General features: G+C 44.7%; 1 protein-coding gene across 1 annotated transcript; it reads right to left on the bottom strand.

The window, feature by feature from the left end:
* Nucleotides 1-22369: 22369 nt before the first annotated feature.
* LOC124602880 (WAS/WASL-interacting protein family member 3-like) lies at nt 22370-38287 on the bottom strand. Its single transcript, XM_047136356.1, has 2 exons — nt 37853-38287; nt 22370-22471 (listed from the first exon to the last, which is right to left on the bottom strand). The coding sequence occupies exons 1-2, from the start codon at nt 38285-38287 to the stop codon at nt 22370-22372; spliced, it is 537 nt and encodes a 178-aa protein (XP_046992312.1).
* Between the last annotated feature and the right edge of the window lie 33802 nt (nt 38288-72089).

Genomic DNA, 72089 nt, shown 5'->3' with positions numbered 1-72089 from the left:
ATATGATCGCTAATCCCTGTTTCTATAGTGACACTGTCGGTGAGGGCATGGCCTCTAACTCGTCTTTCTGGAATACATTCCGTGACTCGTTAAATACCTCATAGTTCATCTCGGGTTTCAGCAGGTCTCGGTCCCAAGAATAATTTGAGCGCGAGAACTTTCCTGGAGGGCAGTAAATTCGGGAACTTTGTTACAAATACTTCGACAGGTTACTGATAAAATTTTCGTAGTCTGACTATGTATTCTGAACGATGTCAGATCTTGTATTTCGTGAATCGAGAGCGGAAAATATGACTACATCAGAAGAAACGGCGGAGAACTTACCAAACAGGAAAGAACATTTTTGACGTTCTGAGGTCAGCATACGCAGATTCATCCATTCTCTGTTGATCTACTGTGGTCGTGGGACAACGGCTGGTCAAATATTTAACAAAGAAATTCACCAAACAGTCGCGAATATTAAAAAGTTTTATTTTATTTTCACTACCAGTTTCGGCAATTCAATACGCAATCTTCAGGCCCCATATGCACATCTAAAAAAATTATCGATGTTGGCATACTGGGGCCATCTGTTTCTGGATGTCGCGAATTCAAGTGCTTCCATTCTGTCATGGCGCATAACGTCACATTCGCGATAGACTGAATAACCCAACGTAAGCTGATCTCAAAAGGTTAAAATGTCACTATTTGCGATAATTTTTCACTGTTTTCCCACCGTTTCTCATTTACCGTCCCCGATTCAAGAAATAAAAAATCTGATATCTAACTTTCTCATAACAGGAAAAGGCATTTCACCTCACTCAAGAGGAAATGTAAACATGTATTAGATGATTTGCACCTGAAGATGAACCAACGGGCTGAGAAAGGCATCGTGTAATTTAATAAAACAAAAAATTGTGACTTAGGACTGTTCAAAATCCCAGAATAATATATACGTCAAAACATAACCAACACAAATACGTATTTCAAACTTAATCAGTGCTGGTCCAAAAGATAATGAGAAACGCTTGCTTTACTTTGTCTCTTTTGACCTCAAGTCGGGTACCATTTCGCTGGAAGATTATTTTATTTTCGTGTACACCGGAGCTGGGTCGCACGGGTGGGCGATTCCGTAACACGCGATGGCACACTGTTTGCATGTCACCTGCGCCAAGGGCTTAACTAAATTGCATATTAAAAATCTATCTACATTGCACCGTTCACGTTACAGCTGAAATGATGAAATGTGTCGGGTCAGTACATCACACACACGTAGTTATTGTTTGTTTTTGTTGCTGCACCAAGAGTTGTGTGATTGCCAAGTGTAATAGCGTTGTGAATCTGTTTCAAGTAGAGGTGATTAGCGAGTTTTTTCTCATGACTTCTGATAAGTGCTATAGTGCCTTTGGTGCTTGAGCTACTGTGTGAGATTGCCGTTTCATATTATGTGATGCGTAACAATGGTAGAGGATGCCATAACTATTTTTAGTTGTGAATAAATTACTGGAGAAAATTATGGCTGACATGTGCCAGTACTCTGTAGCACATTATGATACCCACACAGAAGTGGAACAACTCATTTATTTTCCAGAAATTTGGCGTGGCAACAATGTCACTATTTTCTATGTTAAACAAGGCTTAGAGCTGTTCCTGTACACATGGCTACCATGACAGGACATTGCCTCACTTTAGTATGGTAACTACAGTTCGCTTCATGAACTTTTGGTAAAAGTAATACAAAATTTTTATTTAATACCTTAAATTTAGATCACAGTTTTGCGCTACAATGTTTCAGTTGACTATGTGGAATGTCAAAGGGCATTGTAGGGAACATCTATTTTAATTTTTCTTCCGGTTACGAGTGAAAAATTTTGCAGATAGACATTTCCTCAGTGGTCATTAGAATCAAATTAAAGGGGAAGTAACCATGAGGGAACGGACCAGGAGAAAAATACAAGGCAGGTTTTATTTTTCATTTTAGCTGCATCTCATGCAGATTAGATTTTAAACGTTTAAAACGATCGAAAAGTTAGTTTGCACAGGCAGGTGTGGTACGAGACTGCAGAACGTTGACTTGACTGCGGTGCACCGCTTTGCAGTAGAACGGGCAAAGGTACGACCGCAATGCCGGGCCGGGAGCCTCCCACTCAGGTACAACAGGAGCGACTTTTCACCTCGTTCGGCCACCGGGATCTTTTAACAGGAGTTGTTCGTCCCTCGAAGGAAGGTTTGTACCAGGGAGACACTATTGCCGCATTTCCGTTATTAAGTTTGAACACCTGGCTGCGTCAGTGTTCATGTTTCCTCAAGTTCTGAAAATAATAATCATTGAATGTACATCAGTTGCATCATAATTGACATCCGTCACATATTTTGAAGAACGGAACTTAACGTTAGAAAGTATCCAAAAAAACGTATATGAAAACAGTAACAACCAATAATTCTTACGTTATTTCTTCACAGTTTAAGATGTAGCAGGGAAACCAATGTAGATTTCCTAAGCGTCCTAAGCGAATGTCCTTGATTTACAAGGTCAAGAAATGTTACGAAACTTTACTAATATAATACGTTGCACTGTGTTTTATATGCAAACTGTAATAACTTAGTAAGCGTCTGGACACTAAAAATTCGTGATGAAAGAGAAATATCTACCTCAACCGCATGAGGGCATTCAAATAATTCAGTAGTTACGAGTAGTGAAAACTTACGCCGGGCAGGGACTCGAACCCGGATTTCTCGTTTACTCCAGTGGTCACCATAGCCGCCTCGGCCATCCGAATACGTTCCCCGTTCAACCCAAACGTCCATCTTGTCGCACACTACTCGCAGCGCCCCCCTGTCCACCATCACCGCACGCAGCATTAGCTTAATTCCTGCAAGAAGTCAGACACAGGGTGCATCCACATTGAATATGTATCAGATATAAAATACCTTCAAGGTGTAAAGATATAATATGTGTGTGTTTTATCGGACGTATCCAAAAGAACAGACACTACTCATAGTGGGTGATTCATCTGCCCCTACCACTACGTTTTATGCAACCCGCAACGCCTTCAAATATCACATGTAAGATTTATTGACATCCATCCTACTGCATGGATGAGAGACTTCAGCTGATGGTATATATCAAAAAAGTACCACTACAGCTGTAGCTTGACAATGTCTCACACAATTAGTTTCAGCAGCACATTACTGCCATCCTCAGGCCCCACTGTTGCCAAATGAGTATTAGATTTCCTTGGTACATTCATTGTGGAGTACTTTTTACTAGTACACATGGGGCTATCTTTCCTCAGTATTCATGTCATTCTCAAGAGACAGCTCTGGTGGTACTTTTTCTCGTAAACACACATTTAACATTTTCGTGTTCTCTCGCTCGCAGACTTAATTCTACAGAAAAATGAACAGGACCTTTTTGTAGGAAACCTGATTTAGTTAAAATTTGTACTTGGATGGGTTTTCGCTAGAGACTGAAGTTTCGGAACTATTCAAGAAAAACGTACAAACGTTGCCCTTGAATAGCTCGAGTGGCCTCCAACGAAAACTTAACTTAGTACAAAATTTAACTACATTAAACTTCCTACAAAAAGACCCTGTTCACTTTTTCTGTAGGACTAAGAGGTTGTGTATAACGAACAACAGAATATGAAAACATTGTGTGTGGTATTCGCATGCATTGCGGGCTGCATAAAACCCTGCAGTAGGGGCAGCTGAATCACCGTGTATAATAACAATACTAGAAGTTCGGTTGGTTCACACACAATCTACTGTTTTCATCATTCGAGGAACATGCGCATTTCCATCTGATACTGAAAGTTTATTATAGTGGGGGTTTAAAAAGTGTCAATATTGCTACAGGAGGCGGTATTTTCCAAGACTAGCAGAATCGTTCCTATAATCTTATGTCTAGAAACTATTAACATTTGAAATATGGGCCAACCAGTCCTCTCATTCCCACCTGCCTTACGTTACTATAGCAGATACTATAGGCAGTGCTGCATGTGGTTACTACACATCCTGACACCCTTCAGCCCTTCCTTACAATGAATGACACCCTCTGTCAAACCTCCCCTCATATGGATTGCGTCACATGTATTGATCAAGTGCTTCTGTAATGTTTGCACGTTATCTATCGGATGAACAAACAATAATTCCTTGAAATATCCTACAGCCAGAAGTCTAATGGAATCAGGTGCGGTGAATGGGAAGACGAGGGACCAGACCTCTTTGGTCCATTGTCCGTAAAAAGTTGCAGTGACTTACCGTCGCACGACCCGTGAAGATGGGATGGTGCATAGACAATCTTTTTTCTGCAAGGATAACCTTGTCCAGAAGTGCTGGTAATCCATCGCGCAGAAGTCAGTGATATACATCACCTGTTAGTCTGATAAAGTTTATGGCGCTATGAGTGTCACTGACAATTCCTGAATATACTTTGGGTGCGTTCAGTAAGCAATGCAACATTTCTTTCTGAAAGTTGGTTTAATTCGGGAGTCCAATACACCATCCTATTCTGCGCTCTTCTGGGTACAAAACCCTATTTTTCAACACAATCTCCCTTCAATGTGACGGCCTTGCGGCAACTTACTGGGACGACCAGTACGCGCGCATGGTACTACTCGTCCATGTCGATGCTGCATTAGTGACATCAGTATCATCGACAGACTGCTTCTCACAGAGTGCATCCTTCATTGCGCCAAACAGACGGCCTTCATAGTCTTCTGTCAGGCGGCGAAGAACCCAGCTGGCACATACCTTTGAGTACCTCAGCTGGTGGACGAGTGTGTCAGTAGTACCAACACACAAATCCATTTTTGCAGCAATGTATTTTTTGTGATTCGTCGATTACCTCGAATGAGAGTGTCCGCACGTTCCCACACTGCAGGAGTCACACCTGAGTGCCGCCCATCTGGCACGCGGGAGATCGGACAGGTTTGCACGATCTTGCTGCGACGATGACAGCCGCGTCGCCCAATGATTCACCGTGCTTTTGTTCACTGCCAGTTCTCCGTAGACATTCTTCAATCGCCTGTGAATATCTGCGACGCTCTGGATTTCCGCCAAAAGAAACTACGACAGTTCTCTGCCTGGAACGCTGCTCCGTTACAGGCGCCACGCTACTTACTGAGCCGCCACGCAGCTGAACTTCATGACACCTTGTAGGGGCTGAAGCGGGAATATTCCAAGACGTCTCACAAGAAAGTCCGCATTTTTCCCAACCGAAATTGGCCGAGGAAAAAGAAATGTTGCGTTATTTATTGAATGTCCCTTGTATTATGGCTCTCTTGCGAATCCTGCCTTATCTGTAAATACTACACATTACTCGTCATTAATGGCGTGTGTGAAATCTTATGGGACTTACAGACACACACACACACACACACACACACACACACACACACACACACACACACACACACACACACACGAGGGAGGACTAACCTCCGCCGGGATCAGCCGCGCAGTCCATGACTAGCGTATAGACCGCTCGGCTAATCCCGCGCGGCTCTTTAGTTTTGACTAATACCATCTTCTGTAGAAATGTACGACATTTTTTAACATTCTGTAAGTGGAAGCTTTGAGCACAGAAAAACGATAATCGGTATCATGGCTGAAAATTTCATGAATTATATTCAGCAAAAATGTTTGCTAAAATCAGAGTTAGCTCAGGAAATAGTATATTATTAGCGTTATGTTAACGATTCCATTTTATTGTTAAAAAGGAATGCCACTGAGATTAATGATGTTTGGTTTGCGGGGTACTCAACTGTGCGGTCATCATCGCCCGTACAAAGTCCCAGTCTTTACACACTCCAGTTTAGCCACTTTCACGAATAATGAGGACATGATGAGGACAACACAAACAGCCAGCCCCCGACAGAGAAAATTCCCCTCTCACTTGACCACGAGCTGTGGACAACGAGATTAATGACGTTACTGCGGAGCTCAGTCCTTTTCACCCAAAGCAAACTCTTCTGTTCAACATGAACGTAATGAAGGTAAATTCTCTTTAGCAAACCGTTACTAAAGAATATAATAGACAAATTCAGCATTTAAAGGAAACCATCTTGGAGAGATCTCATCACGGACTCTACATTATGTCATCCATCTACAGACAAGATGAATTATTTTCATTCAATAATTAACAAGTTACTTCAACTACCATTAAATGAGCAGGATAGTCACTGTAAGTAATGGCTCATATGCTTAAATAGCCACTAAATTTTTTCAAAAAACAAACACGCAGAGAACAGATATTACGTTAAACGAGCAACATTTATATATCTACTCAATACAGAGGAAGAGCGTGAGATACAGCGCACGAATTTCGAAAACTGGGTTAAGATTATTAGTTTTCGTCCAAGTCTCACGCTTAGTTTTAAAATTAAGTCTGGTACAAATAATACAAGTTATAAATTTAGAGGATAGGGTGTCTAAAAATTAAATACAACGACTGACCTAAACACTATTTAGCCCAGACTGTCAGAAACTTAAGATCCGTTTTAAAGAATGTATTTCACTATGAAATAAGACGGCATTAGGAGACCATCTGACAAACTAAACACTTGGCAGACACAGGTCTTAAAATATACGCGTTTCATCTCTCGCTGTATTAGAGTACCTAATGCACAAAGGAACAATCTTGAATACGATCGTTTCGGTGATTCGGGTGTTACGGTGTACGGCGGCAAATTGTTGCATGGGCGTACTGACTTCCAAATCTTTGAACGTGGTACACTATCCGGACCGACGTTATTATAACACTGCAATCCTTCCCGACAGGCGTCTTTTCGGGGGAAGATTCAGCCCCGACTTAATTTCATTGGCTAAGAATACGCCACCACATTGAAGAGCGCAAGTGAACGAGCGCTTGGAACGCGAGCAAAATTCGACGAATGGACTGTCCAGCCAGTTCCCCCGCCTTAAATCCTATCGAACGCGTGTGGCATGCGGAGACGTATTGCAGCAATTCCACATGAACCGACGGCCATCCTAAAGTTGTTAAAGGCACTGGTGGAAGTATGGAACGCCCTGCCACAAAAAAAGAACCCCTCAAAAACCTTGCGGCCAGCGTGGGAGCACGCTGCAGAGGATGCATTGCTATCCGCAATGATCACACACTATAAGGAACCGTTTAGACTACTGCCTTTTTTAATGTTCAGAAGACCATCAGAAATCGTGGTGACTTCAGTGGAATTAATGTCTTTGAATGAGAGTGTCACTTCCGTACTTCTCAGGGCGTAGTTCCCAATTACCTCATGTACTACATTGTAGTAGTACTTTCTACGTATGTACCAAGTTTCACTCAGCTGTGTCAGTTGGAAGTGACGTATTACGCGTAAGAGATCAATATCTGAAAACGGATATTCTCACTGCTAGGGTCCTGAACTCTTTTACAAGCCCCTTCACGTGTGTTGCCAACTTGCCGACTGTCTTTTTACTGTGGTGCTTGTATAAGTTACTTTCCCCATCCCACAAGTCTGGTAGTAAATATATCGCATTTATGGAATTAATAGATGTGTGTACTGGTTATCCTCAATAAAACGTTAAACATTTTACCATTTTATGTTCTTTTATAAATAATTTCATTTGCATATATCTTCGTAGTATTGGCATTGGCAAATGGTTCTTACCATTAATGAAACCTTTTTAGGACTATAATTTGAGAAGCAACCATTATAGAACAGTAATTAGTTTCGATTAAGTTTTTCCAAGTTTTCAAACACAGTATTACTGTAAGTGATTTAATTCAGTACAGTTTCCATAAAGTGTTGCTGCTATTTACCCATTATTGGTGTTCGTAACTATAATTTCAGTGTATTCAAAATTAACATAATTTTGTTCATGTTACACGTTTCTTTGAATCTAATCTGGAGCACATGCGTTTTGCTCAGTTGTTGCATTATTATTCAAACAATTATTATGTGATTTCGGAGTCATGTCAGTCATTAGCCAAATTTATGTTTTGCTTTTGACCTGGCGATCGTAATTATTCTGCAGTCTAAATTTATTCAACAATTTAATTGTTGAAAATTATTGCTACCTACAGAGCACGAGTAATTTATTATTATTTCTCTATTTCGATCGTCGTCGTGCTAACAAAATACCGCGCGGTAACGATCAGGATAGAGTGAGGTGACAAAAATCATGCAGTAGCAGTATGCACATATACAGATGGCGGTAGTACCGACTACACAAGGTATTTTTGGGCAGTGCATTGGCGGAGCTGTTATTTGCACTCAGGTGATACATATGAAAAGGTTTCCGACGTGATTATGGCCGCACGGCGCGAATTAACAGAGTGTTAACGCGGACTGGTAATTGGTTAAGCATGGAACATTCTGTTTCGGAAATCGGCAGGGATTTAGCACTCCGCTATCCACAGTCTCAAGAGTGTGCCGAGAATACAAAATTTGAGGCATTACCTCTCACCACGGACAACGCAGTGGCCGACGGCCTTCACTTAACGACCAAGAGCAACGATGTTTGCTGAGAGTTGTCAGTGCTAACAAGCAAGCAACATTACGCGAAACAACACCAGAAATCAATGTGGGACGCACGACGAATGTATCCGTTAGGACAGTGACGCGACATTTGGCGTTAATGGGCTGTGGCAGCAGACGGCCGACGCGAGTGCCTTTGTTATCACCACTAAACCGCCTGCAGCGCGGCTCGTGTCCGTATCGGTTGGACCCTAGATGACTGGAAAACCCAGTCCTAGTCAGGTGAGTCCTGATTAGTTGGAGTGCTGATGGTAGAGTTCGAGTGTTGCGCAGAGCCCACTAGCCATGGACCAAAGTTGTGAAGAAGACATTGTAAAAACTGGTGGTGGCTCCACAAAGATGTAGGCTGTGTTTATAAGGAATGCACAGGGTCCTCTGGATGTTCGGCTACTTTGAGAGCATTTGTAGCCATTCGTGGACTTCTGTTCCCAACCAACGATGGAATTTTTGTGCACGACAATGCGTCATGTCACTGGGCCACAATAGTTAGCGACTGCTCTGAACATTTTGAACGACTGATTTGGCTATCCAGATCGTCCGACATGAATCCCGTCGAACATTTATGGGATGTAATCGAGAAGTCAGTTCTTGCACAAAATCCTTCATCGGCAACACTTTCGTAATTATAGATGTCTATATAGGGAGCATGGCTCAATATTTCTGCAGGGGACTTCCAACGACTTGAGTTCGTGCCACGCCGATTTGCTGCACGACACCGAGCAAAAGGAGGTCCTACATGACATGAGACATTCCATGGCCTTTGCCACCTCAGTGTGTAACTACCTGTATTCTGTCGTTAAACATTCTTCTTCGCAACTGATGTCCTGTTTCCATTAACTGCAGAACATCAGGTACACGTGGCGCAGAAGCTTCTATACGCTTTAGGGTATAGGTACGTTATACACTTAAATTATTGACAAGACATTAATAGTAACTAGTATCGCCTGTGGTCAAAATTCGACAAGTTACGTCAGTGGACCTGACCTATGATAGCAAATGTCATATCAAACTGTCTGAAATTTTAGCTGCAGAGCTGATCTGTGGCAAGTGCTGCATTGTAGTTACGCGTATTCTTAAGATAATTCTTTGATTTCTCGTTAACTGTTTGATCATTTAAAGGGAGTTTTTGATACACTGCGTTGAAAAATAAATTTTATTTTAATGGCAGCAAATTAACTTTTCCCTTATGACAACACAATGTGAATGCCTTTGTATCTCCGTAAGACACCACAGACGCGAAATGATTTGCATTTCAAAATCTGCACTGTAAATCCTTCAAACCGTAATTAAAGTTATCAGAATGGAATTATGTTCAGTGCACATTCAAATGTATCTTTCAGAACGATGACAGAATTACCGTTACCAGCATCTCCATTATTCCTGTTCCCTTCTCTACAGGGAAACTGTGTCTCTAGCTCTTCGTCTTTCATTTAAACACGTTAATATTCCTTTTTGAGACATTGACGTTGTAGCTACTCAAAATGAAGATACTGAAAATCAGGAACACAATTTTGTTGTGATGGTGGCAAACGAACAATTGTCTCCATTTGCTCTTAGACCAAAGTAAGTGAAGAAACGGCGCTAATGAACAACGTTTGTTACTACGTTCTGTTTTCCGCTGATGACAACATCAACGAAGTAGCAGTTGCGGTAGAGTAGCTATCCTGTATACGTGTGCTATTGCTAATAAACTGTCTGAAACATTTAAATATGAACGACCCTAGAGTGAAACTTACGAAAAGTGGTTCCTTTAGTGTGTCGTTTCTACCACAGCACCCGATCGTTACGCGTGGTATAAACTGGTAGCAATGTCAGAGACAAAGGAAAATATCTCATGAGCGTGTGTACTTCCTTGTGCCTCTCGTAATGGCTATGATTTTTTTGTACACATCTACGGCAAAGTTCCTTTCGAATTATATAAATTTCATTGGCCTGCTTGTATAATTAATTTTAAAAATTGATACTTCAATTTTCGATGTTCACATACTAATATTATGATCGATAAATGACAGATGCATCATCATCATCATCATCATCATGATTGTATTCACTGCTATTACTTTCTCCACGCAAAATTATGTTCGTCTAGCTCTGCGTCTTACACTTTGACCAGCTGGCATTCTCCTTCTATACATACCATAAAAAAGTTATAGTTTCCACATAATAAGGATAGTCTGAAGTCAGTTATACTAAATGTAGAAATTAAAAATAGGAACTTCAAATTTTTTTGGTAATGGCAGCAAATGACCACAGAGTTACACTTACAGAAAAATTAGCGAAATAACGACGCTAGTATTAACGTTATTTACCGACATCGTTGCTACGTTATGTTGATTTTCGTTGATCACATCATCGACCTAGCGGTTGTTGCATTGTTGCTGCCCAGTATGCACGTTTTACTGCAATTTTTTTTTTTTTTTGTGGTTTTCGGGCGCACAACTTCAATGGTCATTAGCGCTCTGACTACTCTAAGAATGCACCGCGAGGCACAAGTTGACAACAACAACTAAAAGGGAAAACACAATAAAAGACAGACTGACAGGCATAGGATTAAAAAACATCATCAAATGTCCTTAGCGAGGTTTGTCAAATTGATAAAACAAAGAACACGAGCAGCTGCTCGTGGGTCATCCGCTAAAATGGCATCTAAGGTATTAGGCAGGTTAAGATCGAGGCGCAGTGTGGTAAGATCTGGACAGGACATTAAAATGTGTCTAACCGTCAGCAAGTGCCCACATGGGCAGAACGGCGCCGGCGCAGCCGTCAGCAGATGGCGATGGCTGAACCGGCAGTGTCCAATTCTTAACCTTGCTAAAACGACCTCTTCCCGCCAAGAAGGGCGTGAGGAGGACGTCCAAGCCACGGGAAGAGGTTTTAAGGCCCGAAGCTTGTTGTCGGTAAGTGCAGCCCAATCGGCATGCCACAGCGACACAACGCGCCGACAAATGACCCTGCTAAAATCGGACGAAGGGACACAACAAGAAGCTGTCCGAGGCTGGAGGACCGCAGCCTTGGCCGCGGCATCTGCAGCTTCGTTCCCAGGGATACCGACATGGCCAGGAACCCACATAAAGCTAACCGGCGTACCGACGTCCACCAGCTGCTGAAGAGAGCGTTGGATCCGGTGTACGAAAGGGTGAACCAGGTACGGATCACTGAGGCTCTGGATGGCGCTCAGGGAATCTGAGCAGATGACATAAGCAGAATGTCGGTGGCGGCAGATGTAAAGAACAGCCTGGTAGAGGGCAAAGAGCTCAGCTGTGAAGACCGAACAATGGCCATGGAGCCGGTATTGGAAACTTTGTGCCCCGACAATAAAGGAACACCCGACCCCGTCATTGGTCTTAGAGCCATCTGTATAAATGAAAGTCATGTTGTTGAACTTCGAACGAAGTTCCAAAAAACGGGAGTGGTAGACCGAACCGGGGGTGACCTCTTTTGGGAGCGAGCTGAGGTCGAGGTGAACGCGGACCTGAGCCTGGAGCCAAGGTGGCGTGCGGCTCTCGCCCACTCGAAAGGTTGCAGGGAGTGAAAAATGAAGGTGTTGAAGGAGGCGACGAAAGCGAACTCCAGGGGGTAGCAAGGCAGAGACATACAACCCGTATTGAAGGTCAAGAGAGTCGTCAAAAAAGGAACGATAAGAAGGATGGTCGGGCATTGACAGTAGCCGACAGGCATACCGACAAAGCAGTATATCGCGCCGGTAGGTGAGTGGCAATTCGCCAGCGTCAGCATGAAGACTGGTATAAAATGCTCCGATCGCAAGTCGTAAATCCCGATGTTGTATGGAGTTGAGGCGGCGTAAGATGGATGGCCGTGCAGAGGAGTATACGAAGCTCCCATAATCCAGCTTGGAGCGGACGATCGACCGATATAGATGAAGTAGGACGGTTCGATCCGCTCCCCACGACATACCACTGAGAACACGGAGGACATTTAAAGAACGGGTACAACGGGCGGCCAAATATGACACATGTGGAGACCAGCTAAGTTTCCTGTCAAAAGTAAGGCCTAAAAATTTGATTGTCTCAACGATTGGGAGAGCAACGGGACCGAGTCGTAAAGACGGTGGGAGAAACTCTTTGTAGCGCCAGAAGTTAATACAGACCGTCTTCTCGGCAGAAAAACGGAAGCCATTGGCGACACTCCAGGAGTAAAGACGGTCAAGAGAACGCTGAAGACAGCGCTCCAGGACACGTGGACACTGCGCGCTGCAATAGATGGTAAAATCGTCCACGAAAAGGGAGCCTGATACATCAGCTGGGAGGCAATCCATTATTGGATTGATCGCGATGGCGAAGAGAGCGACGCTCAAAACTGAGCCCTGTGGCACCCCATTCTCCTGGCGAAAGGTGTCGGACAGGACAGAACCCACACGTACCCGAAACTGTCGATCCATTAAAAAGGAACGAATAAAAAGAGGGAGGCGACCGCGAAAGCCCCATGTATGCAAGGTGCGGAGAATGCCCGCCCTCCAACAGGTGTCGTAAGCCTTCTCCAAATCAAAGAACACAGCCGCGGTCGGGCGCTTCCGCAAGAAGTTATTCATAATGAAGGTCGACAAGGTAACCAGATGGTCAACAGCAGAGCGGCGCCTTCGAAATCCACATTGTACGTTGGTAAGTAGGCGTCGAGACTCGAGCAGCCAAACCAATCGAGAGTTAACCATTCGCTCCATCACTTTACAGACACAGCTGGTAAGCGAGATAGGTCGATAACTGGAAGGCAAGTGCTTGTCCTTCCCCGGCTTAGGAATCGGGACAACAATAGACTCGCGCCAGCATGCGGGAACATGTCCCTCAATCCAGATGCGATTGTATGTACGAAGAAGAAAACCTTTACCCGCAGGAGAAAGGTTCTTCAGCATCTGAATATGAATAGAATCAGGCCCTGGAGCGGAGGACCGTGATCGGCCAAGTGCGGTTTCGAGTTCCCGCATGGTGAATGGGGCATTATAACTTTCACAATTCGAGGAGCGGAAGTCAGGTGGCCTAGCCTCCTCGGCCTGTTTGCGGGGGAGGAAGGCAGGGTGGTAATGAGCGGAGCTCGAAACCTCGGCGAAAAAGCGGCCGAAGGCATTGGAGACAGCCTCAGGGGCCACAAGGACTTCATTCGCGACCTTCAAGCCAGAAACTGGGGAGTGGACCTTAGTGCCAGATAGCCGGCGCAGGCTACCCCAGACAACAGAAGAAGGAGTAGAACTGTTGAAGGTGCTTGTGAAAGCAGCCCAGCTGGCTTTCTTGCTTTCTTTAATAATACGACGACACTGAGCACGTAATCGTTTATCATTAATACAATTCGCCACTGTAGGGTGGCGTTTAAAGGTGCGTAAAGCACGTCGACGAGCACGTAAAGCGTCTCTACATGCTGCGGTCCACCAGGGGACCGGTACGCGACGTGGAGAAGAAGTAGGGTGAGGGATGGAATATTCAGCAGCAGCGAGAATGACTTCCGTGAGGTGTGCGACCTGACGATCGCAGCTTGTGGAGGTTTGATCCTGAAAGGTCGCCCTGGAAGAGAAGAGCCCCCAGTCTGCCTTGGAGATGGTCCAACGAGAGGAGCACGGAGAGGGAGTATGCTGCAGGAGATGGATAACACACGGGAAGTGGTCGCTCGAATGTGTATCAGAAAGTGCACACCACTCAAACCGGCGTGCAAGTTGGGGAGTACATATAGAGAGGTCTAAATGGGAATAGGTATGAGATGTGTCCGAAAGAAAAGTAGGGGCGCCAGTATTGAGGCAGACAAGATTGAGCTGGTTGAAAAGGTCTGCTAACAAGGAGCCCCTCGGGCAGGATGCTGGAGAGCCCCAAAGAGGATGGTGGGCATGGAAGTCTCCAGTTAACAAAAATGGTGCAGGTAGCTGAGCAATAAGTTACGTCATGTCTGCCCTGGTAACGGCAGATGACGATGGAGCGTAAACGGTACAAAAGGAAAACGTAAAAGTGGGGAGAGTAATGCGGATGGCAACTGCCTGCAGGCCGGTGTGCAACGTGATGGGATCGTAGTAAATATCATCCCGGACCAGCAACATAACCCCTCCATGAGCTGGGATACCTACCACAGGGGGTTGGTCAAAACGCACAGAGGTGTAGTGGGCCAAGGCAATTTGATCGCATGGGCGTAGCTTCGTTTCCTGGAGGGCTACGACGAGCGGACGATGCAAGCGGAGCAGCAACTTGAAGTCCTCTCGGTTGGAGCGAATGCTGCGAATATTCCAGTTAATAAGTGCCATCGTAAGAAAAGGAAGATGAGAGAAGGGGTCACCTCGAAGGCCGCTTAGGGCCTGGCTTCGAGCGAGCACTGCCGCCGCTAGCAGGAGGCGGACAGTCATCGTCCATGGGGTCTATAGGGTCATCGGCCATCTCGGGAGGATGGCCGGGAGGGGGAGCTTCCTCCGCCGGTGAACTGCCAGATGTTCGGCTACCAGCGGTGCGGCCAGGCGAAACGGATGACGGCCTGGGGCGGCAACCGCTGGGTGGCGCAGGAGAAGAAAGGCGCCGCGGCGGAGAAGGAGAACTGTGCTTCCTATGCGCCTTTTTAGAAGGACGTTTGGTGGAAGTACCGGTCGAAGGCTGGGAGGTCGAGGGACGGAGGAAGTCTGCACGGGATGGTTCCTTCTTGAAGGCCCGTGCATCTAACTTCGGGGTCTTCGACTGAGCAGAAGCTGAGGAAGTGGCTGGTGTCTGTGGGGTGATGGGAGGAAGAGGAGACGTCGACCGCGCGATCTTAGCACTGGCCGAACGGACGACCGTGGTGCTGAAGGTCAGATCGCATGTCTGGGTTGCTACCTCCCGGGTAGTCCGAGGAGAGGCGAGGACAGTGCTGTATTTCCCCGCTGGGAGCAGCGTGGGCTTCCTACTAGCCAATAGCTTGCGAGCAGCCGAGGTGGACACTTTCTCTTTGACTCGAATTTCCTGGATACAGCGTTCTTCCTTATAGACAGGACAGTCGCGGGAGGATGCGGCATGGTCACCCTGACAGTTCACACAACGAGGAGACGGAGGTGGACAGTCACCCTCATGGGCATCCCTGCCACAAGTGACACATTTAGCCGCATTGGAGCAAGACTGTCGAGTGTGATTGAAACGCTGACACTGGTAGCAGCGCGTAGGTGTCGGGACATAGGGGCGAACAGAAATAACCTCGTAGCCCGCCTTGATGCGCGATGGCAGCTTAACACTATCGAAGGTTAAGAAAAGTGTCCGGGTCGGTACAAGGTCATTGTTGACCTTTTCATGACCCGATGGACAGCCGTCACGCCCTGCTCAGCGAGGAAAGATTGAAGCTCCTCGTCAGTCAATCCGTCGAGAGAGCTACTACAGACTACACCACGAGACGAATTCAAAGTGCGGTGGGCCTCCACCCGGACAGGGAACGTGTACAAGAGTGTGGCCCGAAGCAGTTTTTGTGCCTGAAAGGCACTCTCAGTTTCTAGTAATAAGGTACCGTTACGCAACCTGGTACAAGATTTGACAGATCCGGCTATGGCATCTACGCCCTTCTGGATAACGAAAGGGTTGACAGAGGAAAAATCCTTTCCGTCCTCAGATCGAGAAACTACGAGGAACTGTGGGGCAGGCGGTAGTACTTTTGTCACTGTTGGCTGGTCACGTTTCCGTTTGTGGGTCGAAGTCGAAAGCGATGGAGTAGAATCCATTGCGGAGGAATCCCCCATGATTGCCAGCGTCTCCGATGGCGCGCTCCTTCCTTGTGGGGACCCTCTCAGAGGGCACTCCCGCCTTAGGTGAATGTTTACACCTCAGGTCACACCTCCCGAGAAACAGACGGAGGGACCAATCGGCATGGTCAGAAGGTATCAGCTCAGGCAATCACCCCTCCCCGGGCCTGGCCTTTACCAGGGGGTACGCGCGTGCCTTACATGTCTACCCAGGGCGGGGACTTACGCGTTACCCCGCCACCGGCTACGCGTGCGAACGCGTGGGTCGGCCTTCAGACACGCACAGGGAGGAAGGAAGAAGAGGAAAAAGAAGAGAGAGGGAGAAAGAGGACAGACTGTCTCAAACGCCGAGGCGGAGACCAGAGAAGGCAAGGAGAAGAAGGCAATGAGAAAGCAAGGAGAAGGAGGCAAGGAGAAGGCAAGGAGAAGGCAAGGAGAAAAAGGCAATGAGAAGGCAAGGAGAAGTCAAGGGAAAGAGTAAGGAAGACAGTGAAGTGGAGAAGAGCAAAGAAAGGAACCAACAAAAAGGAAGGAAGAAACGAGAAGTGAAAAACCAAAAAGACCACGATTATAGGTCGTGAAACCGTCCGTCTCCGGACGCAGGCGCTAACTACCCCCGTGAGGGGGAAGGACTCCTTTTAGTCGCCTCTTACGACAGGCAGGAATACCTCGGGCCTATTCTAATCCCCGGACCCGCAGGGGGGGTTTTACTGCAAATGAACAATGTAAACATGAAAGCCCCTAGAATGCTATTTCACGAAATGTTACATTCGTGTGTCGTTTCTACCATGTCACCTGATCGGTGGGCAGGGCAGAGGTTGGTAGCTCTTCAAGTTTCGATGTTCAGGTGTTTTAGATTTTAATGCGTGATAGAGAATGAAACATCAGTGTTATGAATGTGAAGGCTAGTTCCTTTTACCACTCTTAACAGCTACATACACACTTTTTTTCTTTGTGCTTATCTATCGGAAAGCACCTTTCAAATTATATACCGATTATTGGCCTACTTGTAATATTAAAAATCGATACTTCAATTTTAGTGCTGATTGTGATATAAAATTTGTCACTAACTTGAAAAAGTCGCACAAACATTGTCAGATTTTTTTGTAATACACTATCTGATCAAAAGTATGCGGACACGTTGTGCAGACTCAGCTGTCCCAGCTGCCACGCCTTTTGAAGACACGCAACGCGCCTCCGCCGCGTGTCGTGTTGAACGGCGGTTTGGGCGTTGCGACGCGACCTTGGCGCCTCCTAAACGAAAGAGCCCGCGTGCACTGACAACAGCGGGCTTCGTCCACTACCCTGACGACCACTGAGCAAGCCCATCCCGCCGGAGTACGCTGTTTGCATGCCCTGGGTGTGTTACTTTTCCCTGGCTTTGTATCGTCAACAGCGGCCTTTACTATCGAGTGATCCATTGTGTTAAGATCGTCTGTTACGGGTTGTAAATCCCGGTGTACCCAGCTGCACGTGCAGGAAGTGCTGCGTGGCTTTGATTATTATCCAGAAATGCTCTGATTGTGGTTCAGAAAAGAGTTTTTGTAGCTGGCCAGAGGCAAGCTGATTGTGTTGAGAGATTACGAGTGCATTTCCTGGTTTGTTGGTATAATCGGAGCTCACTTACGGGACAAGTCGTGAGCAGTATTGTGTAAGTTTTATTAACTGTGTTCCTAAAGATTGTGTTTATTCACCTACTTAAAAATTAGTTTTGTTGAGGTTTAATTCAATTCTGTCATGTCAGTATTTTCCAAGCATGAATTATGGAGAATTTATAGATTACGAGCTTTAAGTATATTGTTTTATTATGGTGCGTTTTGTGAAATTATTGCAGTTGCATTTTGTATTTGCTGAGAAAGTGAGGTATATCCATTTAATTGCTTAAAATTGTATGTTGTCCTAAACTATGATTGGATGAGGGTTCATGAATATCTTTAAGGGGACTTTTTAATGTAGTAAAATTGCAATGCATTTTGAAGCAAAGTATCACACCCACCTCTCGATCTAGCGCTTCCACTCACTACGCACCACATCTATTAGCGGACAATGTTGGCTGCGTGCACCCTTCGCCTATATGACTACTTGCTCTCTGCTGGGTGCTCCAAACGAGTTGGAGGTGTGGCAGCCCATTCCTCCTCAAGAGCCAAGGCTAGAGAAGGTAGTGGTGTTGCACGCCAGGGTCATGAGAGGTCTACGTTTTAACTCATCACAGAGATGCCACTGGGTTCAGCTTGGGACTCTGGATAGGCCAGTCCATTTAAGGCATCTTACTGACGTACATACCTATGTCTCACAGACCGCTGCTTTACGACAGGGTGCTCAGTGACGCTGATACAGTTATCGCCTCTGAACTGTCACTCTGCTGTACATAATACTCGATGTTGTAAAAGTCGTCCTGCAGCGTTTTCTTCAGCGCAATAAATGGACCACCCCATAACCACAATAAACACCCCCAGTCAATAACGCGCCTCCTCAGTACTTCATTGTTGACACTATACATGACGGCAGTTAACAGTCTATGGGGATGGTCCGTAGGCTTGCCACAGGGTACAGCGAGATTCGGCACGCCAAATCACACGCTGCCCGTAGTCCACTGTCCAGTGACGTCTCTCTTTGCATCACCTCAAGTGTCGCTCCGCACTGACTGCAAAAATGTGTGTCTTCTACTCGACCATTGTACCCCATTATTCTTGGTTACCTGTGCAAGTTGGGCTGCTGGCAGTCGTTTGGAGCTCACGAAGATTCCTTCAGCTGATTTCATACGATTTTTTACAAGCATCCGCAGTCCTCGACGGTCCCTGTGCGTCAGTACGTGATGCCTACCTGGCCTTGATGTAGCTGTAGCTGTAGTTGTTCCTTCGCTTTTACTCGTACATTTCACAATCACCATCAGTCGACTCTGGAACCTTTATAAGTGATACTTCCGTGACGTAAAATGACTAGTCCCCACTCAAATTCGGTGAGCTCTCCTGGTCGAACCATTCCTCAGCTGTGATTTCCGCATATAGCTTAAAGGAAATGCCAGGATGGTTCCTTCGAAGGGGCATGGCCTACCTCCTCCTCCATCCTTTCTTAAGCCGAGACTATGTTCGGTCTCTAATAATCCCACTGTCGATGAGAAATTCTGATCTGTCTTCCTTCCTTTTGCTGTTGCCGCTTCTATACTGACTACACAAAACAACACACGTTGTTTTATACTGGCGAGTCCGCCTCTCGTGACATCTAGTGGTCAGCTTTGCATTACGTAGGCGCGTCCGAATAGTTTCGATCAGACAGTGTACTTCATCGAGCGAGGTGGCGCAGTGGTTAGCACACTGGACTCCCATTCGGGAGGACGACGGTTCAATCCCGTCTCCGGCCATCCTGATTTAGGTTTTCTGTGATTTCCCTAAATCGGTTCAGGCAAATGCCGGGATGGTTCCTTTGAAAGGGCACGGCCGATTTCCTTCCCCATCCTTCCCTCACCCGAGCTTGCGCTCCGTCTCTAATGACCTCGTTGTCGACGGGACGTTAAACACTAATATCCATCCATCCACAGTGTACTTCAGAGTGATGGAAAGACTGGCAACTTACTTTATATGTTGAAAAAAATGCAAAGTTGTACAGTCCACAAAATCCAGAAACGCATATTGTGCCTACAATAACAATGAATCAACTTGAATCATTCAACGCCTACAAATACATGAGGGTAAGAATTTGTATAGGTACGCAATGGAACGATCATGTAAGCTCCACTGTACATAAAGTTGGTGGCTTACCATTGTACATGATAGTAATGGGTCATGTCTTTGGCATGATACTAGGAAAACGTTGCCAGCCTATGAACACGATTACTGACGTAATGTCATCTTTCCTAGAATATTTCTCCAGTGTATGGGTCCCATACCAAAAGAACTGAGGTAAATTCCATGCTCAACGAGCAACTGTGTTACCTTATTGTGAACTGCATCATCCGTCCATGTTCATAAAACACTAAAATCTCAAATTTTTTAGTTTAAGATGTATAGTTTTATTCTTTATAGTCCAGATATATTGATATGTGCGCCCCATATCATCATTGAGTATCAAATATGTTTTTCTTTTGTCAATAAACTGCTGCTGTCTGCCTCATTATCAGGTCTAATGTGCATACGTCCATAATTAGCAAACCATCTGTTGATGTTCAGCTTACCGCTTCCCATTGTAACAGCAGGCTTTACTAAATGTAGTCAATGAGCCCACTCAACTGATCATCCCAATCATCGGGGTAAGATGAGAATAATGACACATTTAGATAAGGTGTAGTGGAATACAAAGACTGCTCCTCCAACACGGATGAGTCTAGTGAAGAGCCCCAAAGTGTCGTGAATTTTCTCATTGTGCATGACATCTCAGTAGTTGATCAAGCTAGACAACCAAATATCCTGCCATAATTTAGAGTAATATTCCCATCATTGATTTTAACTGCCTAATCTGTGTTATGTTTCACTTTCTTTCTTGACGTGAACTGAATTGGAAGAGGGTGGGTGAGGGGAGGGGAATGAGTGTGGTACAGTACTACGCATTTCCATCCAACATAACTGTGGCTTATGGCGTACATACATCTGCAGTTGAATTGTCAGTGAAAGATCGAGCAGTTCAATTTAAGTTAATGTTAGAGCCAGTGGTCAAACTATGAAGTAAGACCGTGAGAGGGGAACGTGCAATGTGGCTTTGCTGAAAGAACTACTCTATTGTCACTTTGGGAGACATCTGTCACAAAGTAACATATAAAGCAGCTGTGTGACGAAACACTGGGAGGGTGGAAAGTCTATCTGAATGTACGAACTGTGCACATCGCCTATGTCTGGCATCATGTATTGTGGTTACAGTAACAGCAGCCGCAGCTCACTGGGAGAATGTGAAGCAATGTGAGTTGCTTCCAACGCTGCAAACGGATGTAGCTTCTAATAATTGTGTAAAGGGACACAAATGGGCACAAGCAGCACCAACTAGCGCTGTTTCTGGAGTTGTGTCAAGAGGCACATGGTGGCATCAGTAGCAGCGACTACCACATCTACCAGGGAGAGTGTGACAAGGTGCATGGCATGGGGTTACCAGCAGCAGAGGCTGGCGCAGCTACCAGGTAGTTTGTGAAGGGAACATGGTACGCCAGAAACAGAGGCTGGTACAGTAAGTGTGTGTGTGTGTAAAGGTTTGTGGTAAGCCAGCTATTAGAGAGTGTATGAAGAACTGTGTCTTAGTTACCAGCCAGTGTGTGCAGTGTGCAACGTAAACAAGCAGCAGAAATTGGTGCAGCTGCTGCGGAATATGTGAAGAGGCCTAATAATCCAACGGTGAAGGCTGTCAGTTACCAGAAAAAGTGTGAAGAGGTACGTGATAAGGCATGTAATACTGTGCGTGCGCGTAGTAAGCTAGAAGCCAGTAGCAGTAACTGATGCAGTTACCAAATACTGTGTGGAAGACGTATGATGAACCAACAGTGGAGACAGGCACAGCTACTGCGTAGCACATGAAAAGCTGTGTGACAAGCCAGCAGCAGCGGCTGGCACAGCTGTCAGGGAGTGTGCGGAAAGCTACATGGTAAGCCAACAGTTGGGCTGACACAGATACCATGGGTGTATGCAAGGCACATGGTAAGCCAGCGGCAGAGCTTAGTACAGCATCCAGCGTGAGTGTGAAGAGTCACGTGGTAAGCCAGTGTTGTAGCCTAGAGAAACTACAGGGCACTGTGTGAAGAGAAAGTGGAAAGAGATGGGTCGCCCAGATTCTGAGAGTGTGTTGGGGCACATGGTAAGTTGGCAGTGCTGACTGTTGCAGCTGCTAGAGAGTATGGTGTGTGTAGAGGTGTGTGGAAGTCAGTAGCAGAAGCTGGTGCAACTGCTAGGTAATATGTGAGAGATTTGTAGTAATCCTGTAATGTAGGCTTAAGGAAACCACTGGAGTAAGTGAAGGTGTGTGTGGTGTGCCAACAGTGGCTTCTAGTGCTGGAAAGAGTGTGTAGAGGCATGTGGTAAGCCAACTGTGGAAGTTGCTGCAGCTACCAGATAGTGTGTGTGTGTGTGAAGAGGCACTAAGGCAGCAGTGGCGGGATTCAGTCATTCATTCTGGGGAGTGTGAGGAGGCACTTCGTGCCCCCCACCCCCACCCCACTTTGGGGATCTCACAGCTACCTGGGACGGTATGAACAGGCGTTTGTCGACGCCAGAGGCAGCAGATGGTTCAGCTACCGACGAACGTGCGAAGAGGTGGGTGGTGGCTCCAACAGCCGCGGCTGCTGCAGCAGCGCACGCAGGTCTGGCTCATGTATCGGCGGGCTGTCCGGCCCCTGTAGACAAAACAGACTCAGTCACCATCATGTGTGTCCCGCCAGATACTGGATCTGTGTTGTTCACTAGATAAAGTTCATGGTGACACCACTGCGCTTTGTCGGCACAGACGTCCGTATACATCACAGTTGCACAAGCAAATCATAGGCTCTACATCTGAAGTCTTCGGAAGTATGAGGTTATTGTGGAGTCTGAACATGCAGTTGCACGTCTGAGGAAATTATTCAGATTTGTGGTTCCAGATCAAATCTTCGCAGACAAACTTGGGCGTGTGGGCCACACATACACTTTTAGATGAATTACCCACATGTATGGAAGATAACAAGCAAAAAATAAAAAATTATGTTGTGATCGTGGAAATAGGTTGTGGTATTAACTTCAAGTTATCCATACACATCAGTCAGGAAATGTGTATTACTAGTGAGAGTTTCATTCTTTTGTGTATTACTTTTAATAAAGATACTGGACACGTCATGGTATTCAGTTTTTAGAAGGAACACGAAAGCATCCTTATATACAAGTATTTACAGATCCAGTTTTACAAGGATGGAAAGAATGTGGGAACCATTCTGACATTTGCCTCAATTCAAGGAAGCAATAGACAAGCTAAGCCAGGATGGCTGGATGGCATTTCCAGCCCTCATCCTGTCAAATGAAAGGCCAGCGCGTTTCAAATAGCGCATCTTCATTCGGTTTATCCCTAGTATAGAACACTGTCTTGCAGAGAAGTTGTTCAATAACGTAAAAATCTAGTGCTACATTGTCCAGACATTTCACTGCGAATTATTTTACGTACTATTCACATTACAAAACGTACACTAGGTATTTCAACAGTATCCGGACACCCCAAAAAACAAACGTTTTTCATACTAGGTACATTGTGCTGCCACCTACTGCCAGGTACTCCATATCAGCGACCTCGGTAGGCATCGTGAGGGAGCAGAACGGGGCGCTCCGCGGAGCTCACGGACTTCGAACGTGGTCAGGTCACTGGGTGTCACTTGCGTCATACGTCTGTAAGCGAGATTTCCACACTCCTAAACATCCCTAGGACCACTGTTTCCGATGTGATAGTCAAGTGGAAACGTGAAGGAACACGAACAGCACAAAAGCGTACAGGCCGTCCTCGTTGCTGAGTGACAGACCGCCAACAGTTGAAGAGAGGCGTAATACGAAATAAATATGCAGACATCTATCCAGACTATCACACAGGAATTACAAACTGCATCAGGATCCACTTCAAGCACTACGACAGTTGGGCGGGATGTGAGGAAACATATCACGGTCGAGCGGCTGCTCATAAGCCACACATCACGATTGTAAATGCCAAACGATGCCTCTCTTGGTGCAAGGAGCGTAAACATTGGACTATAGAACAGTGAAAAAACGTTGCGTGCAGTGGCGAATCACGGTACACAATATGGCGGTCCGATGGCAGGGTGTGGGTATGGCGAATGCCCGGTGAACGTAATCTGCCAGCGTGTGTAGTGCCAGCAGTAAAATTCGGAGGCGGTGGTGGTGTGGTGTGGTCGTGTTATTTGTCGAGGGGGCCGGCACCCCTTGTTTTGCCTGGCACTATCACAGCACACGCCTACACTGATGTTTTAAGCACCTATTTGATTCCTACTGCTAAAGAGTAATACGGGGGTGGCGATTGCACCTTTCAACACGATCGAGCACCTGTTCGTAATGCACGGCCTGTGGCGGAGTGGTTACACGACAGCAACATCCCTGTAATATGACTGGCCTGTACATAGTCATGACCTGAATCCTATAGAACATCTTTGGGATATTTTGGAACGCCGACTTCGTGTCAGGCATCTGCGACCGATAACGATACCTCTCCGCAGAGCAGCACTCCGTGAAGAATGGGCTGCCATTCCCCAAGATACCTTCCAGCATCTGACAAGCTATGCGTGATAGAGCGGAAGCTGTCATCAAGGCTAAGGGTGGGCCAACACCATACTGAATTCCAGCGTTACCGATGGAGGGCGCCACGAACTTAAGTCATTTTAATCCTGGTGTCCGGGTACTTTTTATCACATAGTGTAACACTAGACGATCAGCTGTCATCAAGATCATTGCAATATTTGGTTTCCATTCTGTTCATCACAACTCATTTGCTTGCCTGAAAAACTGACTAAGAACCCCTGTTGAGGACCTCAAAGATGTTTAAGTATTTGCATTTTACGTAGGAGGGATTTGGGAGTAAGATTTTTCCGGAAAAGAACAAGAAAAAAGTGCCTAAGTGTTGTGTGGCTGCCGTTTATTACTACTGATTACTTGGTTCAAATGGGGATCAAATGGCTCTAAGCTCTATGGGACTTAACATCTGAGGCCATCATTCCCCTAGACTTAGAACTACTTAAACTTAACCAAGGACATCACACACATCCATGCCCGAGGCAGGATTCGAACCTGCGACCGTAGTGGTCGCGCGGCTCCAGACTGAAGCGCCTAGAACCGCTCGGCCACCCCGGGCGCCTATTGGTTACATGGTTAATGTGTTTTACGATACCTCTAGTATGTGTCATCGAAGTAAACGTACACTGTATAGCACGTATTGTTCAAAAGGTACTTCGTAACGTTTGAAATAAATTTGTTTTCGTAATTTTTCAACCTCTTTGGGTAATTACTATGCAATTTTATTTCTTTATAGAAAATTCTGTTTTGAATTTTTTGTTAATTCTTTCTTGATAAGAACAAGTCCTTATTTTGCTTCATTGTCTGTTAGTGTAGTAATTAAAGTTATATTTAATGTGCGTAACTAACTGGTGAATATATTCACATGATATTGTCAAAACTTTTGAACTGATCTTCACAATGAGCAATGTGTGGTTATTATTCTTCATGAGTACCTTTTCTGTACTTCGTGTATTTGTTCCCCAGAAAATAGTTCCGAAGTTAAGAATTTATAGTACACACAAAATACCAAACAGACAGTACTTGATACAAACTTGTAAGGACAAAACATGCTGATGATATTCTATCTGTATCTGTCTGTTCACCTTACTCCAGCCGTGAATCAATAGCCATTTACAGAAATTGTGTGTTTGCACACAATCTGTGGAAGTGCCTCTATTGAATCTAACAGTGTCATTTCGTCCTCTTCAAACTAATTCATGGCATGTTTTTTCTTTGTGCTCAACAGATCATTGCATATTGACTAATTGTAAATATCGTCGAGGGTTTCATTTGTTTTCTCTGCAATGAGTTCTCTTTTTCTCAGTGACTGTAATAATGCTGTCATAAGCAAAGACTTTTTCTCATTAGTAAAACTATTGGGAAAGTAGTTGACGTACATAAGGACAGTCTTCGTTCTAATATGCTGCCCTGAGGAACTAATTTATTTTGGTTTTGGTAAGTGGTTAACCATAAATATTAGAGTTTTATCTATTATTTGTGCTCTATTTGCTAGGTACGATCGGCAATAGTCATTAGTTATGCCTCTTATTCATAATGACTCTAGCTTACCGGAGTATCAAAAACCTGGTCTAAAGGAAGCGTTTTCTATCAGTAAACACAATGCCCTCGACACCAGGTTCGAAACCCGCTTAAATTTTTATTAATAATCAGCTTTGGCATATTAAGTCACCCTAATTCTGCCAACGGGCTTTTCGAAGATGGCGGAGGAGCGGACAGAGGTTTAGGGAACTCTTGTCGTTGGGTGGGAAACTGCCTCTAAAGGCAGAAGAATCTTCAACTATCAACGGCATGAAGATGCAGAATCCAATGGAAACCATTTCATTAATGGACATGAGGCCTGTAACAAAGTGTCATGACGATCTCTCCATTGGTGAAAGATTCCGGACTAGTCCCGCATTCGGGTCTCCGTGAGGGAATTGCCAAGAGGGAGGTGCTCATGAGAAAAGACTTAGTAACCAACGAAAGAATAACGTTCTACGAGTCGAGGCGTGGAATGTCAGAAGCCTGGAAGTGGTAGGCAAGTTAGAAAATCTGGAAAAGGAAATGCAAGGGCTCAAACTAGTTGTAGTGGGCGTCAGTGAAGTGAAAGGATTTCTGGTCAGATGAGTATACGGCGATATCAACAGCAGCAGAAAATGGTATAACGGGAGTAGGATTCGTTATGAATAGGAAGGTACGGCAGAGAATACGTTACTGTGAACAGTTCAGTGATAGTGTTTTCATCAGAATCGACAGCAAACTAACACAGACAACGATAGTTCAGGTATACATGCCGACGTTGCAAGCTGAAGATGAGAGAGAGAAATTAAAATCTAAGTCATGGGGGACGGGAATGCAGCTGTAGGGGAAGGAATAGAAGGAAAGGTTACAGGAGACTATGGGCTTGGGACAAGGAATGAGGGAAGAGAAAGACTAATTGAGTTCTGTAATAAATTCCAGCTAGTAATAGCGAATACTCTGTTCAACAACCACAGGAGGAGGTATAATTGGAAAAGGCAAGGTGATACGGGAACCAGGATTACATCATGGTTAAGCAGAGATTCGGAAATCAGATACTGGATTGTAAGGCGCACCCAGGAGCAGATGCAGACTCGGATCACAATATAGTAGTGATGAAGAGTAGGCTGACGTTTAAGACATTAGTCAGGAAGAATCAATACGCAAAGAAGTGGGATGCGGGAGTACTAAGGAATGGCGAGATACGCTTGAAGGCTATAGATGCACCAATAAAGAATAGCTCAGTACGCAATACAGCTGAAGGGGAATGGACTTTTTCCGAGCGCTGCTAGCAACCGTGGTGCACTCAGCCCTTGTGAGCCCGATTGAGGAGCTACTAGTTTGAGAATTAGGGGCTATGGTCACGAAAACTGACAGCAGCCGCGATAGCATTGTGCTAACCTCATGCCCGAACATATCAGCAAACCAGTGACTCCTTTCGGCTGAGGCTGACATGGCGGTCGTTCGGCAACGTTGGGCCTACCGAGGTCTGCACAGACGGAGTTTAGTTTTAGTTCATGATGTAGTGCTTTGTATCATCGTATATCATTTGGAACACACAATTTGTATTGGCATGTAGGAATGGTAGAAAGCAGCCTGCTCCTCTTACAGGATTCCTATACCGCTTTACGTCAACTTGCACAATTTCTCTGCTGTATTCAAGCTGAGTAGTCTTAGCTACTGTTCTTCCCTCAGCTGCCAGGCATCTTAATCAGCCAAGAAAGAAACAATCCCATTTCCTCTTTCGAATAATTTTTCTGCACATGTAAATGTTTTCATTCACGCTATCCATTCCCCGTGTGTTTATTGTAACATGCATTAATCTGAGAGTTGTTCTTAAATTGCCTTCTCCTTCGCAGATTCTTTTTGCAGATGTTCTAGGTTCCTCTCCTCCACAGGTATATGCTGCAGCAATCTTAATTGTTCACGCATTTTGTGACAACTGTCATCCTTGCAAAGTGAAGATTCAAAATATCGTCTTGCCCTTTTAACTATCTCTTGCCTTCAAAAAATGGGCCAAGATAATCTCGATAACCTTTTCTCGGAAAGACAGAAAAGCAAATCCTGTAAACTGGTTTTCGAAGAAGAAATGGAATAGCAATTGCTTTACTTCCAGTGTTAAGTCATCAATCATCTGAATCAGTGGGGCAGTAGCCTTACCAAACTCAAACCCGGAATACCTGCTTATCGCAAGCGTTCGCCTTACCATTATTAGGCTATCCGAGCACGATGCACGGCCAGACCATAATTTCCATATGTCGTCAACCCTGTGTCTAAAATTTTAGATCCATTATGGACATTGCTGTTCAGGAGAGACATTTTGTACTGAAAGTCGCTTGCCCCGGCGGGTAAATAAGACCTTGCTGTGCCTGTGTTGTTGAGAAGTACGACGCAACGTTCCTCCGGACATGAATGCATGCGATTGTTCATATTAACGACTGCGAATACATTTCATTTCATGTACTTCATAACTGCTGTAGGCGCGACAGTGCCTGTTCTTTCGGACATGGATACGCCCGAGCAGGCCCCTAAGGCGCAACAGTACCTACCGGCCGCCGTGTCATCCTCTGTCCACAGGCGTCACTGGATGCGGATATGGAGGGGCATATGGTCAGCACACCGCTCTCCCGGCCGTATGTCAGTTTCTGAGACATGAGCCGCTACTTCTCAATCGAGTAGCTCCTCAGTTTGCCTGAAGGACTGAGTGCACCCCGCTTGCAAACGGCGTTCCGCAGACCGGATGGTCACCTATCCAAGTTGTAGCCCAGCCCGACAGCGCTTAATTGCGGTGTTCTGACGGGAACCAGTGTTACCACTGCGGCAAGCCCGTTGGCGACGTGGGTGCACGTCCGAAGGAATATTGTTTCGTGCTTTGAGTAACACAGGCACTGCAATATCGTGCATATCCGCCGACACCGGGCAAGCGACTTTCAGTTGTGATGTTTCTCCTGCATACATAATGGATGTAGGAGTACAGACTGTGACGACATATGGGAGTTTGTGTCGGGTGGTGAGCCGTGCTCGGATGGCCCAATGCAAGGCGACTGCTCGCCATATGCCGGAGATCTGGGTTCGGGTCGCGGTCCTGCTCAAAGTTTCACTGTCGTCATTCCATTATACAGCTGATGATTCTCTATATTTGCAACTGCGAATGTATTCCGTGCATCTAATAGCGTAGCTTGTCGATATCTTGGAAAGAGGATATTCGCCGAATAGACGGATCTGCACGCTCCCCCGCCTTAAATCCCATCGAGCACTACTGACGTGTGTTGCGGAGACGTATAGCAGAACGTCCACGTGCCCCAACAACCTTTCATCAGGTTTCAGCCGCGCTCGTGGAGAAACGGAACCCTACCACAAGAACTTACCTACCTAGGGCCAGAATAGCAGCACGTTGTGGGGCGTGCATTGCCGTCCATTGTGATAACGCAACCCACTAAGAATCATGTCACCCTTTTTTTAATGTCCAGGGAACCACTGTAAACTATCGTGACTGAGGCAATTTTCTTTTATTGAAAGCGTCATTCATATCCGTCTCATAGCATGTATCTTTCACTTGGCTTTTGCACTATACTGTAGCAGCTCTTTCTGTGTATGGTTAAAGTTTCATCGAGGTACGCTACTTGGCAATAATACGACAGGCGTAAGTTACTTTCTTCAGGAAGTTTGCACACCAGTTTTTGACCACTAATAAAAAGGCTGTTAGCAACTGAGCAGGGATTAAGTTAATCCCAGGAACTCAGTCTTCAGCATGCAAAAATCTCTGTCTACAATTTAACTTTTTGCAACGCTAAGATAGAGTATTTTGTTTTCCAAGCTGATAAGTTAATTTATCTGAGGCACAATCTTTCTTATTATGTTACGAATAAGTAGATAGCGTGAGTAGCAAACGCACTTACAAAATAATTATAAAATCTAGCTATCGGCAGCTCTTGATGAAATCAAACAGCGGCCGTTTAGTTTTTGACGTTCGAGCGGAGCATTATCCGTCACCTTAAGTGTCTCGCCACTCAAAACACCTCTTGAAAAGACCTTTGCCAGAGCTCTGCTTTGGATCAGATGAAAAAAATATATTCGTAAGATTTTTCTAGCAAGAAAAAGAGAACCCATCTCAGGAAACACAGTCTTGAAAGCTGTCAGTACATCGTGTGAGTACGATCGCTGCTCGTAAGTTAACCTCCGATTGGCCACTGAAAGTACATAAATGCTCGTAGTTTCACGGCGCCTTGAAGGCGACGCTGCGCCAGTCAGCTGTCTGTTGCGTTCGTCAGTGCGTGAGCAGCGAGCGAGTGACGTGGCAGGCGTTGCTGCGTCGCCTCTCGGAAGCAGGTGGTGTGTGTCGCCGAGACTGATCGTCGACTGCGCCGTATATATGGGGATACTGTTGTGAGTGTTGGTGTTGTGAAGGAGAGGTACAGAATATTCAAGATCGATCGCACGGCGTGCAGGATGAAAGAGACGGAGGGACACATTTGAATGTGACTAATGATGTGCAGCATGTTGACGAAATGGTGCGTGCGAGATATCGACTAATGATTTCTAAACTTTCTGAAGACGTGCCTCAGATTAAGGGCAATCCTCTTTAACACCGCCACAGAAGCGTTAGGCAACAGTTAAGTTTTGTGCACGGTGGACACCAAAATCACTAATATTCACAAAACTGCGAGAATGAGTTATGATTGACTTTTCATCAACATGGGGGGAAGAATTTCGATAAGAATAGTGACTGAGGACGAGGCTTGGATGCAGTACACGAACATTGAAAGTAATAGTTAAAACAGTGAATGCACACTCTTCCTCCTGATAAGCCCAAGAAGACAAGCAGACTGATGTCAAGACGCAGGATGATGGTTTTAATTCTTTAAGGATCGAGAAGGAATTTTGATAACAGGTTTCATAAGAATAACGTTTAAGAATAATGTACATTACCGTGAGAGATTTACGGAACTCCGGAGGTCTGTCAAAAAAGAACTACGGAATCATTCTGCTTTAGAACGCCTAGCGACTACATACTGCTAATCTAGTAAAGTAAAAACTCAGACTTCTCAACTGGGAGATTCTAAATCCTCTCTACAGCATGGACTTGGCACAAAAGGGACTCATCTCTTCCCCAAAATGAAGACGTGGTTGGCTGTCCAGCACTTCACGATCGACGATGACCTCGAAAACGCTGTCAACAATTGGCTGAAGCAGCACGCGGTACCGTTCTTTAATAAAGAAACTGATGTCACGATGTGGGTGGCGACTTAGTGGAGAAGAAATGTTGACATGTGAATGGAAAGGTATTGATCTAGTTTTTCTCTTTTCTTCAATAGCCACTCGGAGGTTAGTTTATGAATAGCTCTCTTAATTTGTTCCAGTAAATTAACTGAAATGAAAATAATGCAGTGTTCCTGACCAGATTGATTTCAAATGGCTTTGAGCACTATGGGACTCAACACCTGAGGTCATCAGTCATGCCGGCCGGGGTGGCCGAGCGGTTCTAGGCGCTACAGTCTGGAGCCGCGCGAACGCTACGGTCGCAGGTTCGAATCCTGCCTCGGGCATGGATGTGTGTGATGTCCTTAGGTTAGTTAGCTTTAAGTAGTTCTAAGTTCTAGGGGACTGATGGCCTCAGAAGACAAGTCCCATAGTGCTCAGAGCCATTTGAACCAATCAGTCCCTTAGAACTACTTAAACCTAACTATCCTAAGGACATCACACATCCATGGCCGAGGCAGGATTCGAACCTGCGACCGTGGCAGCAGCGCGGTTCCGGATTGAAGCGCCTACAATCGCTCGGCCACAGCGGCCGGCCCAGACTGATTTCACTGCGACCGTTGTACGAGGAGCTTTCAATAAGTAATGCGGCACTTCCTTCTGAAAGCAGTTTGGTTGTATTCAGGATTCCATTACAACATAATACTCCCCACTCTTTTGGTTACGAAACCCTATTTTTCAGCCCAATCTCGGTTAAATGTGTCGGCCTTACGCCCCCACACTGGGAGGGCCTCTGCCCGCACCACTCTACCAGTCGACGGCGGAGCTAATGTCTTGCTGCATCAATAACCTCCCCATCGACCATGTACTGCTTCCCGTGGGATGCATCGTTATTGGGCGAGACATTTGGAAGTCTGACGGTGCGAGATCCAGGCTGTAGGGTGGATGAGGAGAAACAGTCCAGCGAAGGTTTGTGCACGCCTCTCTGGTGCAAGGAGTGGTGTCAGGCCTCCCGTTGTCACGGGGAAGGAGAAATTCGTCGCATTTTGTGTGTGTGTGTGTGGGGGGGGGGGGGGGGGCGAACACGTTGAAATCTTTTCTTCAATTTCCTTAGGGTAGAAAAACATACTTGCTCTTCCTAGAATGAGATTTTCACGCTGCAGCGGAGTGTATGCCGATATGAAACTTCCTGGCAGATTAAAACTGTGTGCCGGACCGAGACTCGAAGTCGGGACCTTTGCCTTTCGCGAGCAAGTGCTCTACCAACTCAGTTAGCCAAGCACGACTCACGCCCCGTCCTCACAGCTTTACTTCCGCCAGTACCTCGTCTCCTACTTTCCGTCCCGAGTTCGAGTCTCGGTCCGGCACACAGTTTTAATCTTCCAGGAAGTTTCAGCTCTTCCTGCAACGCGCCTCTATTAAAGGCCCCACTTTGAAGGCTAAGTGCATCGGTGCCACGTATGGGAACTTCATGAAATTGTAGGGGCTGAAATGGGAATACATTGACGTGGCAAAAGCCATGGGATACCTCGTAACATCGTCTCATTCCACCATTTGAGCGGTGTAGTATAGTGTAGCAACTCGACGTGGCGTGGACTCAAGTCGTTGGAAGTCCCCAGCAGAAATAATGAGCCATGCGGCCTCTATAGCCGTCCATAATTGCTGAAGACTTGCCGCAGCAGGATTCTGTGAATGAAGTGACCTCAACTATGTCTCATAAATGTTCGATGGGAGTTGAGCTTTATGAGGGGCCAAAATCATTTGCAGAAATTGTCCAGAATTTTCTTCAAACCAATCGTGAACAATTGTGGCCTGGTGAAAATTCTCATTATCATGGGGACGTGGATCCCACGAAAGGCTGCAAATGGTCCCTAAGAAGCCGAACGTAACCATTTCCAGTCCATGACCGATTCAGTTGGACTAGAGGACCCTGTTCGTTCCATGTAAAAAACAGCCCACACCATTATGGAGCCACCGCCAGCTTGCACAGTGGCTTGTTGACAACCGGAGTCCGTGGTTTCGTGGGGTCTGCGCCACACACTGACCCTACCATCAGCTCTGATCATCTGAAATCGGGACTGACCAGGCCCTGGATTTCGAGTCATTTAATGTCCAACCGATACGGTCACGAGCCCAAGAGAGGCACTGCTGGCGATCTCGTGCTGCTAGCAGAACCACTCGGGTTGGTCGTCTGCTGCCGTACTCCATGAACGCAGCATTTTTCTGCATTTCAAGCGGTGTTGCTTATCTGTTACCACTGAATTTTAAGCAAACGCCGTTGCCCTCGACTGTTAAGTGAAGGGGCGTCGGCCACTGTTCCCACTGACAGGTGATGCCTGAAATTTTGTATTCTCGGCACAATCTTGACACTGTGGATCTCTGAATACTTAATTTCATAACGATTTCGGAGACGGAATGTGTCTTGTGTCTCGCTTGGACTACCATTCCGTGTTCAAAGTGTTAATTCCCGTTGTCCTGCCATAACCACGTCGGAGACGTTTCCAGGTGAATCGCCTGAGTACCAATGACAGCTGCGACAGTGCACTGCCTTTTTACGTCTTGTGTATGCCATACCACCACTACTGTATACTTGCATATCGCTATCCCATGACTTGTTACCTCAGTGTATTTCGAGATGTAACCAACAAATTCTGCATTTTTTCAACCGAAAGTGGCCGAGAAAAAATGTGTTACATTACTTACTGAACGCTCCCTCCAAGGGTAAGAGCGACCGAATTGGGTCGGGAGATGAATCGGTTCAATTTTACAGATCCCCGCCTGATCGTCACATACGAAGTGGTATAGGAAGTGCTGTCACGCAGAGGTGACTGTTGGAACTCTGTATGAGTTGGAAAGTGCAAAACATTGTTAGGTGCGTGTTGTGCAGAAATCTGTGCTGCTTGTGGTAAGTTCTGGAAATATTCCACTTCGTAGAATAGCTTTTGATTCAAATACATGTATCTGATATTTCGTTTAGTGATTTGTTAAGTATTCGTTACACAATAAGTTTATATACTTGAGAGTATGTTATGGTGTTAGTGGCGCGCAAATATGCCTGCGCAGGACTACCTATGTAGGGAAAAAAAAAATTCTTCACTTTAAGCGAATCGGGTCTATCCATTCCGGGTGAAAAGGGTCAATACTTTTATTTAATTTCATTTGAATTATATTTTTTCGTTTTGTATTATCTTGTTTTCATTTTTTTATTGCAGATGGGAAAACAAAAAAAAACTGTTTGTGGACCGAGGATGACATACGAAATGCAATTAAAGCTTACGAGAGGAGAAAAGTCAGCGCCAAGGAGTGGAATCATTTCGGCTGCCGCATTCCTATCTACAAAGACGACTGCAAAGTGGAAAAGATTTTCCAGCAAAGGTGAAAGGTCGCCAAACAAAATTTAATAAGGGGACAAGAAAAAGAACTCATCGCAAGAATCCTGAGGTTATGTGAATGTGGCTTCCCGCTGGATTCAAAAACCTGTAGAGAGGGCTTCGTGCGAGTTCACAGAATCCAACAAAATGAAGCATACATTTTCAGACGCCAACGAAGTGTCTAAAAGGGTTCAGGGTACGAAACCATAATTTCGTCTTTGAGAAAAGCGGAAAGGCTTTCCCGATTCAGCTGCAGTGGTTTGAATAAAGAGGATATGGATGACTTCTCTTCTTTGATGAGGAAATCTATGGAGGACCTTTATATACTGGACAATGCTAAGCTGATTTATAATGCAGATGAATCAGGTTGCCAAATGAACAACAAGCCCACAAGACAAGTTTTTGATGGAAACTGGAGCAATGCTGTTTATGCACAGACTTCCCTAGAAAGGGCTCGTGCTAATACCGCAGGAAACTTTGTCCCTCCTATGACCATATTGAAAGGCAAAAGATTTTGACCTGAATTTGGTGACGGTTTTCCAACGGGGTCTCTGCTAACAATGACGGGATGCATTAATGAAGGACCATTCCTCACATGGCTGAAACATTTTCAATCACACTGGAACAGAACAACATAAGTATGATATGCCTACCAAGCCACAAGACTCGCCGCCTGCGCCGTTAGACACGCCATTTTTTTAAGCCACTCAAATCATATTACGAGAGTTAATGTATGAACATTCGTAACACAAGAAATACAAGGAAGATCAGGAGGCTCATATATGGAAACATTTTCAAGGCTGCATGGATGAGAGTGACAATACCAGCGATTGTCGAAAGCTGATTTCGTTCAACTGGCGTTTTTCTGTTGAATGAAAACGCAGTGGCTGAACACGAGATCCTACTGACTAGTACATCCAGCAGATAATCGAGGACGTAGGTTTCAAGTGCTACTACGAGGTGAAGAGGTCGGCGCAAGAGAGGAATTGGTGGCGGGCCGCATCAAATCAGTCAAAAGAATGGTGACCAAAAAAAATCGTCGAGCCGAGAAAGCAGACCAAAGGAAACTGAACTTCAGTCTGTCTCTCCTCCCGCTAGTCCAGTTCATGACGGGCAAAACAAAGACACCCCAAAGTCTTCTGCTTCATTCCACGACGTGTTGCCGTCTCCAAAGAAGACTACAGCAAAATCTTTTGCCAGGAAACAAAGCACTACTGCTTACATTCCCAGAAAATATGAACGCAAAAAAAGGCAAAGAATAGGAAAATGTCATCCGAGCTGGACAGCATGAAGAAACACCAGGTTAAGAACAGACAACACCTACAGAGTGAATCACCAGCGTCAGGGTCATCAGAATCCTCCGAAGAAACAGAAGCCAATAATGACAGATCTTGTGAACTCTGCAAGATTAAATACAGCGATCCAATATCGGGGAAACTTGCTGAATGGATTCAGTGTCAGGGTAATGGCATGGAATGGTACCATGAGAACCGTTTTGGTGCAGTGGAGGAGAAGAGGTTTATTTGTGTAAAATTTGTGTGTTTTAATGTGACTTACACAGTTTTGTACCGACCCTACAGGGTTATGCAGCTTATTACGTAGTATTATACAGGGTGGTCCATTGATAGTGATCGGGTCAAATATCTCACGAAATAAGCACCAAACCAAAAAACTACAAAGAACGAAACTCTTATTGCTTGAAGGGGGAAACCCGATGGCGTTATGGTTGGCCCGCTAGTGGCGCTGCCATAGGTCAAACGGATATCAACTGCGTTTTTTAAAATAGGAACCCCCATTTTTATTACATATTCGTGTAGTACGTAAAGAAACATAAATTTTTTGTTGGACCGCTTTTTTCGCTTTGTGACAGATGGCCCTGAAATAGTCACAAACGTATAAGTACGTGGTATCATGTAACATTCCGCCCGTGCGGACGGTATTTGCTTCGTGATACATTATCCGTGTTAAAATGGACCGTTTACCAATTGTGGAAAAGGTCGATATCGTGTTGATGTATGGCTATTGTGACCAAACGGGTGTGTGGTATGTGTCGGTATCCTGGACGACGACATTCAAATGACCGGACCGTTCGCCGGATAGTTACGTTATTTAAGGAAACAGGAAGTGTTCAGCCACATGTGAAACGTAAACCACGACCTGCAACAAATAATGATGCCCAACTAGGTGTTTTACCTTCTGTCGCGGCTAATGCGCAAATCAGTAGCAGACAAATTGCGCGAGAATCGGGAATCTCAAAAACGTCGCTGTTGAGAATGCTAATGTTCTACCGATGTAACTACAAGATGTTTCACTGCATGATAGAATGGTGATGTACTTCCAACATGATGGATGTCCGGCACATACATCACGTGCAGTTGAAGCGGTATTTAATAGCATATATCATGACAGGTGGATTGATCGTCGAAGCACCGTACCATGGCCCGCACGTTCACAGGACCTGACGTCCCCGGATATCTTGGGAAAATTGAAGGATATTTGCTATCGTGAGCCACCGACAACGCCTGACAACATGAGTCAGCGCATTGTCAATGCGTGTGCGAACAGTACGGAAGGCGAACTACCCTCTATTGAGAGGAATATCGTTACACGTATTGTCAAATGCATTGAAGTTGACGGACATAATTTTGAGCATTTATTGCATTAATGTGGTATTTACAGGTAATCACGCTGTAACAGCATGCGTTCTCAGAAATGATGAGTTCAGAAAGGTTCATGTATCACATTGGAACAACCGAAATAAAATGTTCAAACGTACCTAACTTCTGTATTTTGATTAAAAAAACCTACCTGTTACCAACTGTTCGTCTAAAATTGTGAGCCATATGCTTGTGACTATTACAGCGCCATCTATCACAAAACAAAAAAGTGGTCCAATTAAAACATTCATATTTCTTTACGTACTACATGTATATGTAATAAAAATGGGGATTCCTATTTAAAAAAACGCAGTTGGTATCCGTTTGACCTATGGCAGCGCCATCTAGCTGGCCAACCATAGCGCCATCTGGTTTCCCCCTTCAAGATAGACAAGTTTCGTTCTCTGTAGTTTTTTCGTTTGACGCTTATTTCGTGAGATATTTGGCCCGGTCACGATCAATGGACCACCCTGTATATTACAATTAGTAGGCCAAAGGGCATAGTTCTTAAATATTTACAATGAAAATTTGTGTGAAAATATGCCTTTTATTTAGACTTTAACAAATTTTGACTCAATTCAGCCAACCTTATACTACGTTGGGTAGTTTTCGCGGTTGAAAGAGGTGAATGAAACAACATGATTACATGCGTGTTCCTTTCGGAATGTGTCCTCTGCCTTGTCTCTCCTCCCGAAGTATCAAGTCAAAGTAGGAGTCAGTCTGTACTCACCAGGAAAGCCGCGAGGCGACGCACGGCCGAACTAAAATCGTGTTTCGTAGCAAGGACGGATGGCGGCTGCTGCTGTTGGACGGGCCGCGCCGGGCTGCCAACCACGCCGTAGGGTGCTGGTGGCGGTGGAGGTGGGGGCGGCGGCGGGCAGCACAGGTGGCGTTGTGGAGGCGGCGTGGGCGCGCGGGGGCGCCAGGGCCGGGGCACCGGCGGGCACTGCGCATGCGCCGGTGCGGAGGCCACGCCCACGCCGGCCGCCGAGTGGCCCCAGCAGCAGCCGGCGGCCGCGGCGGCCAACTGCTGGCACGCGAACAGCTCCAGCTGCTGGAGAGTGGCCGGCGCCAGCAGGTCGCGCTCCGAGATGCACAGCGCCTCCACGCCCTGCCCCACCACGAGCAGCAGGCCGCCGCCGCACTCGTACACGTCGGTGTACATTGCCGACTACCGCCCGCGACGACCTGCGTGAAAGTCATTCCCTAAATGTCAGCGACCCTTGGAAACTTGAGGAGCTGAAACTACGATAATACACTTTCTAATCAAAAATATCTCCTCAGCCATTACTCTGCACCACGACCAGTGTGATCCAGGTTCGCGGGGGATGCATCCTCAGATGCAGAACTGATAGGGAGTGGTGGTGGTGGTGTTGGGGCCATCACAGAGTCGTTTCTTAGCACATTACTACTTAGTTTGCTTGCGCTCTCCCTTCTCTTTAGGGGCTGTACCACCAAGGGAGCAGATGCATTCTGGTGGCCCAGGGGGCCCACTGTCTGTGGCCTAGAGTGAGGAACCACTGGCACTTGGAACAACGATGGTAATGGTGATGTAGCTGCAGCATATGTCGATGTCAACCGAATGGGGTGTTATCTTTCGAATTTACGTTTAGCCTCTGTGTAAGTCGGCTGGTCTTGTAGTTTGTGATTTTCCACTATTTGGAGTATTGGGCAGTCCGGCAAGCAGTGGGAGTGGTACTCTCCACAGTTGATACAAGTGGGAGTTGGCGCACATGGAGTATCTGGGTGCAGTGGACGTCCGCAGTCTGGACATGTGGCACTGGAAGTGCAGCGGGAAGACGTGCCTAAATGTCCAGCACTTAAAGCACTGCATACGGGGAGGGATGTATGGTTTAACGTCACAGTGGTAAATCACCACCTTGACATTTTCAGGCAATGAATCATCCTCAAAGGCCAATATGAAGACACCAGTAGCAACCCTGCTGTCTTTGGGTCCCCTGTAAACGCGCTGGATGAAATTAACAGCCTGCCGTTCTAAATTGGCGCGGAGCTCATTGTCAGAATGCAAGAGGAGGTCACGATGGAAAATAATTCCCTGAACCATGTTGAGGCTTTTATGGGGAGTGACAGAAAATGGAATATCACCCAGCTTGTCACAGACGAGAAACTCTCGGGATTGGGTTATGGATGCTGTCTGAATAAAGATTGCGCCATTTCACATCTTTGACAGTGCTGTCACTTCTCCAAACTTATCCTCAAGGTGTTCAACGAAAAATTGAGGCTTCATAGGTAGAAGAGAGTTCCCATTGGTTCTGCTACAACTAAAAACCGAGGCGAATATGGCTCTGTTCTGTAACTGTGTTCCTCCCATGGTGTAGGGAAACGATTTAGGGTCATACCTGTCGGCATTGTATTCTATCTTGCCCTTCTGAGAGACCACTGGTGCTGTACAGTCACCAGCAGGAGATGACTGTCTACTTCATTGCAGGTCATCTACCCCAATGCCACCCACTCTGATCAGGGGCCACCCAGCCACAGCAAAGGCCAACTGGCATGATGGCCGTTGCCGGGAGTCCTGATACCCCAGGAAGACAGGCATCTACTCCTTGGTAGACATGGGGGGTTTACAGCTCAGGCATCAGCAGTGCGATCCCTGTGTTGTCAGGGGGCTACCGCCAAATGGGTACGTAACAGTTCCACCATAATGGACTAGCTACCGTGCTGGATATTGGGTGCAGAGTAATCCATTATTGTCATGGAGGCGAAAGAGGACAGACAAAAGGGGAAGATGACATACGCCAGAAAGTGTCCTCGCCCAAATGGTTGAATCGTAGTGCCCTTAGATCGAATCTAAGGGCACTATGGATAATTCATGCGCCACCTAAGGCGTCTTTCCCCATACGGCCTGCATTAAAATGGGACCTGAACTTACAGGGCCGAAAAGCGGTAGACTTCTTTTAGTCGCCTGTTATGACAGGCAGGGATACCTCAGGATTATTCTAACCCCTGGACCCGCAGGGGACATTTGCAGTGTTGTATGGCGCGTTCGGCCTGGAATATCAGTGACGGGGGTAGGATTCTTCTCAGTAATGAGCCTCACTATGAATTGAGCCCCAATGACTAAGCTGTCTTGAGACGCACCAGACAACACTGGGATACCAACCCGACTGTAGTGCGCCGTATGGCCCAACAACGAGAAAACAGCAGTATGTCGATATTCTACACCACATTTTGTTGCCCCTCATGGCAAGCCCTCCTGGGCTTACCACTTAAACAAGGTAACACACACACACACACACACACACACACACACACACACACACACACACACACACACACACAGCGAGTAGGTACTGCTTGTCTTTGTGTCTGCCAAACCTTATCTTGGCCACCAAGATCACCAAATCTCTCCAACTGATAACGTTTGAACCATTATTGGCAGGGTGTTTCAACCACATTGAGATTTTGACTATTTAACTGGCCAATTGGACAGAATTTATCACAATATCCCTGAGGAAGATATCTAATAACAATGGCAAGCAGAGTAACTCCTTGCGAAAGGGACAGTGGGTACCAACGCATTATTGAATTGCTCAATTTGTGAAAAACTTTCTCACAACAATCATCTCAAATCTTAGTTAAATTTTCCTCGATATATTTGAGTCATCTTTTACTGCGATAATGATTGAAAGCGAAAAAATGATTAAAATTTCTGCCACAGTCAGGAAAATAAGCTGAAGATATGATTTGAAGTTCGTGTTGAGGAGGGCATTGGGGACTTGGGTACTCAATGCAGCGATGTTAGTGTTGCAGCGGTATAATGGCTAATTTCCTGCCTAGTGAGCAAGGAGATCCACGTTCAAGTCCTGACCATGGCACAAATTTTAAATCATTTCTTTAGCTTTAATCATCGCAAACATTCAAATTTTTAGATATTATCATCATTCACTTGTGTCTATACATACATCACATCTACAGATTCCCATCGCATTCGGATAAATACTTCGTGTTGTGTCTTTTGTCTGAGTAGTTTATAGTCTTTGTACTTTGTCAAAATCTGATTCGGGTATTACCATAGTTTTTACTGGATAGAATTTCCTCGTAGGTAACAGGATCGTCTTCGAAAATACGAATGCAACTAATACTGTCCGCTAACTCAATGTCTAATATCAAACAGTAATGGCCCTTTTACTATAGAATTTGTACACCAGACACCACTTTACGGTCTGGAGAGAACTCTCCATGCAGGATAATACGACAGAGAATTTTAAACCTAGTGGTAAATTATTTATCTAATAGGAACACATTTTCCTCAATAGGCCTGACGCAGTAGTATGCCAAAAGCTTTTAGAAGCTCCGTCAATCCGATTTCCTCTATGAAAGACCCTGAGGATGTAGTGTCGGAAGACATCGAGTCGAGCTTCGGGTGACAAACGTAGCAAATCAGGCTGATTCCCACTGAGGCTATTTTTTTGACCTCAGAATACGTCCTAGAATTGCGCAGAAATTAAGAGAGCGATATAGGACGGTAGTTCAGGGTATCAGTTTCACGTCCATTCGTGCTCTTTTCTCGAATCACGACAAACCTATCTCTGCCAAAGTATCTACAGTAGAAGAATGGAACTAATTCATTGCAAATTTCTGGATATAACAGGCAGCCTATTGCACCCTGGCTTCGTTTTAGCCATTTCAGCTACTTTTCTATATCACCAGTAGTTATTACTGTGTCAACGTTCCTTGTTTTCAAGTTGTAAAGGAAAATTTGGGAACAATTCAGCTTTTATAATTATTTATTTATTTATTTATTTATTCGAATAGCCCTTTACAGAGCATGTTAAATTAATATTTCAATTCTTTCTACATGCTTCCAATTCGCCCACATTAGTTTCATATTTTCTTATCTCTGCGTCCCGAGTAGTTCGATGTTACGACGCTGTTTTCATTCTGTCTTGTTCAGCCATGAAGATTACTTTCAGAATTTTGTTCCTAAATGAATTCCTGTTATGTGTGTCCATTATGTTGATGTTTGCTTCATTGCGATCATTTACTGTGTTGTATCATACTTGTAGCCCTTTTGGCTTAATAACTTTAGTAAAGATTTACTTCGTCAGTCTTTCATGCATTCTAGCCAAATGTCGAAAGACATTCTTTTTTTGTGTGTTTTGTGCATTATGTTCTCTACATGTTCACACATTTCTTTGTAAGGTCGTGGTCTCTTATTTTGTTTTTGTCGTCCCCGGGTAAAGAATGCTTCTAACCAGGCTTCAACCAATCTTCAAAATGTGGTGAATGCCACCTTTCCACATAGTTTTACTGTTTCGGCGCCGTAAAAAGCTTCAGTTATCACTATAGTACGACATTTGATCTCACTTATAGTGTGTCCAACTCAATGCTGTTTATGAGTAGCCACTGACCTAAATATTTGAATTAACTGACATTCTTAAGTTTATTTCGATCCATGTGTAATTTCTGTGGACAATTTTAGTATTTGTTATAAATTCTGTCTTTGTGAAGGAAATTTGTAAACTGATTTTTCCCGCGTGCTCGATTAGGTTTTGTTTGTGGATTTCAGCATTCATGGTGCCTCTGTTGCCAAGGCAATGTCATCTGCGATGACAGGCAGTCCACATAGATGCCATCTTTCTGGCTTCCCAATTTGATGCCTTTAGTGTCCAATTTCCTCGCGCTATAAACACTATCTACAGGGCGCACTTGGAAAAGAAACGTGACAGTCATTCCACTGCCTAACTCTTGCTATAATCTCAAAGTTCTGGAGAACCCTCCACAGAACCTGAATTTAGATGAAGTATTTGTTAATGTGTCTGGGTTACTGTTTGTAATTTTTGGATCTAAAGCAAATTCTTTCATAATATTGGTGAGGGATTTCCTTTCAATGGAATCATTCGCTTTCTTGAAATCTAAAAATGTAACTGTTGCATATGCTTCCCAGTTGTCTCATTTGCAGAACAGGTTTTAGATTCTAGACCTGTTTCACTGCATGACTTATTTTTCCGACATCCACCTTGCTCTGCCCCTAGTTGTTGGTCTACTTAGACTTCTGAACAATTGAGCAGTGCTTTAGATACAGTTTTGTGTCACTGGCAAAAGTGATATACTTTTGTAATTATATGGTTCATTTGTAGATTCTACACTCCTGGAAATGGAAAAAAGAACACATTGACACCGGTGTGTCAGACCCACCATACTTGCTCCGGACACTGCGAGAGGGCTGTACAAGCAATGATCACACGCACGGCACAGCGGACACACCAGGAACCGCGGTGTTGGCCGTCGAATGGCGCTAGCTGCGCAGCATTTGTGCACCGCCGCCGTCAGTGTCAGCCAGTTTGCCGTGGCATACGGAGCTCCACTGCAGTCTTTAACACTGGTAGCATGCCGCGACAGCGTGGACGTGAACCGTATGTGCAGTTGACGGACTTTAAGCGAGGGCGTATAGTGGGCATGCAGGAGGCCGGGTGGACGTACCGCCGAATTGCTCAACACGTGGGGCGTGAGGTCTCCACAGTACATCGATGTTGTCGCCAGTGGTCGGCGGAAGGTGCACGTGCCCGTCGACCTGGGACCGGACCGCAGCGACGCACGGATGCACGCCAAGACCGTAGGATCCTACGCAGTGCCGTAGGGGACCGCACCGCCACTTCCCAGCAAATTAGGGACACTGTTGCTCCTGGGGTATTGGCGAGGACCATTCGCAACCGTCTCCATGAAGCTGGGCTACGGTCCCGCACACCGTTAGGCCGTCTTCCGCTCACGCCCCAACATCGTGCAGCCCGCCTCCAGTGGTGTCGCGACAGGCGTCATTGGAGGTACGAATGGAGACGTGTCGTCTTCAGCGATGAGAGTCGCTTCTGCCTTGGTGCCAATGATGGTCGTATGCGTGTTTGGTGCCGTGCAGGTGAGCGCCACAATCAGGACTGTATACGACTGAGGCACACAGGGCCAACACCCGGCATCATGGTGTGGGGAGCGATCTCCTACACTGGCCGTACACCACTGGTGATCATCGAGGGGACACTGAATAGTGCACGGTACATCCAAACCGTCATCGAACCCATCGTTCTACCATTCCTAGACCGGCAATGGAACTTGCTGTTCCAACAGGACAATGCAAGTCCGCATGTATCCCGTGCCACCCAACGTGCTCTAGAAGGTGTAAGTCAACTACCCTGGCCAGCAAGATCTCCGGATCTGTCCCCCATTGAGCATGTTTGGGACTGGATGAAGCGTCGTCTCACGCGGTCTGCACGTCCAGCACGAACGCTGGTCCAACTGAGGCGCCAGGTGGAAATGGCATGGCAAGCCGTTCCACAGGACTACATCCAGCATCTCTACGATCGTCTCCATGGGAGAACAGCAGCCTGCATTGCTGCGAAAGGTGGATATACACTGTACTAGTGCCGACATTGTGCATGCTCTGTTGCCTGTGTCTACGTGCCTGTGGTTCTGTCAGTGTGATCATGTGATGTATCTGACCCCAGGAATGTGTCAAAGTTTCCCCTTCCTGGGACAATGAATTCACGGTGTTCTTATTTCAATTTCCAGGAGTGTATCTTGTGCAAAGAACTTGCCTTCTAGTCCCTTCGTATTTCTTCTTTCACTCAGATTGTATGTACTATATTTTTAAATTTAAGAATAACGTCAACTTATAGTGCCTTCCACAACTCTGCTTTAACTCCATCCTCATTGGCTGCCATACTGTCAGTGAGCACATAATTTCTTTGATTTCTTCTGAATCTGGAGCTGTCGAGTCGTCGTTTTTGATACGGGCTTTACTATGGATTCAAGTGACTGACAGTTGCGTTAATTTTCGAAAAATTTTCCGTAAAATCGCAGTTTTCCAGTTTAGAGTGAGCCATTTGGTTTGTTTTTGGGTTTACAGGTGTAAATTTGATTAGTTTTTCTCAAACATCTTATACTTTTAAAAATCATCTGAGTTGGTGTAACTCATTCGTGATGAATAGTTTTCTTTCTTTTAAAAGTTTTAACAGCTTGTCTTCTTTCTAGGAGGTTCATTCTTTTTTCCTGACTTGTTTGCATTACAGTTTTGTCATGCCTTCTGTCTTTCTTGTAGAGCCTTATCACGCTGTTCACTCTACTATGTCTTTTCCTTTCAGTAGGTGGCGGCGCTTTGGTAATGAGTTCGATTATGTTACTTTTAACATTGTTCTACGTTTTAAAGCAATGGTTTTGAAGTTCTGCATTCAAATTTTCCATCTCCAGGTTATCAATGTCATTTTTCGGGATGTTAGTTTCTTTCTCAAATTTTATATGTACTTCGGGTTCAGACTCAAATTTTGCTGCAGAGATGTAGTGGTCTGATTCGATATTTGCGGACTTTTTAATTCAAACATTCATTATTTCTGTCCAGGATCACGTAAATTATCTATGGTTGCCATTGTGTCTGCACAATTAAGTTGATAATTTTTATTGTTATGTGGTCTAGCTGTTTTTCCGCACATGTGGTTCAGTGGCACCCATGTCGTTAGTGTCTTCGATTTTCTCTCAAAGGATAGGTTTTAGGAATATGTTATGATCATCATCTAGTTCTGTCACATTTCTTAAAAACTTATTTTGCATGCAGACCAGTTGTCTGTATTAACCAATTCCGAGCACATGTTATATGGGTAGTTTACCGAAAACTCTTTATCAACTAGTTCGACAGCCCACACACAATGAAAATGTTTTAGACCGCGTAGCTACGAACACGCCTTACCTAATCGACGGCGTCAGTATAGAGAGACGGATTAGTGACCATGATATAGTTACTTTCGTTACTAAAGTTAATAAATCAAGGAGGCTGGGAGAGTACTTCAGCTAGACAGTTGTTAGCATCCCACTTAAAAAATAAATTGACATCATTTAGTTCCAGTACGATAGACGTAGAGGAATTGTGGGCAGAGCTTAAACGGGTTGTTAATCATACTGTGGAGAAATGTGTGCTGATTAACTGTATTAAGGACGGAAAAGACCCACCTTAGTTTAACAACGAAATTCGAAAACTGCTGCGGAACTAAAGGCTGTTGCACTCTTCATTCAAAAGAGAACGCGCAAATGACAGGTAATGTTAATAGAAATTCGTGCGTCAGTAAACATATCGATACGCGAAGCTTACAACAACTACCATCGTCATACCTCAGCAATAGGCCTTGGCGAGAACCCGAGAAAATTCTAGCCCTACGTAAAATCACCGAGTGGATCCAAGACTTGTCAAATCAGTCGTCTACCAGTATTGTGTGGCAGCAGAATCACTCACGCAGCTGAATCGCACAAACATACCGTCGTTTGACCATCGCACACACTTTCCGTATGCAGGTCATAGTAATAAGCATCGCTGGTGTAGACACACAAAAGAAAGAATTGGAAACGAGTAAGTCTGATGGGTTTCCAAATCGGTTTTATAAAGAATACTTTACAGCATTGTCCCCTTACTTCGCTTGCATTTATCGCTAACATTTCCCCCAGTACTAAGTCCCAAGCGACTGAAAAAAATCATAATTACCTCCTGCACATAGGAAGGATAACATAAGGGACCCGCAGAATTACACATCAACATATTCACTTTGTTACAGAATCCTCGAACTTATTCTCCGTTCGTATATAATAAATTTCCTTAAGAGGGAGAAGCAACGCTCATGAGAAATTCAGCTTGCACTCTTCTCACATGAGATCCTGCGAACAATGGATGGCGGGCAACAGGCTGACTCCGTATTTCTAGACCTCCGTAGAGCATTTGACACGTTGCCACACAGTTAACGAAGGTACAAGCATACGGAAGAGGTTCCCAAGTATGTGAGTGGCTCGAAGACTTCTTAAGTAATAGATCCCAGTTGTTCTCGACTGCATGTGTCCATCAGAGACAAGTGTATCGTCAGGAGTGCCCAGGGAAGGTGATAAGACAGCTGTTCTCTTCCATATACGTAAACAACATGGCGAACAGGGGAGCAGCAATATGCAGCTGTTTGCCGCAAATGCTGTGCTGCTTGGTTCAAATGGCTCTGAGCACTATGAGACTTAACATCTGAAGACAGCAGCCTCCTAGACTTACAACTACTTAAACCTAACTAACCTAAGGACATCACACACATCCATGCCCGAGGCAAATTCGAACCTCTACCATAGCAGCAGCGCGATTCCGGACTGAAGCGGCCGGCTGTCTGGTGTTTGGGAAGGTGGTGTTGAGAAGATACAAGATGACTTAAGACAAAATTTCTAGTTGGTTGGATGAGCAGTAGATATTCCTAAATGTTGAAAAATGTAAGTTAGTGCAGATGAGTAGGAAGAACAAGCCCAAAAACTTCGAACACGGTATTAATAGCTTGCTGCTTGACTCAGTCACGTCGATTAAATACGTAGGCGTAACATTTCGAAGCTATGTAAATGGAACGAGGATGTGCGAAGTGTGGTAGGAAAGGCGAATGGTCGACTTCGGTTACTGGGAGAATTTTAGGAAAGTGTGATTCTACTGTGAAGGAGACCGCATATAGGACGCTGGTGCGACCCATTGTTCGGTATTGCGCGAGTGTTTGGGATCCGCACCAAGCCGGATTAAAAGAAGACATCGAAGCAGTTGAGAAGCGGGCTGTTAGATTTGTTACCGGTAGGTTCAAACAACACGCACGTATTACGAACATGGTTCGGGAATTCAAATGAGAATCACACGAGGGAAGGTGACTTTTTTTGTAGGAGTACTGTTGAGAAAATTTAGAGAACCGGCATTTGGCTGACTGAAGAAAGATTATACAAGAGCCAGCGTACATTTGAGGAAGACGAAGATAAAATTAGAGAGATTACGGCTCTTATGGTGGGATATAGACTGTCGTTTGTCCCTCTATCTGCGAGTGGAACAGAAAAGGCAACGACTATACCGACACAGAGTGCCCTCTGTCATGCACCGTACGGTGGCTCGCGGAGTGTTTATGTAGATGTATTTGTTCCTTTGTCCACTATCCGTTAGAACTTGCGCCGTATGTCCTCTGCAGATTACAGATTTAATTACACGATTGAATATAGGATGAGGACGTGCATCCATTTTCGGAGATCGAATCCGCCATTAGAGAAGCGCACGCAAATCATCTATGGTTGCTATTCTATCTAACTGCATAATTAAGCTGACATAACTGATACTAATTTTAATTCCTCCTATCTCAGCATATAGTCGAAAAACTTTTGGTGAAGTCAATGGGAATTCCACTGTTAAAGACAGAGGAGAGAGCGGATAGGTGGAAACAGTATATTGAGGGCCTTTGCGAGGTTTTTAGATTAGATGTACTTTCATTCCAATTGATTCGTAGTGAGGAGGTGCTCCAGGATGTGGAACATGTGTGGAAAGACTTATCAGATGATGAGACAGAAGAAGAGGAACCGGGAGTCGATAGGGAAGAGAGGGGATCCAGTATTAGAATAGAATTTAGAAGAGCTTTGGAAGACTCGCAACAAAGCGATTGTTCACGCTGGTGTGTAGAACGTATGAGACTGGTGATATACCATCTGACTTTCGGAAAAATATCATACAATTCAGAAGATAGCAAGAGCCGACATGTGCGAAAATTATCGCACAATCAGTTTTACAGCTCATGTATCAAAATTGCTGACAAAAATAATATGCAGAAGACTGGAAAAGAAAATTGAGGATCTGTTAGATGACGATCAGTTTGGCTTGAGGAAAGGTAAAGGCACCAGAGTGGCAGTTCTCACGTTGCGGCTGACAATGGAAGCAAGACTGAAGAAAAGTCAGAACACGTTTATAAGATTCGGCAACCTGGAAAAAGCGTTCGACGACGTAAAATGGTGTAAGATGTACGAAATCCTTAGAAAAACGGGGGTAACGTATAGGAAAAGACGGGCAGTGTACAATATGTACAAGAACCAAGAGGAAATGATAAGAGGGGAGACCATGGATTAAGAAGGGTTTAAGACAGAAATACATTTTTCCACCCCTGCTGTTGAATCTGTACGTCGACGAAGCAATGACAGAAATAAGAGATTCATGGTGAAGGATATCAATTTCAAAATTCGCTCATGACATTGCTATCCTCAGTGAAAGTAGAGAAGAATTCCAGGACGTGCTGAATGAAATTAACAGTCTAGTGAGTACAGAATATGAATTAAGTCAAATAAAGACGAAAGTAATAAGCAGCAGAAACGGCAAAAGCGACAAACTGAACGCTATAATTGGTGGTCACAATGCAGATGAAGTTACAGAATTCTGCTATCTAGGCAAAATAATCCATGACGAACGAAACAAGAACGACATAACCATACTAGGACTAGCAAAAATGGCATTCCTGGCCAAGAAAAGTATACTAGTTTGAAAATATGTCCTAGTTTGAGGAAGAAATTTCTGAGAATGTACATTTGGAGCGCAGCACTCTGGCAGTGGGACATGGAATGAGGTAAAAACGAAACAGAAGAGATTAGAAGCATTTGAGAAGTGGTTCAATAGAATAATGTTGAAAATTAGGTGCACTGATAAGGCAAGAAATGAGTTTCTCCTCAGAATCTGCGAGGAAAGGAATATGGAAAACACTGACAAGAAGGTACATCTGTGAAGACCTCAGGGAATAACTTCCCCGGTACTAGAGGGAGCTGTAGAGGTTATAAACTATGGAGGAAGACAGAGACTGGAATACATCCAGCAAATAATTGAAGACGTTGGTTGCGAGTGCTCATCTGAGATGAAATTAGTACAAGAGACGAATTAGTCATAAGACTCAAAAAAATTTATAGCAATTAAGATTGATGAAATTAGTGATAGAAGATTTATACGTCGTATACTCAAATGTCGTTGAGCTTGTCTTTTAAAACAATGAAGAGACGTAAAAGTGTAACAGTTCTTCATAGAAAGTAGAGTGATGTTTTAGAAAAATATGAATATTTTTTCAATAACTACGGCTTTCTCTAAACTGTACAGGACATGCTGAGCGTCTGTTTCCACTACTCAAAGATTTTGAGGTATGTGGCAATGCGTCCTGTTCAGTGTGGTGTACCATGAGTTCTGCAACACCTACAACTACTCTCCGCAAGCCGCACTGCAGCGTGTGGCGGAGAGTGCTTCGTGCACCACTGTCAACCCCCACCGCCACCGGATTAATGTTGAACGCTACGAATCGCAGTCAATTTGAATCACTCTTTTAAAGAGAAACACCCCACAATACGTCCAGGGACATGACAGTCATTCTGCTTCATGACAGTGCAAGATCACATTTAGCAAACGGAGCGAAGGAAACTTTTTTTGGTGGGGTTTAAGGGTGCTCAACTACTGAGGTCATTAGCGCCCAGTCACTGTTGTTAGAGCACATGGAATCTAGTAAAACTCAAGGGGATGGGGGGACACCAGAAGGACCTGACAAAGTTTTTTTTTTTTTTTTTGGTAGGGTTTAAGGGCGCTCAACTGCTGAGGTCATTAGCGCCCAGTCACTGGTGTTAGAGCACAAGGAACCTGCTAAAACTCAAGGGGATGGGGGGACATCAAAAGGACCTGACAAAGATGCAGATTAAATAAGTAAAAAGGTTAAATGTCTTTGGTCAAGCCAGTTAAAGTTATAAAACGCAGAAGACGAGCAGCTGCTCGAGCGTCATCAGCTAAAACATCCGGTAAGGTAGATGGCAGGGACAGGACAACACGAAATTGACTAAAACGGGGACACGACAATAAAACATGGCGCACCGTTAATGCCTGACCACAAGGGCACTGCGGGGCTGGGTCACCAGAGAGCAGGTAGCGGTGGCTAAACCGGCAATGCCCAATCCGCAACCTGGTCAGAAGGACCTCCTCGCGCCGAGATGGTCGGGAGGAAGTTGTCCAAGCAGTTGGGAGCGGTTTTACTGCCTGGAGCTTGTTTCCTTGGAGGGATGACCAAGCATCCCACCACAAGGACACAAGCCTCTTACATACATCCCCACAAACGTCAGATGACGGGACACAATGGGAGGCTGGCCGAGGCTGGAGGACTGCAGCCTTGGCTGCAGCATCCGCAGCCTCATTCCCAGGCACTCCTACATGTCCGGGGACCCACAGAAAGCTGACAGAACCGCCATTATCAGCGAAAGAATGGAGGGACTGCTGTATTCGTTGAATCAAGGGATGGACCGGATAGGGAGCCCCAAGGCTCTGAAGAGCACTGAGTGAGTCAGTGCAGAGGACATACGATGAATGGCGGTGGCGGCGGGCATACTGAATGGCCTGATGGAGAGCAAAAAGCTCGGCCGTAAAGCTGGAACATTGGTCAAGGAGCCGGTATTTAAAGGTGGCGGTCCCGACGACAAAGGCACAGCCGACACCATCGTCAGTTTTGGAGCCATCGGTGTAAATAAAGGTGTGACCGGCAAGTCGAGCACGAAGTTCGACAAACCGTGAGCAATACACTGCAGCCGGAGTACCCTCCTTCGGGAGTGAGCTGAGGTCGAGATAAATATGAACCGGAGCCTGGAGCCAAGGTGGTGTCGGGCTCTCACCCTCTCTGAAGGTGGTAGGGAGGGCAAAATCCAATTGTCGAAGCAGGCGACGGAAGCGGACTCCCGGGGCGTAGGAAACCTTGAATGGACTGTTAGTATGTCTTATCCCAGGCGCCATATTCGCCAGACGTTCCCCTTCCGATTGAAGTTAGTTTCGAACCCTGCAGTATAGCCTTTATGAAAAACACTTCTTTTCACGATCTCAAAAACTGGCTCCATGAGCTGATCACCTCAAGAGGACCTGAATTTTTATCGCGGAGTCCTTTTATTACCCTAAAAGTGGAAAAATACTGTAGCTGCCGAAGGGCACTACTTTCAGTAACTTCTTATATCATTCTATTAAAATAAATATGTATTTTGTCCAACAAGCAGGGAGGATTTATTGAAGTACCCACTACACCACTGTTCAAAGTAAGCCACGTTCTCAGGGTGGCTTTTCGCTTACGCTCGATCACAGGACATGCATTTGTCAATCCTCTGAACTAGGTATAAAATGTAAATGAGGGGGCGAATAATGACGTTCCCGTAGTCTGACACGTCCGCTGTAACGTTGGGCAGAATTGTGGTGAAATTTGGTGCCAATGTGATATCAATAACCTACCTTTCACGTCACATAAACGTCTCTGCTCTGGTCTTTCTTTCGCATGTGTCGACACCCCACTGCTGGAAGTGTCATCTCGCCGGAGGATGATGCCGCAGGGTGGCGCGCTGTTGCACCGTTGCAGAGTTGAAGGCATCTTTGAGCCAAATTTCAAACTTGCACGTCTCAACGGGAGCCGGTTACGGGGTTTCGGAAAAGTGTGTTGCGCTGTGTATATCGCGAGGTTGGCAATTATTCTCACCGGAAAAGTAGCCAACCCTAACGTTTTTGCAGATCTACTATATGATTTTTGCACTTTACATCGGCATGCACAGCTGTGAATTTAGAATTTTCTACCCTACTTATTACTTCTTGTTGGCTACCTAGAGAAATAAGAGGGGAGGGGGGGGGGGATTTTTGGCTGCACGAAAGTAGATGAGCTAGGCCATTTGTGCAACAACTGATAGTAACTTTCACGAAAACATTTGCTATTTTCACTGTTTATGCTTCTTTGCTAGATTTCACAACCGTGCTTATGTCATCTGCAAACAGACCTAATTCTGCCTCCCGACTAAAGTGAAATACTAGACCATTGACAAAGTAAGAACACCTGTAGGGCAGTAAGAGATCACATTGACCCAATCAGTATTAGGGTCATTCTGAACAAAAGTGTAATTCGCTATATCTCACATTAACAAATCATTGTCAGAAATAAGACATGTTATGATGTGATGTGATAAAAGATACCAAAAACGACAGACGACTCAACCAAGCTCTTTGGACTTGTAGTCTTGCAACCGTTTAACCCAGACATTTTGCTTAATGAATGCACAAATGCACAGCTCTGACATTTAATACCCAATGGATATTCCAACATTATTAATTGTAGGAAATATTGCAGTTACCTTTCTTACGAGCTGAATTACTTCAATAAAACTTAATTAAAGTGTCCTGTACACGTAACCATTTTTTTCATCATTCGTAATATGATCAGCACTCCACTCAACATTTGGTGGTAGGAGCGGTGAAGGCTGAAAGGATACTAGTCAGAGCGCGTGCTGTGTCCTTCCCAGGCAGTGGGGCGCGAGTTGGGAGCAGCATCTCGTCTCCTAAGTTTCGGGGTGAGTCAGAACGGCGTGGTGCCTAGAGCGGGCGTGACGTCTTCCAGCCACCCCGCAGCGCTGATAGCATTGTCCTGCGAGTACCGCTCAGCTTCCCCTGTAGCTACGACTGTCCACGTGTACAAACACTGCACCCCTTTACACACCGCCAGCACGGGCTGAACTGTTTCAGAAGCGTTCTGTGCATGGCGGAGAGAACTTCAACATTGTTAGTCGCTCTCTTCCGACAGTCGAATGTAATGAAGAGAAATAGCTAATCTATACGTCACTACAGAAAAATGCAGATGAGATTTGTAAAGCGATTAATTGGTGGAGAGATACTGACTAACTGGGGAAAAACGAAATTTGAGGCAAAACTTACTAAAAGGGCGGTTGATAGGACATCCTGAGGCATCAAAGAATCGTCAATTTCCTAATGCAGGAAAGTGACACAGAACGAGTTAATAAGTGGCGCGCGGTGTGTAATAAATCCGTCGATAACTAAACACACATACCTTTCCTTTCATCAGTTAAGATTCGTGTCACAAATCTCTAACATTGTCACTATTCAAGAACGATTTCGGTCAAAGTTTTGTATGTAGTCTCCGTCTAAGAGGTGCGGCGTATTCCGGAATTCCTAAATAAATACGTCGCCCATTCGCCTTGCTTATAGATCTTTTTCTGTCTCTTGCACTTTAAAACATACCGGGATATTTAATACAAGTCATGAACACTAAAATATGTTCGAAATCACTGGTACATATTAAGGTTTATTGAGCGAATGATCTTCACTGTTTGGCTTAGCATAACAATTAGACCTACAAACGAGAAAGATCTGAAAGCTGTCTTAAGTGTACACATACCGGCAATCGCCAATCTATGTGGTAGCTGTTACGATAGGTGGCATGTGGGGTTCTCTGCTGAACTTAGGGAGACTGTGGTTGTAACACTAATTGTGAGCCTTGTGAATGTATATAAATATCTCGTCTGCAGGTTGGCGATCGGAGCCCGAAAGTGGTAGCAGTCGAACAAAGTATTTCCATATCTCAGAGGGGCGAAGGTGATTAACTGCAATGCACAAAAAAGTGAAAATTGTGTAAAACAGTATCCTGACTAACTCTTTTTCGCCGACTGGTTTGGTCAGGTATACTTGACACCTTAAAGCAAACAGACACGATCTTGTGCGAATGGATAAGAACGCATACGTATGGCAGAAAACTACGTCGCAACTGCATGGTAATAACCGATGTTTACGCAGATGGCTTCATCTAACGACGAGAATTGCGCTAAACTCGAGTTCGTTGACGCTGAACCTTTCCTGAAATACGGATTCGACAAAAAATGTAAAGAAATTTTATGATGCGTCTACCATACGATTTTCAAATGAGAACTCATAAGTTATCAGCCCTAACATTTCATACCGTATTACTTTACGGAACACTTTCAGGAAAAAGCTAAATACTGAAAAAAGTAGTGAGAGGGGAGCTCTGGCGGTATTTGCGGTCCTACACACGTTTTTTGCAATTTCCTGGTCGATTAATAAAAGGTAGAAGAAAATGCGTCCATAATTGGATGCATCCAATTTGGACGTATCTGTAGCTTCATTAACGTGACAACAGTTGGCAGCTGCCACGTAATGTGAAATATTTACTGACAGTTTACATTTAAGTACAGCTCGTTAAAACTTATTAGTGTTTTCACGTGTTAAATGCATGTAACATGTTAAAACCAATTAGTGAGAGGTCCGCTTTTATGAGTAACTAATTTTTCGAAAGGTATCAGCCACGAGTTTCTCTTATTTTTGAAACGAATCGGAGTCGCCTGTGGCAAATATTCAAGATCCTTGAAAAAGACGAACCTGGCATGGAAATATCATCGCTACCCCATTCCATTGCCAGCCGCGGTGGTCTAGCGGTTCTAGGCGCTCAGTCCGGAACCGCGCGACTGCTACGGTCGCAGGTTTGAATCCTGCCTCGGGCATGGATGTGTGTGATGTCCTTACGTTAGTTAGGTTTAAGTAGTTCTAAGTTCTAGGGGACTGATGACCACAGATGTTAAGTCCCATAGTGCTCAGAGCCATTTGAACCCATTCCATACAAGTGCGAACTGAAAGAAAACTAGGAACGGTAATAGGTAAAGCGCTGTGGCAGCGCCTCTTCTGGATAATCTACGAACTAGTTTTACCCCCAGGGAGATGTGACCTCTCTTACGGGAAATGTCTCAGCTAAGTAAATTTTGTTGTGTTTCCGAAAATAAATGCAGTACCTTTGATCAAGCGCACAGCTTAAATTGCAACGAATGAAACGCATGGCAATGATTTTTACAACCAAATCTGTCACACGCTTCTGGCGGTTGTGTCGAAATACGTCCAGATTTCCGAAACTGTGCTTAGTTTGGACCTTGATAACGAAACCATAATTGATATGAAAATTCCACTCTGTATACTGTCTTAGAAAATCATACTTCATTATGCTGGCGTGTATTTTCGGACAAGTAACGTAGAGATGACGTTCCTCAACGGGTTTCTCTCATTGGTTCCGCCATCTTATGTAATGACTATGTTTGTCTGGAAGTCACCTTCGAACTTTTAAAGTTTATGGTAAACAGTTTGATTTAATGGCTTTAGGTATTAAAGTTTGTAAACAACCCTGTAGACACGCGAAATATACTCTAGCCGCTCAGTAAATTAATAAAATTGAGATTTCAGATTGGTAGCAGGAAAGCAACGACACTAAACCGCTATAAAAATACTAAACGTGACTGAACAATGCTGAGAGCAAATTTTCTTGTGTCAGAGTTTCAATCCAGATTTTATTCCAGCCAGTTGGACTTGTCACGTTTGCTCTTTATAATTAAGGACTTGTGAGAACTTTTATTGAATAGCCACGTCTATGAACTCCAGCATAGCTGCATCCTAACTCCACTATCCTTCCGCTTCACCTATAACAATCTGTGTTGTTTTGAAAGGCACAATTAAAACATTGAACGCACGTAAAATTATTTATTCTGTATGGTGCGAGTAACCAGACTTCATTATATCACTGGATGACAGCTGCAAAGCCGCAACTTGGATTTCAAATTATTGGCGTTAAACACACCGTGATTTTGAAAGGCTGGACTTACCGACGGCACGAAGTATGATTCACGAGCGGCCTTGAGAATACAGGCGGTGCGAGACGGGGCTGGCGGCGGGCTGCTGGCGGCTGACCACTTGCACATCCGGCGCTGCGCAACACTGGCGGGCGCTCCTTACTAAGCGTGTGCGAGTGCGCATGCGCAGAACCCGCCTTCCCGACCAGCTCCCGCCCCTCCCGACTAACGCCCCCTACGGCCGAACCGACCACCCCTCCCCCCTAACCACCATCCTACCCCCACCCCCATACCATGAGCTCAGTACTAAACTGGAAACTAGCCGCCCTAGAAAGGCATGCCAACACTATCTACAGAACAAAACACGCCAATAAACTCTGGGTGCAGATGGCAGTGACGTCTGTTGACTCACGCGTCGCCGGTGTCATGCCGTTCGTTTTGGTTTGAGCGAGCGTTTTCGAAGTGCGGGAGGTTTCACTGACTGTTGCGTTAGATGTTTTTCAAAATGCCTTACATATGTTAATTGCCTAACTGCAGAGGGAATTAAACAAATGGGTAAAAAGGTCTGTGTATTTCTACATCTACATAATTACTCTGCTATTCGCAATAAAGTGTCTGGCAGAGGGTTCAATGAACCACCTTCAAGCTGTCTCTCTACCGTTCCACTTTCGAACGGCACGCGGGAAAAACGATCACTTAAATTTTTCTGTGCGAGCCCTGATTTCTCTAATTTTATCGTGATGATCATTTCTCCCTACGTATGTGGGTGGCAAGAGAGTGTTTTCGCAATCGGAAGAGAAAACTGGTGATTGATATTTCATGAGAAGATCCTGTCTCAACGAGAAACGCCTTTGTTTTAATGATTGCCACTCTATTTCACGCGACATGTCTGTGACACTATCTCCCCTATTTCGTGATAATACAAAACGAGCTTCCCATCTTTGTACTTTTTCGATGTCATCCGTCAGTCCCACCTGATGCGGATCCCACACCGCACAGCAATACTCCAGAATAGGGCGGACAAGCGTGGTGTAATCAATTCTTTTAGTAAACCTGTTGCACCTTCTAAGTGTTTTGCCAATGAATTGCAGTCTTTGGTTTGCTCTACCCACAATATTCTCTATGTGATCGTTCCAATTTAGGTTATTTGTAATTGTAATCCTTAAGTATTAAGTTGAATTTACAGCCTTCAGATTTGTGTGACTTATCGCGTAATCGAAATTTAGCTGATTTCTTTTAGTACTCATGTGAATAACTTCACACTTTTCTTATTCAGGGTCAAATGCCACTTTTCGCACCATACAGATATCTTATCTAAATCATATTGCAAGTCGTTTTGATCATCTGATGACTTTACAAGACGGTAAATGACAGCATCATCTGCAAACAATCTAAGACAGATACTCAGACTGTCTCCTACGTCGTTAACATAGATCAGGAACGATAGAGGGCCTATAACACTTCCTTGGGGAACGCCGGATATTACTTCTGTTTTACTCGATGACTTCCCGTCTATTACTACGAACTGTGACCTTTCTGACATGAAATCAGGAATCCAGTCGCGCATCGGAGGCGATACTCCGTAGGCACGCAGTTTGGTTAGAAGACGCTTGTGAGGAACGGTGTCGAAAGCCTTCTGGAAATCTAAAAGTATGGAATCAATTTGACATCCCCTGTCGATAGCACTTATTACTTCATGAGTATAAAGAGCCAGTTCTGTTTCACAAGAACGATATTTTCTGAAACCCTTCCCAGATGCCGAAATAGAAACGCGGCAGGGTTGTCGAGCTAACTGTAGCTAGTGAAAAATCCTAGAGCAAGTAATATGATTTCTTCAAATACGTTACAATATACATAGGTTAGTAATAGGAGTTTAATAACAAGTAACTGCAAAATGACTGAGAATAATGCTATGTTATCTTCTTGGTCTGTGAACTGTATTGTCAGCAGTAGGAAGTGAACGAGAAACCAGCGCGTATGATAGTAAAACGAAAAGACTGTTAACAGCACCCTCATCAAAGTCTAGACAGGTTAAAGGTAAGCCATTTAGATGTTTTGTAAGCTTTTCAATAGAAAATAATATATAGAGCCTAGCGAGGTTATTAGTTTAGGTCAGTTTTGTCTGGGCATAATGTCTATAAAGCGTCCAAAAGAGGTTATTAGGAATTTTTTGTTGTTACAGAAACTGTTACACCAGTGTTTCCAAAACACTCATCGTACACGTCAAAAACTACAACATGGAGGGAGGATCCAGTAAATAGAAGAACAAGGAAATAAAATGAACATCTAACTTTTGCACTTGAAGAAAGTGTGAAAACACTGTCCGAAGCTCGCAGATACCATTTGAGACCGGAGCATAGGTTTGAAACTTAATCCATCTAAAACTCTAGCCATCTCCGTCGTTCACAAAACACTTATTACCTCTCAGTACAGAGAATCACTTCCACCACTAAGCCTAAAGGGCACAGAAACTACCTTTTAATCTTCTGAAAACTACTTGTGGATAATTCGAGACCATCAGTTAGATTGGACTGAACACACAACTGCAGTCTGTAAGATGATGTCAGAGACACTTCACTCACTACAGAAATATAAGTATTTCCTTCCGAGATTGAAAAGCAACTGGTAGAGACACTAATACTCCCCATGCTTGGCTATGTTGATGCCATTTTCCAGTGACTTTCGTACGGAAGCTCACGAAGTCTGGAATTGGGATCACATCAGCCTACGAACAATTTCATGGATACGTGCCGATATGTGTAGAGACCAACATACTCTATGTACGCTTTGTCGCCTTCTCAATTACAGCACTCCCTCTTATTTGTCCTCAACCAGTACTCTTACTATCTGAACAACATAGTAGAAATGCTCGCTCTCAACAAAGCAAAATTCTCTCTGTACCATCACATACTACTGCTATGTTTTTCTAAATCACTTATTGTATCAGGAACCTGACTTTGGAACAACCTTCCTCAAAATATCAGAGAAATTAAATACTTCCCAAACCGCAAAAGACAGATAATGCCCCACCTTCTATCCACATCTACATCTACATCCATACTCCGCAAGCCACCTGACGGTGTGTGGCGGAGGGTACCTTGAGTACCTCTATCGGTTCTCCCTACTGTTCCAGTCTCGTATTGTTCGTGGAAAGAAGGATTGTCGGAATGCCTCTGTGTGGGCTCTAATCTGTCTGATTTTATCCTCATGGTCTCTTCGCGAGATATACGTAGGAGGGAGCAATATACTGCTTGACTCCTCGGTGAAGGTATGTTCTCGAAACTACAACAAAAGCCCGTACCGAGCTACTGAGCGTCTTCCACTGGAGTTTATCTACCATCTCCGTAACGCTTTCGCGATTACTAAATGATCCTGTAACGAAGCGCGCTGCTCTCCGTTGGATCTTCTCTATCTCTTCTATCAACCCTATCTGGTACGGATCCCACACTGCTGAGAAGTATTCAAGCAGTGGGCGAACAAGCGTACTGTAACCTACTTCCTTTGTTTTCGGATTGCATTTCCTTAGGATTCTTCCAATGAATCTCAGTCTGGCATTGCTTTACCGGCAATCAACTTTATATGATCATTCCATTTTAAATCACTCCTAATGCGTACTCCCAGATAATTTATGGAATTAACTGCTTCCAGTTGCTGACCTGCTATATTGTAGCTAAATGATAAGGGATCTTTCTTTCTATGTATTCGCAGCACATTACACTTGTCTACATTGAGATTCAATTGCCATTCCCTGCAACATGCGTCAATTCGCTGCAGAGCCTCCTGCATTTCAGTACAGTTTTCCATTGTTACAATCTCTCGATATATCATAGCATCATCCGCAAAAAGCCTCAGTGAACTTCCGATGTTATCCACAAGGTCATTTATGTATATTGTGAATAGCAACGGTCCTACGACACTCCCCTGCGGCACACCTGAAATCACTCTTACTTCGGAAGACTTCTCTCCATTGAGAATGACATGCTGCGTTCTGTTATCTAGGAACTCTTCAATCCAATCACACAATTGATCTGATAGTCCATATGCTCTTACTCTGTTCATTCAACGACTGTGGGGAACTGTATCGAACGCCCTGCGGAAGTCAAGAAACACGGCATCTACCTGGGAACCCGTGTCTATGGCCCTCTGAGTCTCGAGGACAACAGCCGTCTCTCCTATACTTTGTGCAGCCCATTTTCGTCAGTCCCCCGCCCCAAGAACTTTTCCCTGCCCCCTGCAGGCAGTGTTCTCTGCTTCTATTCTGTGCTCTCCTAACGTCCACTGTCACTGTCATTTCAGTCTTCTCCTCTTCCTTCATCCATTCCGCTTCTGACAGTACTAAACATGAATGTGCTAATGTGCTAATCTAATCTGTATAATCCTTATTCCCCTTTACTATTATTTTTGTTATTAGTGTCAGTTACTGTTATTATTATCATTATTGACAAAGTTTTGTAATATATTTACTGTATGTCGCTCCTGGTCAGATGTAAGGGAGGGAATTAAGGCTCTACCCTGGTCAGGCTAAAGAAGGAATACATAAATAATTATATAATATTAGTGGACTACAAAGAAAACTTAATTGCAAAACATTGCACCCTGATTGGTTTATTGTGCAGAAGCAAAAAGTGATATGATTTATAATTTGGAAACCTCAGTCAAGAATGAAGTCTTGTATCAAAATTAACGAGGATTTAAATTTATCAGCTTTTTCGATGACATGAAAGTAAAATCTCAATCAGGCACTCGATTTCCTAAAATTCTCATCAGACTATTCATTTCCAGTGGTTCTACCATGTATTAACAAGATTCAAATGGTTCAAATGGCTCTGAGCACTATGCGACTTAACTTCTGAGGTCATCAGTGGCCTAGAACTTAGAACTAATTAAACCTCACTAACCTAAGGACATCAGACACATCCATGCCCGAGGCAGGATTCGAACCAGCGACCGTAGCGGTCGCTCGGTTCCAGACTGTAGCGCCAAGAACCGCACGGCCACTCCGGCCGGCTATTAACAAGGTCACCACTACGTTACGTCTGCGTCTCTGCAGGAAGGAGGACAGTTGAAAATACAGAGACTAACAATGAAAATCGCTGACTTGTTAAAAATCGGAGAGGATATCGTAAGAAAAGTGTTAAAATGAAACTGACATGTTACAGTGCTCCCAACGTAGGGCGCAATTGGACTGATAGCATGATTTTGAACTACGTTCAAACGAAAGATTGATAATAAGTGAATACTGCTTTGCAGAGATGGCATGCTGCTAGATGAGCTGACAAGAAATATATCTGAGAGTTTTTAGACACATTGCAGTGATTAACCGACCTTTTTTTATATACAACGTGACCTACTGATCACAGTTTTTCAGGCTTTCAGTCAATGATAATCATTTTGTAGCATCTTTGATCGAAGATGAAAGAGAGTTTGAATAATAATTTGGACATACACACAGGAATTACATGAATACTTTCATGGGAAGAGAAGTTACATTACAGAAATATTTACTCTGAAGACAACACTATGGTTTTGTCATAGTTTTACCTTTATAGTACCTTAAATAACAAGTATTCTTTTCATAGCTTTGTTAATGATCGTTGTTGCACATCAGTTAAATTGTTGCGCACTAGGAGCCTTTGAATATACTTGCACATAGATGTAATATCGGTGTAGCACAGAGTTTGTAAGCAGTGGCATTTTTTAGATTGACACACAGAGTAATACACACATCACAGAAATAGATAAATATACATATACACATTCATTTGCCCTAGTATGCATGCTAGTTTTGAAATATATTTTGTTATAATTTCTCTCAGTTTTGTTGCTGGAAGTTTAGCATCGCACAGATATTGTTCACATTTCCTATTATTACTGTGATTAAAAGTTTGCCTCACAAGATTATCGGTCTTTGTTTCCTTATTTACAATAGGTTTGCAATATTTATTTTTCGTTTGTTGACGAAAAGCATCTTCTTGGCCCTGGCATTAGCCCCGAAAATCCCTCTCCAAAAATCTGCAGCAGAGCGGCATCCGGAATTGTGTCATCGTCAGAGTACATACTTGCTGGTACAGTTTGATACCTAGTTAGATAGTCAGAACAGCTCGATAATAGCAACACGGGGTGGTGGTTGGCGTTGACAACAGGAAAGTGGGTCTGCTTTACCAGATGTGGCTTATCGTGTCATATACGCTACATACCGTACTAGAAATCATTAGCATTTCAACACAGTTAATCATTTGGTTCCGATAAGTTCTACGGGACGCGTAGTCTGAGGTAGTTACATAGAGAACATAGGCGCAAGACATTGCCACACAAACAATATTAAGTGCGTGAAAACGTGACCAGGCTAAAGGCATGACATTCATACTGCTAACGTCACTGACGGGTGGATACGTTTCCGATAAGTCGTTCTCAGATCATCGCAACCCTGTAGCCTGTTTCTGAGAGATTAATGTTATTTGGACGTTTGACTGCCACCATGAATGCAGACAGTTCAAAGCATTTCAATATCATTTTTAATTACACCATGGGATGTGAGTCAACAGCTCATCTCTTTCAATCGTTTTCTGCCCAATATTAACAGCGACTGGATAAACACACTGTAGCTAGTTCGCAGCAGCAGCCAACACACAGCACTTTTATACGTATTATTAAAATTTAACATCCTGTGCGGCACGCGGAATTGCGCGTATTCGTTACAGGGCAAGTGATTAAGTACGTCGCCTTTGAAAGCGTTCTCAAGTTCACATTCAAACGTGTACCTTAAGAAAATTTTGAACCCACGAACTTCACACGGCGAACAACGTCGTCCGAATAAAGTAAGTTTCATGCGCTTCACACTGGAACTATAATCAGCATGTGGATGCCGGTACGACGTGAGACGTAATGAGTACATGTGAAAACAGACATCAGGGCTTCTGACACACTTTTGTCGAGAGAAACAGTCTGCTATAAAGCAAGCATAATGAGTTACATACTTACGTAACAAAAACAGGACCTACGAAAACAGAGCTAGACGAAATGAGCAATTAAACCGAACCAAACTACGAGTATAACTTAAGCCCACACCTCTTGGCATCTAGATCATTCTTTGTTAGTAGGAAGACCCATTTCGACTATGATGGTACATATTTACATGTTGGAACCGTATAATCACGGCTTTTGCATTGACAATACCATCGATCCTTCACGGGCAGACTCCGCATTGAGTATATTCTCGAAAATTCAGGAAGAAATACATGGCTTAATCATGTCCGACTGAGCCAAGATCTACGTTTAAAACTACATGCATACTCCGTAAGCGACTGTTTAGTGCTCGGCGGAGGGTGTCTTTTACCACTACCTGTTATTTCCTTTCCTGTTCCACTCGTAAATACAGAGGGAGAAAAATGACTATACGCCTCTGTACGAGCCGAAACCTCTCTCACCTTATCTTTGTGGTCCTTACTCGAAATGTAAGTTGGCACCAGCAGAAACATTCTGCAGTTAGCTTCAAATGGTTGCTCTCTAAATTTCCCCAACAGCGATCGTCGAAAAGAACGTCGCCTTTCGTACAGGAATTCCCACTTCCCAAGACATCTCCATAATACTTGCGTGTTGGTCGAACCTACAGGTTACAAATCTAGCAGCCTGTATCTGAATTGCTTCGGTATCTTCCTTTAATACAACCTGGTAGGGATTCCAAACACTCGACCAGTACCCAAGAAAGGGTCGTACTAGTGTAATACGCACGGTTACGCGGTCTGCTTTTCGCCTTCCCCACTATAATCCGAACATGATCGTTCCATCTGATATCGCCTTGCAACGTTACGTTGAGATGTTTAACTGACGCGACTGTCAAGCAGTGCTGGAAGGTCACAGGATTGTTTTTCCTATTCATCCGCATTAACTTCCAGTTTTCTACATTTAGAGCTAGCTGCGATTCATCACACAATTTGTCTAAGTCGTCTTGCATCCTTTTGCAGTCGTTCAACGATAGCACCTTCCCGTCCACTGCAGCACCATCAGCAAAAACCGCAGATTGCTGTCCATCCTGTCCACCAGATATTTTAGTATATAATTGAAGAGCCAAAGAAACTGGTACACCTGCCTAATACCGCGTAGGGCCCCCGCGAGCTCGCAGAAGTGGCGCAACACGACGTGGCAGACTCGACTAATATCTGAACTACTACTGGAGGGAATTGAAACTATGAATCCTGCAGGGCTGCCCATAAATCCGAAAGAGTACGAGGAGGTGGAGATCTCTTCTGAACACTACGTTGCAAGACATCCCAGATACACTCAATAATGTTCATGTCTGGGGAATTTGGTTGCCAGCGGAAGTGTTTAAACTCAGAAGGGTGTTCCTGGAGCCACTCTGTAGCAATTATGGACGTGTGGGGTGGTGCGTTGTACTGCTGGAATTGCCCAAGTCCGTCGGAATTCCCAATGGACATGAATGGACGCAGGTGATTAGACAGGATGTTTACGTACGTGTCACCTGTCAGAGTCGTGTCTAGACATATCATGGGTCCCGTATCACTCCAATTGCACACGGTCCACACCATTACAGAGCCTCCACCAGCTTGAACAGTCCCCTGCTGACATAGAGGGTCAATGGATTCATCAGGTTGTCTCCATACCCGTACACGTCCATCAGCTCGATACAGTTTGAAACGTGACTCGTTCGACAAGACATGTTTCCAGTCAACAACAGCCCAATGTCGGTGTTGACGGGCCCAGGCGATGGGTAACATTTTGTGTCGTGCAGTCATCAAGGGTACAAGAGCGTGCCTTCGGCTTCGAAAGCCCATATCGATGATGTTTCATTGAATGGTTCGACCGCAGACACTTTTTGATGGCCCAGAATCGAAATCTTCAGCAATGTGCGGAAGGGTTGCACTTCCGTCACGTTGAATAGTTCAAAAATAGTTCAAATGGCTCAGAGCACTATGGGACTTAACATCTGGGGTCATCAGTCCACTAGAACTTACAACTACTTAAATCTAACTAACCTAAGGACATCACATACATCCATGCCCGAGGCAGGATTCGAACCTGTGACCGTAGCGGTCGCGCGGTTCCAGACTGAAGTGCCTAGAAACGCTCGGCCACACTGGTCGGCTCTCGTTGAATGATCCTCTTCAATCGTCGTTGGTCCCGATCTTGCAGGATCTTTTTCCGGCCGCAGCGGTGTCGGAGATTTGGTGTTTTACCGGATTCTCGATATTCACTGTACACTCGTGAAATGGTGGTACGGGAAAATCCCCACTTCATCGCTACCTCGGAGATGCTGTGTCCTATCGCTCGTGCGCCGACTGTCACATCACTGTGAAAATCAATTAAATCTTGATATCCTGCCATGGTAGAAGCAGTAACCGATCAACAACTGCGCCAGACACTTGTTGTCCTTATATAGGCGTTGCCGACAGCAGCGATGTATTCTGCGTGCTTACATGTCTCTGTATTTGAATACGCACGCCGATACCAGTTTCTTTGAAGCTTCAGTGTAGTAAAACCTGTTTTTATATTCCCAGATTCTACGTTTTCCCACCATTTAGTTATTTTTTATTGGTCCCGTGGAAAGCCCTATTCTCTCAATTAATCGTTTTCCTGTCACTAAAAATTTCATATGGATAACATTTCCTACAGTTTGCGGTTTTGAACCAGTACCACAAGCTTCAACATCAGTTTCACTTGCATCAATCATTCGTAGTTACTACACAACGAAATCGTAGAACACTGTCGTTAAGTGCGTTCAACGCACAGCAAAGAAAATAAATTTAGTCATGTTAACAGAGTTGAAAGTAATTACATTTTTTTCGAATGTTTAACTTAAATCCAATTGCATAGTGTCGCCTCATTTTCGAATACCCGTGTCTCGAGTGTGCCTACGCTGCTTCAGACAAGACGCAGAACCCACAAGCGTTGGAGAACGTACCCTTGCGGCGAACGTTACGCACCCCGTAGTTCAATAAGGTTCCTGAGGTACACCGTATTCGCGTGTACTAGTTGCGTCACAGTCGGTGGCAGCTTAATTTCGTTTTATTGCGACTTATTAAAATTGCTCGGAGTTTGTTGACATGTAATATCTTTTTTATTTATGAGCTACACGTTGTTCGTAAGTATTAAAATTTCGAACATTTCGACTGTAGAAATGTCAATTTACTTTTACATTTTTAGTTGTATAAGTACCGTACTGTATTAAAATTCTCAAGGACGATGTCAATGTTAACATTATACTTCATTTTTTACTTGTTTGTGTTTAATGCCCAATTACGACACAAGAATTAATTCATTCAATGCTGGAAAGCTCTAGGAGAAACGCAACAGTATTGCTCAAGAATATTGCAATAGCTAAGATAGTTATACAGCCACTTTTCTTCACAAAAAAAAACCAAAGCAGTCCTATGTAAGATCGCTAAGCGGGTCTAAGGCTTCCATTCAACCTTTGTTGACCAGTCTGGTGTGGCAATTGAAGGCAGCAAAACGAAAGCCGAAGTTTTACATTTCATGTTCAAGATGTTGTTCACGTAGGAGAGCCGTACAAACATACCGTCATTTGACCATTGGACAGACTCCTGTATGGCCGACGTAGTAATAAGCATCCCTGGCGTAGAGAAACGACTGACAGATTTGAAAGCAAATAGATCACCAGGTCCGGGCGGAATCCCAATTCGATTATACAAAGAGAACTCTACGGCATTTGCCTCTCACCTTGCCTGCATTTATAGTGAATTTCTCGCCCGACACAAAGTCCCAGCCGTCTAGAAAAGAGCGCAGGTGATTCCAGTGTGTAATAAATGTGAAAGAACGGACCCGCAAAGTTACAGACCAATACCCCTAACTTCGGTTTGCTGCAGAGTCCTGGAACATATTCTCAGATCGAATACAAAAAACTTTCTTGAGACTGAGAAGCTCACGGTTTTAGGAAGCATCGCTCCTGGGAAACTCAACTTGCCCTTTCCTAGCATGATATACTGAGAACTATGGATGGAGGTCAACAGGCAGATATCATATTTCTAGATTTCCGGAAAGCATTTGATACGGTGCTCCTCTGCAGGCCATAACGAAGGTACGAGCACATGGAATAAGTTCACAGATATGTGAGTGGCACGAAGACTTCTTAAATAACAGAACCCAGTATGTTGTTCTGGACGGCGAGTGTTCGCCAGAGACAAGGGTATGGTCAGCAATGCCCCAGACAAGTGTGATGGGTCCGCTTTTGTTCTCAATATACATAAATGATTTTGCGTAGAAGGTGGGCAGAAATCTGCGGTTGTTTACTGATGATGCTGTGGTGTTCGGTAAGGTGTCGAAGTTAAGTGACTGTAGGAAAATACAAGACGATTTTGAGAAAATTTATAGTTGGTGTCATGAGTGGCAGCTTGCTCTAAATGTGAAAAAATATAAGTTAATGCGGTTGAATAGGAAGAACAGACTGGTAACGTTGTGATACAGTTTTACTAGTGGCCTGCTTGACACATTTAAGTCGTTTAAATATCTCGGCACAACTTTGCAGAGCGATATGAAATGGAACGAGTATGCGAGAACTGTGATAGGTAAGGCGAATGATCGATATCGGTGTATTTGGAGAATTTTAGGAAAGGGTGGTTCACTTTTAAAGGAAACAACATGTAGGACGCTAGTGCGACCTATTCTTGAGTACTGATCTCGTGTTTGGGATCCGTATCAGGTCGGACTGAAGGATGACATTGAAGCAATCCAGAGGTGGGCTGCTAGGTTTGTTACGGGTAGGTTCAAACAATACGTAAGTATTATGGAGATGCTTCGGGAAATCAAATGGAAATCCCTGGAGAAGGCGACGTTCTTTTCGAGACACACTGTTGAGAAAATTTAGAGAACCGGCATTTGAAGATTACAACGGAACGATTCTACTGCCGCCAACATACATCGCGCGTAAGGACCACGAAGAGAAGATACGAGATAGCATATAGATAGCCGTTTTTCACTCGCTCTGTTTGCGAGTGGAACAGGAAAGGCAAGGAACTGTAGTGGTAGAGGGTACTCCCATCACGCACCGTACGGTAGCTTGCAGAGTCTCTATATAGAAGTAACCGTCTTGTAATTTCAGTTTGAACCTCCTATGAAGTTTTTCATTAACCTATCTATTTTATTACTTACTTTACATAAGTTTCATATCATTTTACGTCAATTTGATGGATATTTTCAGGTCAGTATGGTATTAATTTTCCAGATATTTTTAGCTTATAAAAATTCTGGCCCTGTGGTTATAGGTTCCTTTTCATTTTTATTTTGTTTTTTGAATGGAGACTCAATAAGGAATTGCGTGCACTGTGGTGTCACCGCCAGACACCACACTTGCTAGGTGGTAGCCTTTAAATCGGCCGCGGTCCGTTAGTATACGTCGGACCCGCGTGTCGCCACTGTCAATGATTGCAGACCGAGCGCCGCCACACGGCAGGTCTAGAGAGACTTCCTAGCACTCGCCCCAGTTGAACAGCCGACTTTGCTAGCGATGGTTCACTGACAAATTACGCTCTCATTTGCCGAGACGATAGTTAGCATAGCCTTCAGCTACGTCATTTGCTACGACCTAGCAAGGCGCCATACCAGTTACTATTGATGCTATAAAACATGTACCGTCACGAACGATGTTCACCAATTATGGATTAAAGTTAAGCATTCCAGAAGCTACGTACTTTTTTTATTAGACTCAACTCCTTTAACTGTTCCAGACCTCACGCCAGTCTGCGTGAGCTTAAACGCGTGCCTTTCGGCTATCTCATAGTGGCTTGGCTGTCTTGCCAAGTCACAACATGCACCACGACCGCCACGTAAGTATTACAAACAACAGCTGGTTCAGCATTGGATGTTGAAATAGAAATCCTTATTTCCGTTACAAATCGATTTCAACCACTGTGTGACCTTAATCAGTGTTAATACTAAAGCCCTGTGGACTTGTAGATACAAGCAGTAAAATTATAATATCCGCACATATCAATGAAGAGCACTTGCAGACCAAAGGTAGAAAAGTCTTCACTGTTATGTACAGATATGATAATTTTACTGCTTGTGTTTATAAGTTCAGAGGGCTTTAGTACTAGCACTGATGATGGTTACGCAGCGATAAATCTATTTGCAGCAGAAATAAAGGTCCTTTTTCGTACTGGTAAACTAAATGAATTCCCAGTAGGTGCAGCTGTCCCCACTGGCACACCCCTCCGTTGAACCGAGACTCAGTGGACTCCGATCATATTACCAAAAACACTCCCAAAAAACATCACAGAACTGCCTTCAGTCTGAACTACATGTTCCACACAGTACTGATTTAACGCTTCATTGGACCATTGGTGGATTCGACTCCTTTTATTATTTGGAAAAGGCAAACTAGCGACTCGTCGCGTCACACTACCCCCACCCAATCAGGTACTGACCACATTCACTGTTTTTTGGTCCACTGAAAATGTTCAGCCTAAAACGCCAATGTGAGGAATCGCCTTTTGGCTGGTATCAAATTGCTATTACGTGCCGTTCCCTTCGCAATTTTCAATAAAAAAACTGGTTGAGTTGGACCTGCATTCAATGAGAGCGGCGTTTACCGTCGGGTTTGAGACTAGTTGTCATTGCCAAGGCGTGGCATTCGTCATTATGATTTTCGTTCGAGAGGCTTTCAATAAGCAGTGCAACACATTTTTTTTTTCTGAAAGCAGGTTGGTTTTATTCAGGATTCCAATACACCTTGTTATTCCACACTCTTTTGGCTGCAAAACGCTATTTTTCAGCATAGTCTCCGTTCAAAGCGACGGCTTTGCACTACCTTAGTGGGAGAGCCTGCGTACCCACATGGTAACAACACTATACTATTCAACGTTCCGGCGGAATGCGTTGTTGATTGGGGCAAACAGATGGAATTGGGAAGATGTGAGATCCGGACTGCAGGATGAATGAGTAAGAGCAGTCCGTAGAAGTTTTATGAGCTCTTTTCGGGTGCACCGACTTGCGCGAGGTCTTGCGTTCTCATGGAGAAGCAGAAGTTAGCGACGATCACGCTGGAATCGTTTCTCCAGTTTCCTGAGGGGAGCACAATAAATTTCACGGTTGATCGTTGCACCATGAGGGGATATCAAACAGAATAACCCCTTCTGCCTCCGAGAATACCTTTGCCATGACTTCACCAGCTGAGGGCACTGCTTATAACTTTTTCTTCGGGTGTGAGATGTGGTGTGGGTCCATTCCCATGGATTGCCAATTTGTTTCCGGTTCGAAGTGATGAATACGTGTTTCATCGCCTGTGGGGACGTTCGACAAAAAATTGTCACGATCAGCCTCGTAAAGCGCACGATCAATCGCTGCTCTGTTTGATCTCCTGAGGGACGTTGATGAAATTGACCAAAAATGTCAATTTCCGATTTATTACTTCTTAAGTAATAGAGCCCAGTATGTTGTGGTCGATGACGAGTTTCATCAGCGACAAGGTCCTTCCTGGGTAGCTGAGTGGTCAGCGCGACATAATGTCAATCCTAAGGGCCCGGCTTCGATTCCTGGCTGGGTCGGATATTTTCTCAGTTCGGGGACTGGGTGTTGTGTTGTCCTAATCATCGTCATTTCATCCCCCATCGACTCGCAAGTCGCCGAAGTGGCGTCAAATCGAAAGACTTGCACCCGGCGAACGGTCTACCCTGCGGGAGGCCCTCGCCACACATTTATTTATCAGAGACAAGGGCATCGGCAGGTGTGCCTGAGGAAAGTGTGATAGAACCACTAGTATTTTCTATATACATAAATGATATGGCGGTCAGGGTGGGCAGCAATCTGCGGTAATTTGCTGATGATGCTGCAGTATACGGGAAGGTGTCGAAGTTGAGTGACTATAGGAGAATACAAGATGACTTGGACAAAATTTCTAGTTGGTGTCATGAATGAGAGCTAGCTCTAGATGTACAAAAATGTAAGTGAATGCGGATGGCCGGCCGATGAGGTCGAGCGGTTCTAGGCGCTACAGTCTGGAACCGGGCGTCCGCCACGTCGCAGGTTCGAATCCTGTCTCGGGCATGGGTGTGTGTGATGTCCTTAGGTTAGTTAGATTTAAGTAGTTCTAAGTTCTAGGGGACTGATGACCTCATAAGTTAAGTCCCATAGTGATCAGAGCCATTTGAGCCATTTTGAATGCGGGTGAGAAGGAAAAACAAAGACGTAATGTTCGGACACAGCTGCAGTAGTGTTCTACATGACACAGTCACGGTGTTTAATAATCTGGGCGTAACGTTGCAAAGCTATATGAAATGGATCGAGCATTGAGGAGACCGCATGTAGGACGCTAGTGCGACCTGTTATTCAGTACTGACAGAGCTTTTGGGATCCGCTACAGGTCGGATTAAAGGAAGACATCGAAGCAATTCAGAGACAGGCTGCCAAATTTATTACCGGTAGATTTGAACAACACACAAGTATTATGGACATACTTCGGGAACCCAGATGGGAATCTCTGTAGGGAAGGCGACGTCCTTTCCGAGGAAGACCATTGAGAAAATTTAGAGAACCAGCACTTCCAGATGACTGTAGAACGTTCGTACTTCCAGCAACATACAGATCAAAATATGAGAAATTAGGCTCATATCGAGGCCTATAGACAGTCTTTCCGTCGCTTTATTTACAAGTGGAACAGGGAAGGAAATGACTACTATTGGTCCAGAGTACCCTCTCCAGAGTACCCTCCGCCATGCATCGAACTAGGATTTCCGGAGTATGTATGTAGATGTAGATGTAGATGTAGATATGAACTGAAATGAGAATGAAGT

Source organism: Schistocerca americana, chromosome 1 (genome assembly GCF_021461395.2).
Source record: "Schistocerca americana isolate TAMUIC-IGC-003095 chromosome 1, iqSchAmer2.1, whole genome shotgun sequence".
Taxonomy (NCBI): Eukaryota; Metazoa; Arthropoda; class Insecta; order Orthoptera; family Acrididae; genus Schistocerca; species Schistocerca americana.
The sequence above is the reverse complement of the archived record's forward strand: the minus strand, read 5'-3'. Positions and strand labels throughout refer to the sequence as shown.

Bases quoted from the DNA above. Each gene is read 5' to 3' on its own strand.
- LOC124602880 (XM_047136356.1), bottom strand. From the start codon at position 38,287: ATGTACACCGACGTGTACGAGTGCGGCGGCGGCCTGCTGCTCGTGGTG. The intron at 22,472-37,852 runs GTGAGTACAGAC...TTTTGTCTACAG, and splicing joins GTCGCCTCGCGGCTTTCCTG to GGGCCGGACAGCCCGCCGAT.